Source organism: Lithobates pipiens, unplaced genomic scaffold (assembly GCF_037356315.1).
Source record: "Lithobates pipiens isolate NorthernLeopardFrog02 unplaced genomic scaffold, aLitPip1_a1.2 Scaffold_18, whole genome shotgun sequence".
NCBI classification, from domain to species: domain Eukaryota; kingdom Metazoa; phylum Chordata; class Amphibia; order Anura; family Ranidae; genus Lithobates; species Lithobates pipiens.
The window spans coordinates 606613862-606674809 of NW_027507758.1; the positions used below are offsets into that span (position 1 = coordinate 606613862).

The 60948-nt window shown below is 43.8% G+C and overlaps 1 protein-coding gene across 4 annotated transcripts; it reads right to left on the reverse strand.

Annotated features, from left to right (window-relative positions):
• Positions 1 to 20809: 20809 nt before the first annotated feature.
• LOC143989219 (L-threonine 3-dehydrogenase, mitochondrial) lies at positions 20810 to 58952 on the reverse strand. Of its 4 annotated transcripts, none has more exons than XM_077489280.1 (9): positions 58813 to 58952; positions 40059 to 40257; positions 37357 to 37399; positions 36246 to 36316; positions 31960 to 32109; positions 31239 to 31411; positions 28556 to 28646; positions 26528 to 26797; positions 20810 to 24502 (listed from the first exon to the last, which is right to left on the reverse strand). In XM_077489280.1, the coding sequence occupies exons 2-9, from the start codon at positions 40237 to 40239 to the stop codon at positions 24363 to 24365; spliced, it is 1119 nt and encodes a 372-aa protein (XP_077345406.1). In that variant the 5' UTR covers positions 40240 to 40257; positions 58813 to 58952; the 3' UTR covers positions 20810 to 24362. The 4 variants fall into 4 exon arrangements, with proteins under 4 accessions (XP_077345406.1, XP_077345403.1, XP_077345405.1 ...); XM_077489277.1 differs by lacking the exon at positions 58813 to 58952 and adding an exon at positions 49867 to 49957; XM_077489279.1 differs by lacking the exon at positions 58813 to 58952 and adding an exon at positions 49700 to 49815.
• Between the last annotated feature and the right edge of the window lie 1996 nt (positions 58953 to 60948).

Consider the following 60948-nt stretch of genomic DNA (forward strand, 5'->3'; position numbering starts at 1 on the left):
CCCAGATGTCCAAACAACTTGCCCTTGTAGATTAGCGTGTTTGTGCAAAAGTGCATGGAGGCACAACTGGCTGGTAATGACCCTGGATCTGTGTATTGGTGCACGTGCTGGTTGTCTTCTGATATTCATGAAGAATCATTCTTGCCAAACCAATCTATTAACCTTCTATGAGGAGGTGAGTTGCCAGCTAGATAAAGGAAGGCGCGTAGATGTGGTGTATCTGGACTTTGCAAAAGCATTTGACCCAGTTCCCCATAAACGTTTACTGTACAAAATAAGGTCCGTTGGCGTGGATCATAGGGTGAGTACATGGATTGAAAACTGGCTACAAGGACGAGTACTCGGAATGGTTAGGGGTGGGTAGTGGGGTCCCCCAGGGTTCTGTGCTGGGAACAATCCTATTTAATTTATTCACAAATTACCTGGAGGATGGGGTAAACAGTTCAATCTCTGTATTTGCGGATGATACTAAGCTAAGCAGGGCAATAACTTCTCCGCAGGATATGGAAACCTTGCAAAAAGATCTGAACAAATGAATGGGGTGGGCAACTACATGGAAAATGAGGTTCAATGTAGAAAAATGTAAAATAATGCATTTGGGTGGCAAACATATGAATGCAATCTATACCTCTGGGGGAATCTAGGATAGAAAAAGACCTGGGGGTACTAGTAGATGATAGGCTCAGCAATGGCATGCAATGCCAAGGTGCTGCTAACAAAGCAAACAGAATATTGGCATTAAAAAGGAGATTGACTTCAGAGATAAAATGATAATTCTCCCGCTCTACAAGATTCTGGTCCGGCCGCACCTGGAGTATACTATCCAGTTCTGGGCACCAGTCCTCAGGAAGGATGTACTGGAAATGGAGCGAGTACAAAGAAGGGCAACAAAGCTAATAAAGGGTCTGGAGGATATTAGTTATGAAGAAAGGTTGGGAGCACTGAACTTATTCTCTCTGGAGAAGAGACGCTTGAGAGGGGATATGATTTCAATATTCCAATACTGTACTGGTGACCCCACAATAGGGATAAAACTTTTTTGCAAAAGGGAGTTTAACAAGACTCGTGGCCACTCATTAAAATTTGAAGAAAAGAGGTTTAACCTTAACCTACATAGAGGGTTCTTTACTGTAATGCCGCGTATACATGACTGGACTTTTCAACGGACTTGGTCTGGCAGATTGGAATCCGTCTGACAATTCGATCATGTGTGGGATCCAGTGGACTTTTTCTTCCCAAAAGTCCGGCAGACCTAGAAATAAAACTTGCTTCAAATCTGTCTGCCAGACTCGAGTCCGGTCGAAAAATGTGTGCAAGTCCGACGGACTAAAACCGACGCTAGGGCAGCTATTGGCTACTGGTTATGAACTTCCTTATTCTACGGCATCACGTTCAAATCCGTCTGACTTTTGGAGTGATCGTGTGTGGCCAAGTCCGTTCGCTTTAAAGTCCGGCGGGCCTCAGAATCAAAGTCCGTCGGATTGTCCGCCGGACCAAGTCCGTCGAATAGTCTGGTCGTGTGTATGCGGCATTAGAGCGGCAAGAATGTGGAATCCCCTTCCACAGACGGTGGTCTCAGCAGGAGGCATTGAAAGTTTCAAGAAACTATTAGATAAGCACCTGAACGACCGTAACATACAGGGATATACAATGTAATACTGACACATAATAACACACGGGTTGGACTTGATGGACTTGTGTCCTTTTTCAACCTCACCTACTATGTAACTATGACACCATCTTGACAGGCAGTAAACAAAGGACCGTTGACCATGTGCTGCACCAAAGGGGGACATTAAATTGCAGTTCTACCTAGGACAGTGATGGCGAACCTTGGAACCCCAGATGTTTTGGAACTACATTTCCCATGATGCTAATACACTCTGCAGTGTAGATGAGTATCATGGGAATTGTAGTTCCAAAACATCTGGAGTGCCAAGGTTCACCATCACTGACCTAGGGCATAAAATCCAATGGCCGATCCAAAGCAACTCATTAAAAATAATAAAAGCAGTTCCATTTGCTAAAATCACCTCCTCTACCCCATGAACCCAGTGCCTTCCAGGTTGAATGACGTCTGGCATCATTCCACCTACTGCCCTTAAGCCTAGGGCAGCCTTTCTCCACCTTTTCAACATAGAGGAACCCTTGAAATACTTCTGCCGTCTCAGGGAACCCCTGTTAAAAAGTAGAAATCTACAACTCATGATACATTAGTGTGATGGTCTGTGGGAAGAATGGTCCTTACACTTGTGGCCATTGGGAAGAATTACCTCCTTACAGATAGATAAAAAGATCAATGGTGTCAGTGGGAACTTATCTGAGAGGCAGAAATTACCCAATGCTGAAGGAACCCCTAGCAACTTCTGGAGCAACCCTGGTTGAGAATCACTGGCCTAGGGTGTCAAGGCTTCAACCCCTGCCCAAGGTGCACAGGAGAAAGCTGCAAGGTGCTCTAAGAACATAGGGGTCCTGCAATAATAAAAACACAAGCTTGCCTTATGGATAGGAAATTATGGGGCAAAACACCTTTGTGAACCTGTGAAGCCTTTGATTATGGTAGATAGATGATGACCATGCCTACTGTATAGTGTTTTTACTGTTTATACTGAACTGTGCGTATTATTATTATATGCAACTGCATATGTTGATGAATCACTTTTTTTAATGTGTTATTTATTATTTTATCAGGTTCCAGGAGATGAGGGCGAGTTATTAATGATTCTGAAAATGCGAATAATAATATTACACTGTAAGTGTCTCTTACAGTGGGGGTAGAGTTTCCGGAGTTCAAAATTTTTTCACATTTTTTTTCCATTATGCATTCCATTACAACCACCAGACTGTGTGTCATGGTGACTGTGGGAATGCTGAATCATGCTTTCTTTGCATTTTCTGCATTTAGTTCTGTCAACAGACCAAGAATGACTGTCAATGTACGAATAAGGTCTAAATGCCATGCAACTTTTCAATGAACCCGACTCGGCTAGTACTTAAAGTGGTGTTGCCACCAAAAAATAAAAAAGTGACTAAAAATCTTAAAACAAAAAAAAAAAAAAAAAAAATTGGAAAAAAATAATCTTTTTACTTACCTCTAAATACCTATTGCTAGGGGGTCCCTCGTAGTCTGCCTTCTTCCTTCCCCGGGCTGGTGACATCACTTCACCTCGCGCCGCACAGTCACCTGGGACCTGTCACATGTCCCAGGTGACTGTGCGGCGTATCACGTGCCCTGCACCGCTCGCGCGTGCGCAGTGGGTGCCCAGATGTGAAGCCACAGCTGGGTGCCCACAGTACGAATGATGGCGCAGCGAGCGGAGCGGGGAACAAGGGGGGGCTTTGTTCCCCCGCATCGCTGGACCCTGGAACAGGTAAGTATCCGATTATTAAAAATCAGCAGCTGCAGTATTTAGTATAGTAGCTGCTGACTTTTAATTTTTTTTTTTTTTTATCACTTAAAGTGGTTGTAAACCCTTTACAACCACTTTTTGTTACAGGGGATATCTCCTAAACCTGCATGATTTAGGAGATATCCCCTGTATTTGTATGTTCTGACGTTATTGGCACATGCTCAGTGCACCGAAGCAATGGCAGTACGCGCCGTTGCTTCAGTTAGACTGTGCCGTTACAGGCGGCTCCCACGTGGGAGTAACGTCATCACGGCTCCGGCCAATCGCAGCACTGGAGCCGGCGATACCTGTAAGTAACTCCGGAGCGATGTCGGCTGTCGGAGCGGGGTACGAGGACGGCTGCAGGGGCTTCGATCTCAGGTAAGTAATTCATAATGAGCTAGTATAGTGTGTATACTAGTGTGCATACTAGCTCATTATGCCTTTGTCTTGTAGGTTTTTTTTTTTTCTAGGGTTTACAACCACTTTAATAGCCCTATAATCCATTTTCATTTTTTAATCGTTTCTTGCTGTTCTTCTGCCTCTTTGTAACATCCTCTGCAAGCTCCCAAACCACTCCTTTTGCTTCATTTTTATCATTCAGAAGGAGTATTGAAAATATGATTACATGTGCTTGCTTCTTTTTTCCGTTGAGAACAGGAGTAGTATGCACATTGAAGGTTACAAATTGCTGTTCTAGAGCAGTGATGGTGAACCTTGGCACCCCAGATGTTTTGGAACTACATTTCCCATGATGCTCATATGCTCTGCAGTGTAGATGAGCATCATGGGAAATGTAGTTCCAAAACATCTGGGGTGCCAAGGTTCACCATCACTAGCCTAGAGGATGTGGGCTTGTTGCTGCATTTAAGAGTTACTGCTTTAAAGGGTGTAGTCTGGTGGCCATTCTTGTTCAGATGTAGAGCGTTTTATATAACATGCATATTATGTTAGCTGCTGACCAGAAAATAAAGGAGCAGGAACATATTGATAGCAGGAGCAGGAGCATATTGATAGCAGGAGCAGGAGCATATTGATAGCAGGAGCCGGAGCATATTGATAGCAGGAGCAGGAGCATATTGATAGCAGGAGCCGGAGCATATTGATAGCAAGAGCAGGAGCATATTGATAGCAGGAGCAGGAGCATATTGATAGCAGGAGCCGGAGCATATTGATAGCAGGAGCATATTGATAGCAGGAGGCCAGGAGCATATTCATAGCAGGAGCCCAGGAGCATATTGATAACAGGAGCATATTGATAGCAGGAGCAGGAGCATATTGATCTGGGCTTCCTACTCTTGTTAGCATGTTGACAGCGTTCGACTAAGAACACTATGCAGAGCCCTAACTATTTAGTTCACTTTTTTTCAACCCCAGGAAAAGGAGCCAATCAGGATCCTATTGCCTTGCACAGTGCTGTCAGTCTAACACAGCGAATGTGCCTACATGAGGTAGAGCAGTGTAGCAACCTCTTCATGCTGCTGCTGCTCCTTCACTGTCCAGTCACAAGCTGGTGGATCCTGGTTCAGGCTATATTGTTAAAAGGATATTTACAGATGTTTTGTACATATTTTCTTTCTTATTGTCAGGATTAACTGCTTCCCGGCCAGCGCACGCCGATATACGTCAGCAGAATGGCACTGCTGGGCAAAAGAGCGTACAGGTACAGTACGTCCCCTTTAAGAAGTGGCGCTGGGGGTGCACGTGTGCCCGCTGCGTTCTCCGTGACCGCAGGTCCCGCAAACTCGGTGTCCGCCGGGTGCCTGCGGTCGTGTCACGGAGAGGTAGAACAGGGAGATGCTTTTGTAAACAAATCATTTCCCCGTTCTGCCTACTGACATGACAGAGATCACTGCTCCTTGTCATCGGGAGCAGTGATCGCTGTCATGTGTGTTATAGCCCCTCCCCCCCACAGTTAGAATCACTCCCTAGGACATACTTAAAGGGGTTGTAAAGGTTCGTTTTTTATTTTCTAAATATGTTCCGTTAAGCTAGCGCATTGTTGGTTCACTTACCTTTTCCTTCGATTTCCCTTATAAATGTTTTTTTTCTTTGTTTTCTTTGTCTGAATTTCTCACTTCCTGTTCCTCCTCAGTAAGCTGTTCAGTAAGTTGTTCTGGCTGACTAACCACCACTCGGATGATGGTGAGAAGTTTACTGAGGAGAAACAGGAAGTGAGATATTCAGACAAAGAAAAAAAACATTTAGAAGGGAAATCGAAGGAAAAGGTAAGTGAACCAACAATGCACTAGCTTAGAGGAACCTATGTAGAAAATAAAAAACAAACCTTTACAACCCCTTTAAGTATGTCCTAGGGAGTGATTCTAACTGTGGGGGGAGGGGCTACAACACACATGACAGCGATCACTGCTCCCGATGACGATTAAGCCCTTCACTGCCAGAGTCATTTATACAGTAATCAATGCATTTTTATAGCACTGATCGCTGTATAAATGACAATGGTCCCAAAATAGTGTCAAAAATGTGCCATGTGTCCACCATAATGGCGCAGTCCCAATAAAAATCGCAGATCGCTGCCATTACTAATAAAAACAAAATTAATAATAAAAATGCCAAAAAACGACCCCCTATTTTGTAGACGCTAAAACTTTTGCACAAACCAATCAATATATGCTTATTGCAATTTTTTTTCTTTTACCAAAAATATGTAGAAGAATACATATTGGCCTAAACTGAGGGAAAAAAAATGTTATATTTATCGGGATATTTATTATAGCAAAAAGTAAAAAAGAATGCGTTTTTTTCAAAATTGTCACTCTTTTTTTGTTCATAGCGCAAAAAATAAAAACCGCAGAGGTGATCAAATACCGTCAAAAGAAAGCTCTGCTTGTCGGAAAAAAAGGATGTCAATTTTGTTTGGGTACAACGTCTCACGACCGTGCAATTGTCAGTTAAAGCGACGCAGTGCCGAATCGCAAAAAAGTGCTCTGGTCAGGAAGGGGGTAAATCCTTCCGGGGCTGAAGTGGTTAAAATAAAATAAAATTTTACCATTTCTATGTGTGTTTTTAACTTAGATATGCATAAAGTATTTTATATAAATTGTAAGCTCTTCTGAGCAGGGCCCTCGTAATCCTCTTGTATTTTATTGTATTGTAACTGTATTGTCTCCTTTTATATTGTAAAGCCCTGCGTAAACTGTTGGCGCTATATAAATCCTGTATAATAATAATAATATAAATATTTTGCCTTTTTTTCAGCCAGTAGCCCTTTAGGTTACTTTGTTCCTGTTAAGAAGTTATCTCCATATGGCCTTTTGAGTAAAGAACGTTTACAGACCTCAATAGCTTAGCATGGAATGTATGTACATAAGTGGATGACTTATTGCCGTGACCTTTCCTTGATTGGAAGGCACAGTCCAATGTTTAATTCAGACAAACAGAGGCAGAAATACAGGCAGCACCTGCAATGCTTTCTCTGTAGCTAACCCATTGTGCTCAGGGCACTGCCTGTAAGATATTTCATTTCTATTTGTTAAACAAACATAGTATATAGCGTAAAAAACATACAGTTACATAGTTAATCAGGTTTAAAAATGATATATGTCTATTGAGTTCTCCCAATAGACAAAAATAAAAAGACCTTGCATTCTCAGAACACTAACATTGCAGCTGACCCAAAAGAGCAGTGCTTCTCAACCAGGGTTCCTCCAGAGGTTGCTAGGGGTTCCTTGAGCAATGAGCAATTCTACCTCACAAATAAGTTCCCACCGACACCATATCCTTTAAACTATCTTTAAGGGGGTAATTCTTCTCAATGACCACCAGTGTAAGTATCATTATTCCCATTGAGCATCACACTACTGTATCATGAGTTGCAGATATAGTCATTTTAGCAGGGGTTTGCTGAGACCAGAAATGTATTTTAAGGGTTCCTCTGTGTTGAGAAGGTAGAAAAAGGGCTGCATAAGAGGTACAAAAAAATCTCCATCAGGAAACTTCCTTCCTATTCCCTTAACCCCCCTGGCGGTAATCCCGAGTGTGGCTCGGGGTTAATTTTCAGTACCAAAAGCGGTAACCCTGAGCCATCCCTCTAATTTACTTACCTTGTCCCTACGATCCCCCGACGTCTTCCCACTGTCTCCTCCGGCACTGCATCTGTCTTCTTTGTTCTGTTCCCTGCGAGCGCCGCAACGCATGGGGCGGAGCCGGTGGGAAATTAAAAAAAGTTCAAAACATAACATACACACAATGCTTTGTAATCCGTATCAAACCATTTCACCTCAGTTTTGTCCCTAGTGCTTTGTCCGGTGCCCTGCTTGCACTTTTACCGTTCTTTCTGCCTGGGAGATGGAGAATGTCCATGGCCTCCAAAAAGCATCCCCTTTCGGACAAAAGCAGTTTTAGAGCAGCTAGAAAATAGCGACCGTGAATTAGAATCACTTGCAGAATTGAGCCATAGTGATTTGAGGGGAAAATTCGGCATCAGACACTGAAAGTGATGACAGCAACGATTCTGCGACTGAACTCGGTGCTCTATTGACTGTGGTACGGATCAGGCAGCGCCCCCCAAGATTCCCATTTACTGGAGAATCTGGTATGAAAGTGGAAATTGAACATGACAACCCCTTGGCATACTTACAATTATTTCTGACCGATGAGGTTATTGAACAAACCCAATACAAAGAGCAACAATTAGCTACTATGCATCGGAAGATCCAAGAAGCAGAATGTGGAAACCAGTGACCAAAGATGACGTTTTGGAAATTTTTGCGCCTAATATTACTCCAGGGAGTGGTGGGGAAACCACTGCCCAAGCTGTATTGGACAACTAATAAATTGCTTGCCACTCCATTCTTTGGCACTGTCATGTCAGAGTACATATTTTCCCTGATCATGAAATATTTACAAAATTTGATGAAACTACTCATCCTACACCAAAACTAAAGAAAATTTGGGAAGTATCTCAAATGATTCTAAAGAATTTCCAACAGAGCTATGTGCCAGAAAGAGATATCAGCATGGATGGAAGTCTAAAGCCACGTACACACCATCGGAATTCTTGTCGTAAAAAGCTCTGATGGTTTTCCCGATGGAATTCCGATGGAGTTTGGCTCAAGCTGTCTTGCCTACACACGGTCACATCAAATTCCGATCATTTATAATGCGGTGACGTGCAACACGTACGACGTGACTAGAAAAAGGAAGTTCAATAGCCATTAGCCAATAGCTTCTGTCTCGTAGTTGAATCTGAGCATGCATGATTTTTGGCGTGTGGGAATTGCATACACACGATCGGAATTACCGATAGAAAGTTTTTCCGTCGGGAAAATTGAGAACGTGCTATCAATTTTTGGCTGGCAGAAATTCGGACAGATAAATTCCGATGGAGCATACACACGGTCGCATTTTCCGATGAAAAGCTCTCATCGGTCTTTTTCTGACCGGAATACCAATGTGTGTATGTGTATGTGTGTACGCGGCATGATGCTGCGTAGACATGGCCGGAATTTCCAATGGAAACAGTCCGATGGGAGCTTTTCAGCGGATTTTCCGACTGTGTGTATGCCCATCGGTCTTTTTCTGTCGGTATTTCCGACGGTCTTTAGATTGTTCTTAAATTTTCCGACGGAAAACCTTTCTATCGGATTTTTCGATCGTGTGTATGCAATTCCGACACTCAAAATTTCCGACGCATGCTCGGAAGCATTAAACTTCCCTTTTATAGTGCCGTTGAACGTGTTGAATGTCACAGTGTTATTGATCGTTGGAATTTGGTGTGACCTTGTGTAGACAAGACAGTTTGAGCAAAATTCAGTCGGAATTCCCATGGGAAAACCATCAGAGCTTTTTCCGATGAGAATTCCGATCGTGTGTATGCGTCATTATGGCCTACAAGGGAAGGTTCAGCTGGGTACAATACATTGCATTAAAGAGAGCATAATTTAGACTAAATTCCTACATGCCATGCGAATGGTCAACTGGCTACATTTGGGATTCAGTCCTATATACTGGAAAAGAAACAAAATCAAATCTAAAATACAGCTATAATCTCAGGATTTTTAGACCAAAACGATGTTGGTAAGGGACATTTCAGAGACAGATGTAAAAAAACACAGATTTTTACATACTGTCCCTGGTTTTACTGAGGCGTGCAACCCTGATGGGGCCCCCAAGTGGCCTGGGGCCCTCGGGCAGTGCCCGAGTGGCTGAATAGTCAGTCCGCCCCTGGTGCCTTATGAGTACAATCCATAACACCTCCACTGTTATGGACCGTATGCACAAAAGGTCTGAAAGAAATCATGAAGCCACAAGTAGTGATAGACTACAATAACACCAGGGGAAGTGTCTACAGAGCCAACCAATCAATGGCATTCTACCCAGCAATGAGGAAACAGCAAAAGAAGTACTACAAGAAGATCTTCAGGCATCTGCTTGAGCAATGCTTGTGGAATGCCTACATTCTGCTCAAAAAAAGGAGGGAGAAGCCTGTGATTCATTCCGACTTCATTTGGAAAGTTGCCGAACGTATCTTTGTGAACCACCAAACACCATCAATGGCTGTGAATAGAGCTGGACGTCATGCTGTTAGCATTGTCAACCCGGAAAAAACGCCTGACTGGTCGTCACTTCATGGACTACATCCCACCAACCAAGAAAAGGTCAGCACTTACAAGGATGTGCGTGGTTTATTACTGGAAGCGAGATGACAGTGGGAAAAAAAAATCAGAAAGGAAGCCGGGTTCCATGGTCCCGATTGTGACATCGGACTTTGTGCAGTCCCATGTTTCGACATTTTTCATACCCGGGATGTTTACTAAACCAATTTGCAGTGTCTAGTGTTGCGGTGACTAGTAAAATTGCACCCTTGTTTGGACAAATTTCAGTGTTTTTTGGTTTGATTACATTATTGAATAACATTTATTATTATATTATAATTTTTTATAATTATTTATTATATTATACATTTATGATTTCGTGTTTCAAACTTTATCATACTTGGGGATGTCTACTAGACTCTCGTTTGGACAGATTTAAGTTATTCCTTATGCCCTGTACACACGATCGGACTTTCCGACAACAAAACCATGGAATTTTGTTTGAAGGTTGTTGGCTCCACCTTGTCTTGTATATGCACGGTCACACAAATGTTGGCCAAAAATGACAAACGCACTGATGTACAAGACGTACCGGATGTCTCCATTACGAACGCTAGTTTTACAAGACCGGCTTGTACTTGATTCCGAGCATGCGTGGACTTTTGTGCGACGGACTTGATTTGTTGGAGGAAAGTCCGAAAACAAAACTGTTGGCAGAAAATGTAAGAACCTGCTAGCCAACATTTGTTGGAGGAAAGTCCGACAACAAAACCGTTGGCGGAAAATGTGAGAACCTGCTAGCCAACATTTGTTGGAGGAAAGTCCGACAACAAAACCATTGGCGGAAAATGTAAGAACCTGCTAGCCAACATTTGTTGGAGGAAAGTCCGACAACAAAACCGTTGGCGGAAAATGTAAGAACCTGCTAGCCAACATTTGTTGGAGGAAAGTCCGACAACAAAACCGTTGGCGGAAAATGTAAGAACCTGCTAGCCAACATTTGTCGGAGGAAAGTCAGACAACAAAACCGTTGGTGGAAAATGTAAGAACCTGCTAGCCAACATTTGTCGGAGGAAAGTCCGACAACAAAACCGTTGGCGGAAAATGTGAGAACCTGCTAGCCAACATTTGTTGGAGGAAAGTCCGACAACAAATGTTCGATGGAGCATACACACAGTTGGACTTTCCTCCAACAAGCCCACATCCAACATTTGTTGTCGGAAAATCCGTTCGTGTGTACGCGGCATAAGAATTACAGGCCTGCGGTATAAAACAACAAATTTCCATGTAAAACAATGTACCGCTTTGACAAAAAAAAATACTGACATAATCAGACCAGGCAGGTTAAAGCAATCGGATATTCTAACAATCTAAGGTGGTGTATTACTTAGAAATATGAATAGTCAATCATATTCTGTACATTTAGAAACACATCTGGACCTTTTTTAGATCTATTTACCCAGAACTAGTTCCTGGGGGAGTGTATTCCACATCTTCACAGCTTTTACTGAAAAGAATCCCTTCACTTTGTTGAGGTTCAATCTTTTTTTCCTCCATGCAAAAAAAGTGCCCCCTTTTATTTGTATCAACTTACAAGAGTAGCGCTACCCCCAAAGGGGGGGTCATAGTTTTAAAGTAGTGTAGAGGCAGCCAGACACACAGCATTTCTTTCCCTCAGGCATAACAAACATTCTAGGGGAGGTCTTTATTGTTGTAGAAACTTGGGGGGGGGGCCGCAAGGGGTACGCCAAAGAAAAAGTACAGTGATTAGAGGACATCTCTTCTGCCAGCTCATCTGTCTCTGTGTCATAAAGCAAAGGAGGTCGATAACATTAAGTTCCCACCAAGATCTTTTCTGGCTGAGTAATAGCGAGGCCATTTTTGTAGAGCTGAGAACTATACGCAGTCACTAAGGCTCTGAATTTGGATCAGTACTCACAATGCCAGAGGATCATTGGTTTCCACCTTCCGATATCCACTGGGCACAATTCAGTGAGGGAGAAACAAAGTCATAATACCATAAGACAGCCGGACACCCGCCTACAACTCGCACTGTGTACTCTACCGCAAGCTCTATAGACCAAAAAGTCCAGTCCAGGCTTGGAGTCATAGATAGTCCCCCTATCAATTCTGCAGCAGGGACCTCGATGACCCTCCAGCAACATTCCAGCAGACTGTCCCCAAGCAGGGGCTCTTCTGCTAGATGGGATGCAGGACCAGCTCAACCCCTGCTCCAGGCTTCAAACTACTTATGGGCCCTCCAGCCACCTACTGGGTACACCTCCCAGTTATAGCGCCTACAAAATAGGGGATAGATGTATGGCATTTTCTTAATTTTTTTTCTTTTTTTACTAGTAATGGCAGTGATCTGCGATTTATTTATTTTTTTGGGACTGCAATATTGCAGTGGACACATCGGACACTTTTGACACATTTTTGGGACCAGTGACAATTACACAGTGATCAGTGCTATAAAAATGCACTCATTACTGTGTAAATGTCACTGGTAGGGAAGGGGTTAGCCACTAGGGGGCGAGCAAGGGGTTAACTGTGTTCCCTCAGTGTGTTCTAACTGCGGACCAGGGGGGGGGGGGGGGTGGGACTGACTAGGAGAGATGGCAGATCGTTGTTCATAATCAGTATGAACACCCAGTCTCTTCTCCCCTGAGAGAACCGGAGAGAACACCTGAGAGAACCCTCCCCTGAGAGAACCGGGATCTGTGTGTTTACACACACAGATCCTGGTTCTTGCTCTGTCACAGGCGATCGCGGGTGCCCGGCAGTCATGGCGCCCGCCGGGCACTCGCATTGGCTCAGGCTACGTAAGGTAAGGTAACGTCATTTTGCCCAGGGAAGCCAACCTGCCACAGTAAAACTGTGGCGGCTGGTCCGGAAGCGGTTAAGCTGATCCATGTACTTATTGATCTTCCCTGAATTTTTTTGTATCATGGTGATTAACTTCTTTTGTAGCAAGAAATGAATCTATTCTTCTAATATATATATATTTTTTATATTCCCTTCTTAGGATAGATGTGGTCATTGGGTTCATATTTTAAAATGACTTACGCAATTGCTGCCTCATCTGTGCTCAAGGATATCGCCTATTACAGAGATTTATTTGGTTGGGTAAACACAGTTATCGATTAGTTGGGGAGAAAGTAAATCTTGTCTAGAAAAAGCAGTCACATCAGCACAGACTAGTTTATACCGGCAGAGTCAATTATCCAACTGCCTCAAACGACGACTGCTCCTTCTGCTAATAGCCAGGCCTATGCCACATTTATGTAATCTTCTCTTTTGTTCTGGTAAATATCCCATTGAAAGTGTTTTAGTCAGGGGCGGACTGAGAACCCCCGGGCAATAGGAGATTATGGGGCAACACAGTATACACACACACACACATATATATATATATACTGTCCCTGGTTTTATTGAGGCTGGCAACCCTGATGGGGCCCCTAGTAGCATGGGGCCCTCAGCAGTGCCCGAGTGTCCCAATGGTCAGTCCGCCCCTGGTTTTAGTATATCTGTTCGGTAAGTGGAGATGAGGAGACGGGAAGGTGTTTTGTAGTCACATGGTGACAACACCGCTCCTCCATCGATGCAGCACCATGAGTAAGCTGCCATCCAAGGACAAGCACAGAGGCTTAGTGGTTAGTATTTCTGCCTTGCAGCACTGGGGACCTTGGTTTCAATCCTGGTCAGCACACTATATGCATTGGTGTTTGCTTGTCCTCCCAATGCTTCCATGAGCTTCCTCCCACACCCCAAAGACGTGCTGGTAGGTTAATTGGACCCCAGAAAAAGTCTTGTTTGTCGGTTTGCCTATGTTTGCTACAGAATCTGGGAAGTTGCCTTTGCTACTTACCATACACCCCCCCCCCCCCCACCCCACACACACACACACACACACACTTGTTGCAGCTTCTTAGCCCTTGTACACACGGTCGGACATTCTGCCAACCAAATCCGTTGAATTTTGTCTGACTGATTTTGTCCGACAGATTGTGTCCGAAACTTTTGCATACACACGGTCGGACCAAGTTGTCGGAAAATCCGATCGTTCAGAACGTGATGACGTTATTTCGTTACGACGGGACTACGTTCAGGCTAGTAGCCAATAGCTTTGGTATAGGAATTTGATCTGAGTATGCGTGGCACTTTGTCCGATCGAAATTCTCTACACATGATCGGTGTATGTCCGATCGGAGCAGTTTGTCGGAAAATATTTCCAACAAGTTGGAAAATTGGGTTCAACGGATATTCCGACGGAATCAGTCCGATGCATACCACACACAGTCGGATTATCCAACAACACGGTCCGATGGGACACATTCCGACGGATTCTCCGACCATGTGTACAAGGGCTAAGGCACATAGTGAGAAGCTCACAGTGTGTGGTGAAATCAGAGTAATGCTGTGTACACACGATCGGAATTTCACCCAGCAAAAGACCAATGAGAGTTTTTTGTCTGGAAATGCGACCGTGTGTACGCTCCATCGGACTTTTGCTAGCCGAATTCCAGGCAGCAAAAGACTCAGAGCATGCTCTCAATTTTTCGGGTAAGGAAAAGTTCCTATCTGAAAATGCGTTAGTGTGTATGCAATTCCGACGCGCAAAAACTCACGCATGCTCAGATTCATCTATGAGACAGAAGCTATTGGCTACTGGCTATTGAACTTCAATTTTCTAGTCCTGCCGTACGTGTTGTACGTCACCGCGTTCTTGACGGCTGGAATTTGGTGTGACCGTGTGTATGCAAGGCAGCTTGGGCGAAATCCCATCGAGAAAAACATCAGAGCTTTTTCTGAGAAAAATTCCGATCGTGTGTACGCGGCACAAGCCATTTCAGTCCTGGAGAGGAGCCTGTACAACTGTGCAATACTGAAGGGAGGGCTAGAGGACACCTTTAATAAATACGTCCCCATCTACCTCATTTGACCTTTGCTGGGAATGTAAGGATACATTTTATTGCCTTGGCTGACGTTGGATGTACTGGCAAGCTCTGTAATCCTTACGTACTGTACTATGTGTAACCCAACTCGGTGTGGACGGAAAAAGCCGTCTTCTTATATGGAGGTCAGCCGAGGACATGGACTATAGCACGTACACCATGCACTGTACACATACCTGGCTCCTGCAGTCAACACCGTGGCAGCATGGAAAGCCGATACTCAGAGACTTGTGTAGCATGGCTCAAGAATATAGTCTCTCTAGTAAATATTTGCTTACAGGACATAAATACAAATCATGTGGTCCCCATAGAAAAGTTTTGATGGGGGCCCCTCCCTGTTAACTCTCCATGTAGCAGCTAGCAGTATCAGCTGTGTCTGGAGAACACAGCCTGATGCCCAAGGCAGGAACTAAAGCTGGCTGGTGTTTCTTCTGCCTATAGCAGCCTATGATTCCCGTAAAGCAAGCACGCTTACCGGTACTTGGTTGCCACCAGGTCCTAGAGCAGTGATGGTGAACCTTGGCACCCCAGATGTTTTGGAACTACATTTCCCATGATGCTCATGCACAATGCAGTGTAGTTGTGCATCATGGGAAATGTAGTTCCAAAACATCTGGGGTGCCAAGGTTCGCCATCACTGTCCTAGAGAATGATGCTATAGTTCCTGGCCAAACGGCACTGGGACTAATGACAAGGAAGGGGACCTGTAATCCTGACGCTGGACAAACAGTAGATGGCAGCTACAATCCTGAGACAGTCCAAGGTCAGGGCAGGGAGTGAACAAGCATAGTCCGAAAACAGGAGCTGAACATTATATAGTAGCAGTATTTCTATATAGGACAGCTTCCTGCTGTCAATGGTTTGTAAAGAAGTGTCTGGCACCTGCTGAGTCCTTAGCAACTGCTTATGTCACCAGCATCTTTCCCCGACTTGGAATTCCTGCCAATGTAAGCAAAAGGACTGGGATAGCGCTGACAACACTGCCCATATTTGGGTGATGATATTGACCAAATGTGGCCATGGCCATATTTGATCGCCGCTATCCCTGCTCATTCCCGGAGCTGTAAACAGTCAATGGAGTTATCAAGTCAAACTATGTTGGGGTAAAGGCAGCCGTAGGACCATTAGAAGTGGAACAGGCAGGGATGTGGTGCTGGATTTCAAATAATCGGTCTACCATTCAAATTCTGACAAGGCACGGTGCCTTGTAATCAGAGTGCCATACAAAAGGTCTCAGAATCCAAGTACTTGGTTCACAAAAACAACATAGAGCAGCCAACACATTTTTGGGCTCAAATACTTACATATATTAGTTAAGTTGATATACCCCAGTATTAACCTAATTATTATAGGAACTTGTATGTTTTTGTAATGGTTATGTTAACCTTAAATCTGCGAGCTTCTGAAACACGGATATTTTATGTTGTTTTTTGGACTCTCAGCTCTTTCGTTTGGCAATCTCTCATTTAACTCTATACATGTGAATCTTCAAATCTGAGTGCCATCCATAAATAATCTGAAATCCTGCACCTTACCTGTGCAACCTCTAATGATCCTATGATTTGCGTACTCCAGCTTGATAGCTTTGTTGTGTTTCCAGCTCCACTGGTAGACCCTGTGCCATGTCCAAATAAACCTGTCAAAAACCGTAGCAATTCAAACTGAACATAGGGGGGTTGTGGATTAGGGTACTCAGATTTGTAGGGGATGAGGCTTCTAGGGGTTGCTGGAGTACACTGTGGGACACTGTTGGAGTTTGGGAGAACTATGAAGAGCTGGAGGCTCTGCAGCAGGCTGGGCAGCACTGTGAGAGGTTGATAGTCACTGTGGAATTTGAGGGCTCTCAGTGGGCCTGGAGTCACTGTGGGTCCCTATATTAGGTTGGGGGGCACAATGAAAGTTGAGCATCACTGCAGGAGCTTTATGGGCACTGTAGGGCTCCCGGGAGGCACTGAGTCACTATAGGAGGAGGTTGAGAGGCACTATGGGAACTGTGGGGTACTGTAGGACAGTGGTCATCAACCCTGTCCTCAGGGCCCACTAACAGGCCAGGTTTTATGTATTACCTTGGAGAGATGCAGACTAAAATACTGCAATCACTGAGCAGCAAATTATATCACCTATGATGTATTTCAGGTACCTTGCAAACCTGGCCTGTAAAGCTGGCCATACACCTATAGATTATCTGCAGATTTTCTATGGTTAGATGGAAAAAGGAAAACAGATTTCTCCATGTATGCTAAACTGTGTGGATGGAGGAATTTCCCACTTTTTCCATCTAACCATAGAAAATCTGTAGATAATCTATAGGTGTATGGCCAGCTTTAGTGGGCCCTGAGGACAGGGTTGATGACCACTGCTGTAGGAGGTTAAGAGATCTGCAGCTGCTTGGAGGCCCTAGAGAGGAAAGGCTATGGCTTGGCAGTGGGCCACAGCCTGGTGTTTGAGAACCTCTATGGTAGGTACATAGTGAGGGATGGGAAAAAAAAAAAATGTATCTTTGGCACAACTGGTGCTCATAAAATTATCTAAAGTGTAAAAGTAAACCCCCCCCCCCCCCTATCATTTTGAGCCAAGGAAGCTGCCATCTTTGTTCCGTTTAATCTACAAGTGCCATGATGCTGCACATGTGATTAGTTATGAACCAGCCATTGGATGGTTTGACAGTTTGATCAAGAGCACAACCAATGGGAGTGTTACATTTTTGCCAGAACTGAAACTGGTTTATGAATGGGTTTACTTACGCTTTAATAGGGTATTTGAGTTCCCCTCGTGTGTAGCCAAATAACAAAGTCTACCCTGGATGAGATATTGGCCACGCCAACCTTGATTCACCATAAAACAAGCCTCGTTCATTTTTGCTTTCACTTCATATTTTATTAAATACATTCTTACAGTATGACAAATGAAGAATGCAAAAATATACCCATGCTTTTCATTTACAAAAATAGTGATTTATCAGCACATCACACTTGTTGGTCATTGTACAGCGAAACAATTCATATTTCAGTGTGATCAGAGTCCGCCATATAATTTGTAACTGTTCCATCGTTCTGTTGATGGCTCATTGTGCATTAGGTTGGTCTCAGGGCTCTGCGACACCAGAGACTATTTGATCATGCAAATGATCGATTGAGAATTGTTCTGACCTACTGTCCAGGAGTAGCAGAAAATTAACTAAATTGGTGTGAATGTAAACTGCTACACAAAGTAACACAACATAGGCTACATTACATGAGCAATTCTAATCTCGCACTTCTAGAATTGCCTCTCTTTTTCTTACTGAAACACTCATTATGCATTCAATGACTTTTGGCTCAGAAGTCAGAGTTCTGGCATGCCTCCTTACAATGCAAGCCTCTTGATAGGCTCAAACATGCCAGAAATCAAGCTGGGGGTGGATATCAAATCTTAGTAAAGTATTAAGGCTCTGGGACACCTCTCTACAACGAACCTCTATAAGCTCACACATTTTTTTTCAGGAACTGGGTGTAGGGCACCAGAGCAGAGGGAATGGGGGATGATAGCTCTGACACACAATGCACACCCCTCTATATGCTCAAATATTGCAGGAATTGGAATGGAGGGTGGATTATTAGAGATAGAGCATGCCTTTCTATAGGCTCACCCATTGCAGTAATCAGAAAGGGAAGGAGTAGAGTAATATAGTTTTGGCATGCCTATCTACAATGGCTCTCAAAAGGCCCATACATTGTTGGAAACGAACGAATAGAGCCGAAAGTCCATAACGTTCTGCACAATAAGCAAAAAAAAAAGCTAAGTTCAAGTACTTTTAAATGTCCCACTTTCAGCAGGGTTAGTTGTGTCCAGAGATGGGCTTTAAGTCTATTTCAATAAAGTATTCTTCTTGAGTGCTTATTCTGAAGAACTGTAACCCATATGAACCATCCACAATCCATGCTGTACTGGTCTGACTTCAGATGATTCTATTCGTTATGGACCACTGCCTAAAGGACCACTGCTTAATTGAAACTCCTGCCAAATACACAAGTGATACTATTAAAGTAGATGTAAGCCCTAATATTTGGTGTGCTGAAGCCTCATGTACCATAAACAACTCATTTGTGTCCCCAAAAATATGTTTTTCAAACTTTCTTGCCCCTTAGTGCTGCTGATCTCCTGCACTTGTTTTGCATATATATGAACTGACTCCAGCCCTGGCTGCATATCATTGTTCTGGATTGGCTTCCCAATAGTGACAACCATCCCAGCGCAAGGAGTACCAGCGCGACTATTTGAAGTCTCCACCAAGGAAACACATGACAGGCCTGGATAAGATATGAAAAGTGGTGGAAATACTGCGCCAACCTCAAATAGCCAACACAACAGACTAATTGTATATAAGATATGTTGTCAACACACCAACAAGCTTGGCATCTTAGCCTTGATGTCTTTGAGATTGATGAATGATCAGGCCTCGTAAAGGGTCCATGCGCAGACCCAAAATGTTGTCTATGATCATGAAGTTAAGGTTGAAACGAACTTGCCATTTTTGGTGCATTGACGAAATATGTTATCCATGTTACACACCCTGACCAGTTGATAGTCATTGCAGCACCCTCTTAAGAAATGGTTGGTTTCAGAATGGAGTATATACTCCAAAGGGTGACAATGCGGGAGCACAGGGACAAATCATTGGAAAGACATGTTAGATAAGTTCTGGGACTTAAAAACGTATTCATGCAGTCAAGTGGAAGGCAATTTCTAAATAAACCCATCGGTTCTGGTGAGACTGCTCAAATACAAGGCTTCCCTTTATGCGTATCTGGAAGGGAATCAAACCATAGAAGTAATTAAAGGAGCACCAAGCCATAAAGACAAGACCATAGTTACATAGTAGGTAAGGTTTGAAAAAAAAGACACAGGTCTATCAAGTCCAACCTATGTGTGTGATTATATGTCAGTATTACATTGTATATCTCTATGTTGCAGACGATCAGGTGCTTATCTAATAGTTTTTTGAAACCATCAATGCCCCCTGCTGAGACCACCGCCTGTGGAAGGGAATTTCACATCCTTGCCGCTCTTACAGTAAAGAATCCTCTATGTAGTTTAAGGTTAAACCTCTCTTCCTCTAATTTTAATGAATGGCCACATGTCTTGTTAAACTCCCTCCGGCGAAAAAGTTTTATCCCTATTGTGGAGTCACCAGTACGGCATTTGTATATTGAAATCATATCCCCTCTCAAGCGTCTCTTCTCCAGAGAGAATAAGTTCAGTGCTCGCAACCTTTCCTCATAACTAATATCCTCCAGACCCTTTATTAGCTTTGTTGCCCTTCTTTGTACTCACTCCATTTCCAGTACATCCTTCCTGAGGACTGGTGCCCAGAACTGGACAGCATACTCTTAGGTGCAGCTAGACCAGAGTCTTGTAGAGCGGGAGAATTATAATTTTATCTCTGGAGTTGATCCCCTTTATAATGCATGCCAATATTCTGTTTGCTTTGTTAGCAGCAGCTTGACATTGCATGCCATTGCTGAGCCTATCTACTAGGACCCCCAGAGGTTACTGTTATTGTACCTAATCAGAGGCAACTGTTAGAGCTTATATGAGACTTCAGCGATTGGGGTTAAATCTACTTTAATAAATAATGTGTAGAAATTGCAGGATTTTGTCATAATGGATGAAAATTGAGGTAAAGCCAATGTCTTAGCGACATGTTCTGATTGCCATGTACTATTAACTACCATGTACCATCTCAAAATGGTTGCTTATGGCAGCTGACCACCATAATAATATATGGTTAGCAGATATTGCACATCTATATATCATTCGCTGGTCCTTTAAATCCAACCAGCAAATGTTATTCTCTGGTCACAGTCTAGTCAAAGCATCTACGAAATGTGATATTGAAGAAACTCAAGTCATTCTCTTTAGACTCGTATCCTGTATTAAAAACGTATTTTAATCAAGTATACTTTAAGCCTGTATGATACAACCTGCCCACCCAGCTTCATGCATAAAGGCAATAAATTAAAAGCAAACAACTCATCTGCACAGGAATTTAACATTTTATAAAACAAAAGCCAACTGCAAACATCAGATGCACATATATACATCATGCTAATACAATTCTGAAAGGCATTAAGACGTTGTTTAGAAGGTAACTTGCCAAAGACCCGAAAAAAGGAAAGGATGGACAGCCAATATATATTAAAACGGGCCAAACATCACTGAAGAACTTAAGGTTAGGTTGATGGCATTATTATTTATTAAGACTTTTTTCACTTTTATTTAGCTTATGTTTATACCACAGTTTAAGGTTCATACTGCTTCAGCAATTCACGGAGATAAAACTGAACTCCAGGCAGATATATTAAAACTGTCTTCATTTAATCCAGCCATTTCTTTTGTTAAAACATATTTAATACATCATCTTACATACAGCTAGTATAAGCCATATTTTTAATAAAACACTGCATTCTCTATAAAAAAAATAAAAAAATACTCCAGCAACATTTAACACTCAATGGTTGACTCCAGTTTTTTTGCCCATAGAGCAGCTTTTCTCCACTACGGCTCTGTGGAAGCTTAGCGTTTCTCCAGAGGTTGTTAGGGGTTCCTTGAACAAAAGTCCTTCCAGCTTTTTTTCAAGGGGGGCATTGATCACCAATTTAAGCAGCATTCTTCACAATGACCACTAGTGTACTAAGGACCTTTACTGACGACCCATATAAAAAAGGGCACTTATATGACCAACGTCATCAATGTAAGGAGCATTCTTCCCGCTGACCACCAATATAAAGGGACATTCTTCCAACTGATCACCAATGTAAGGGACATTCTTCCCACTGATCACCAATGTAAGGAACATTCTTCCCACTGATCACCAATGTAAGGGACATTCTTCCCACTGATCACCAATGTAAGGGACATTCTTCCCACTGATCACCAATGTAAGGGACATTCTTCCCACTGATCACCAATGTAAGGAACATTCTTCCCACTGATCACCAATGTAAGGGACATTCTTCCCACTGATCACCAATGTAAGGGACATTCTTCCCACTGATCACCAATGTAAGGAACATTCTTCCCACTGATCACCAATGTAAGGGACATTCTTCCCACTGATCACCAATGTAAGGGACATTCTTCCCACTGATCACCAATGTAAGGGACATTCTTCCCACTGATCACCAATGTAAGGGACATTCTTCCCACTGATCACCAATGTAAGGAGCATTCTTCCCACTGATCACCAATGTAAGGGACATTCTTCCCACTGATCACCAATGTAAGGAACATTCTTCCCACTGACCTCCAATGTAAGGAGCATTCTTCCCACTGATCTCCAATGTAAGGAGCATTCTTCCCACTGACCACCAATGTAAGGGACATTCTTCCCACTGATCACCAATGTAAGGGACATTCTTCCCACTGATCACCAATGTAAGGGACATTCTTCCCACTGATCACCAATGTAAGGAGCATTCTTCCCACTGATCACCAATGTAAGGGACATTCTTCCCACTGATCACCAATGTAAGGAACATTCTTCCCACTGACCTCCAATGTAAGGAGCATTCTTCCCACTGATCTCCAATGTAAGGAGCATTCTTCCCACTGACCACCAATGTAAGGAGCATTCTTCTCACTGATCACCAATGTAAGGGACATTCTTCCCACTGATCACCAATGTAAGGGACATTCTTCCCACTGATCACCAATGTGAAGAGCATTCTTCCCACTGATCACCAATGTGAAGAGCATTCTTCCCACTGATCACCAATGTAAGGGACATTCTTCCCACTGATCACCAATGTAAGGGACATTCTTCCCACTGATCACCAATGTGAAGAGCATTCTTCCCACTGATCGCCAATGTGAAGAGCATTCTTCCCATTGATCACCAATGTGAAGAGCATTCTTCCCACTGATCACCAATGTAAAGAGCATTCTTCCCACTGATCACCAGTGTAAAGTGCATTCTTCCCACTGATCACCAAGGCAATATACATTTTTTTTCCACTGGTCACCAATGTAAGGAACATTCTTCCCACTGATCACCAAATGTAAGGGGCATTCTTCCCACTGATCATCAATGTAAGGAACATTCTTCCAATTGATCACCAGGGCAATATACATTTTTTCCACTGGTCATCAATGTAAGGGGCATTCTTCCCACTGATCACCAATGTAAGAAACATTTTTCCTAATAAAGAAGCCAACAGTTACTCCAGCTCTGATTACTATGGGAGGATGGAAAGGGGGGGGGGGGAATCTCCAACACTTCAATTGGGTAGTACAGAAGATAACGCAACACTGGAAACCCAAAGATAGAAGAAGAAGTCGAAAACCAAAATATAACATTTGTGTGGAGGTGACCTTTAACCATGCTGGATTTCTAAGCTCTGTTGTAGTGGTCTGGTGTTAAGCCTCCTGCCTTGGTGGGCGCAGGGCAACGCCTTTTTTTTTGTGAATGCCCGACATAAAAAGTACAAGATCCAGCATAAAATATGTAACGAGAATAAAATAAAAGACAGGACAAGGAAAATGTAAAATTTTTCGCACCTGTGTTCTTTAACTCCAAATAATACAGCCTACAACCTTGCAACAACCATCATCACTGAACGGTAGCTTTCCCATTGACGAAGGGGGGGGGGGGGGGGGGACGTAACAACCATCATCACTGAATGGTAGCTTTCCCATTGACGAAGGGGGGGAGGGGCATAATTAAAGGAGGACTCTGGGCAAAGCATACATTTGTCAGATCAACTCAAAAATATTTTGGGGAAAAAGTGCTTGTAGCTGGCCGTTTAAGAAAGGCTTAAAGCCACCTAAAGTAGACTTGTATTATCATCATAGTAGGCAAAGTAACGGGTTCTCTTTATAGGAAGCACAATAAGCATTCTGCATTGGAAAAAGGAAATTATGGATTTGAGTTACCCTAGAGGAATGGGTGCTCCTAGGCAGGGTGGACTTGCATGCAAACTATCTTTGCCGAGCCTTCATGATTGAAAAAAAAACAAAAAACTGACATCAATAAACGGAGGGGGTGGGCCAGGAAATGAGACGGCTCTATCTGGACTTGCTGCAACTTCTAACGCACATTGTGAGACGCTCACAGTGTGCAGTGAAATCAGAGTAAGCCATTTCAGTACCGGACAGGAGCCTGTACAACTGTGCAAGACTGATGGGCAGGAGTTCAGCTTTAATCATTGTAAAAGAAGCAGGATGACTACTGCTGTACTGACCCTGAAAATAGAAGATTTCAAGTAATGTTCCATGGATTCACATCTTGCCACTTCTAACAAATTAATTAAAAAAATTAAAATAAAAGTTATGTCCACATACATATATCTATGCAGTTGTAGCAAATGGGGGGGGGGGGGGGGGGGGCTGCAGTGTACGCTAATCAAGTTTCCCATCCAGGACATGCGGCCATTGTACACTGCGACATGACATGGGGTTGGGGGGGGTCACTGAAATTGGTCTCAGTTGGCTTGCGCGGCCAGGCGTTCGCTGTTCAAGTATCCAAGCATTGTCGTTACCAGTTCAGGCAGATCGTATTCATGTTTCCAGCCCCAGTCCTTGCGAGCGTTATTGTCATCGAAGTTCATTGGCCAACTGTCCGCTAAAAAAGAACAAGACATATTGGTTACAATGCTGTTAAATCAGGCTCCCCCCCCCCCCCCCCCCATCTATGCTCCCTCCATCTCAGTGCTACTGATCTCCTCCAGTCTCTGTCAGCCATATCATTGCTCTATACCAGCTTCTAGACTTACTAGTGGTTATTGCTTGTCCTGCCACTTAACCACTTGCCGCCCGCCTCTAGGCAAATGACGGCGGCAAAGTGGTTTCAAAATCCTGACCGGGCGTCATAGGACGTCCTCAGGATTTTGAGCCGCCGTGCGCCCACGGTGGCACGCATCGCAGCGATCGTTTGTTGTGGGGTGTCAGTCTGACACCCCGCAGCTACGATCTCGGTAAAGAGTCTCCTACGGAGACTCGTGATCAGCCGTGTCCAATCACGACTGATCACAGTGTAAATAGTAAGATCCGGGATGCCAGACAGTGCCCACAATGGATGCCAATCAGTGCCCACAATGGGCATCATTGATTGGCATACCTTATTGTTTGGCACTGATTGGCATCCATCAGTACAAAACAATGCAATACAATGTCGCCTATCAGTGCCCACCCATGCCAGCTATCAGTGCCAATTTGTGCCACCTATCAGTGTCCATCAGTGTCCATCCGTGTCCCCATCAGTGTCCATCCGTGTCCCCATCAGTGTCCATCCGTGCCACCTCATCAGTGCCACCTCATCAGTGCCACCTCATCAGCGAAGGAGAAAAAAAAAAAACTTACTTATTTACAAAGTTTTGAAACTGCAACAAAAAAATAAAAATTCAAAATTTTCGGTCTTTTTTTGTTTGTTTAGCAAAAAATAAAAACCGTAGAGGTGATCAAATACCACAAAAAGAAAGCTCTATTTGTGGGGGAAAAAAAAATGATAAAAATTCCATTTGGGTACAGTGTAGCATGACCGTGCAATTGTCATTCAAAGTGCGACAGCGCTGAAAGCTCAAAATTGGTCTGGGCAGGAAGGTGTTTAAGTATCTGGTATTGAGGTGGTTTATATGGGTTGTTTCTAGCCCTGATACTTGCTGGCCATGCCACTTACTAGGGTTTATCGCTTGCCCCGATACTTGCTGGGGGTTATTGCTTGAACTTATTGCTGGGGGGTTGCCATTGTTAGCTCTGTACTTTTTCTGGGTCATTTCTTGCTTTGCCGCTTTCTATGGGTTGTCATTGCTGGCCCAGACACTTGCTGGCCATGGCGCTTACCAGGGTTTATTGCTTTCCTGACACTTTTAGGGTTCGTACTTGGCATAAAATATTCTTGGGTTTATTGCTGGGGGTTGTCGAAGTTAGCTCTGCACTTGCTGCATGTTATTGCTTGCTTTGCCACTTACTATGGGTTGTCATTCATGGCCCTGACACTTGTTTGCCATGCCACTTTTTTTTTAGGATTTATTGCTTGCCCTGAGACTTGCTGGAGGTTATTTCTTGGCATGAAATTAGCTTAGGCTCATTGCTGGGGGTTGTCGATGTTGGCTTTGCATTTGCTGGGGGTTATTGGTTGCCCTGCCAATTACTAGAGTTGTTTATTTATGGCCCTGACACTTGCTGGAGGTTACTGCTGGCCATGCCACTTAATAGAGGTTATTGCTGGGTTTTTTCTTGCCCTGACATTTTCTTGAACCTATTACGGGGGGTTGTCATTGTTGGCTCTTGATGGGGGTTATTGCTTACCCCAAAATGCTGGGGATTCCCACTGCTGGCACGGACATCAAATATTGCTGCTAATAACAGCAGTAATGGGGCTTATTTTACTCCCCCAACCCCTTCAGTGAACCCTCAGGTCCTATTTTGTCTAAACATTAGCAAAGCAAAAGGGGGAAACACTAAAATTCATAAACAATGAAGCACCCCCCACTTTATGGATCATTCCTACTTTCTGGAAAAGCCTGTGGGGTCACTATGGGTTATTTTAGTGAAAGCTTCAGGAGGTAAAGAGCCAAAAACTGACTTTTGGAATTTTAGTAAAATTAGATTCCATCTATGTTATAGTTCATTTCGACAAAACACTTACCGATGGCTTGTCGTACCGGGTCCACATTGTACACAACTTCCAATTCAGGTATATGTTTCTGCACCTCTTGTGTCAGCTCCTCGGGGCTGAAGCTCATGGCATTGATGTTGTACGTCCTCATGGAGAGGGATTCTGAGGGGGCCTGGAGCACTTCCACCGTTGCCCTCAGACAGTCGTCGATGTACATCATGGGCAAGCGAGTGTTTGGTTTCAGGTTGCAGCCAAACCTTCCTGTTTTGATGGCATCATGGAAGATCTGGACGGCGTAGTCTGGAGGTAGAAACATGCAGAGATACGTTTATTTCAAGAGAGGCGTGTTACATAGTTGGTAAAGTTGAAAAAAAGACACAAGTCCAACCAGTGTGTGTGCTTTTATGTCAATGTTACATTGTAGATCCCTGTATGTTGTTGTTTAGGTGCCTATCTAATGATTTTTTTACATTATCCATGCTCCCTGCTGAAACCATTCCTTGTGGAAGGGAATTCCACATCCTTACTGCTCTTACAGTAAAGAACCCTCTACGCAGTTTAAGGTTAAACTGTTTTTCTTCTAATTTTAGTGAATGGCCGTGAGTCTTTTTAAATGCCTTATCGCAGAAAAGTTTTATCCCTATTGTGGGGTCACCAGTAGGATATTTGTACACTGAAATCATATCCCCTCTCAAGGGTCTCTTCTCCAGAGAGAATAAGTTCAGTGTGTGTAATTTTTCCTCATAACTAAGGTCCTCCGGTCCCTTTATTAGCTTTGTTGCCCTTCTCTAGACTCTCTCCAGTTCCAGAACATCCTTCCTGAGGACTGGTGCCCAGAACTGGACAGCATACTCCAGGAGCGGCCAGACCAGAGTCTTGTAGAGCTGGAGAATTATCGTTTAATCTCTGGAGTTGATCCCCTTTTTAATGCATGACGATATTCTGTTTGCTTTGTTAGCAGCAGCTTGGCATTGCATGCCATTGCTGACCCTATCATCTACTAGGACCCCCAGGTCCTTTTCCATCCTACATCCCCCCAGAGGTTCTCCCCCTAAAGAGTAGCTTGGGTGGCAAAAACACGATTGCAAATTATTTTACATTTTATTTATTTTTTTTACATTAAACCTCATTTGCCATGTAGTTGCCCACCCCATTAATTTGTTCAGATCTTCTTGCAAGGTTTCCACATCCTGCGGAGAAGTTATTGCCCTGCTTAACTTAGTATAGTCCGCAAATACAGAGATTGAACGATTTATCCCATCCTCCATATAATTTATGGATAAGATAAATAGAATTGGTCGCAGGACGGAACCCTGGGGGACCCTACTTACCACACCAGACCATTCTGAGTACTCCCCATTTATCACCACCCTCTGAACTTGTAGCCAGTTTTCAATCCATGTACACACCCTATGGTCCATGCCGACAGACCTTAGTTTCTACAGTAAATGTTTATGGGGACCGGTGTCAAATGCCTTTGCAAAATCCAGATACACCACGTCTACGGGCCTTCCTTTATCTAGATGGCAACTCACCTCCTCATAGAAGCTTAACAGATTGGTTTGGCAAGAACGATTCTTCATGAATCCATGCCGATTACTGCCAAGGATAATGTTGTACTAAAATCTTGTATATAGTCCCTTATCATCCCCTCCAAGAGTTTACATAATATTGATGTTAGGCTAACTGGTCTGTAATTTCTAGGGATGTATCTTGGCCTTTTTTTAAATATTGGTGCTACATTGGCTTTTCTCCAATCAGCTGATACCATTCCAGTCAGTAGACTGTCAGTAAAAATTAGGAACAATGGTCTGGCAATTACTTGACTAAGTTCCCCAAGTACCCTCGGGTGTAAGCCATCTGGTCCCAATGACTTATTTACGTTACTTTTTTAAAGCCTATTCCTAATTCTATCCTGTTAGCCATGAGGGTGCTTCCTGTGACGTGTCACGACGATAAACCTTGCAGTGTACTATTCCTTGCAATACTGAAATAAGGATGACATTCTTTACAATGTACAGGTGTCTATCATACCAAGCAGTAAAGAAAAATTCATACCTGTTGTTCCTCCTCCTGGCTGGGAATCTGCAGAAATGATCCCTGGGTATCGGAGGCATCGGAAGTCCAGCCCATACCGGTAGTGATAATACTGAGGAAATAAAAGCAAGAAGATTTCAAATAAAACTCCAGGAAAATAGGTGGAAATCATATCCTGGAGACATTTTAATCCCCATAGGATTTGCATTAATGTGCATGCAGTCCTGAGATTTACACAGCTCCGTCACACATCACTACCAGGTGGATGTCATCACTTACAGTTAGGAAATACAGTGATGTCTTCTCTCCACCCCCAGCCTGTGACTGGGCCGTGAAAGAGCAGCAGCAGACTGCAGAGGTCATCTCTTTGCATACTTTGATCTCTCCTCCCATCAGCATACTCCATGTTAACACATTTGCATACAGCATATTTTAAGGACTCCCAGTACTGCCCCTTCCTCTCCCAGTCTGAGCTCTGCTCTACAAGAGATTACAAGATGCTTATACCAACTCGCCTTTAAGTACCTACACTAGTTGCACGTATATTACATTTAAAGGGGTAGTAAAGTTTTGGATTTTTTCAAAAATAAAAATAACAAACGTTATACTTACCTGCTCTGTGCAAGGGCTTTGCACAGAGCAGCCCCGATCCCCCTTTTCTGGGGTGCCCTGGCGGTGCTCGTGGCTCCTCCCCTTCATTGATCAGCCCCTGCAGGACTCAGTCCCGCCCTCCCTCCACTCCCGTACCGCTGGATTTGATTGACAGCAGCGTAAGCCAATGGCTCCTGCTACTATACCCCAGTCCAGATCCCCCACCCCAGTACATCTCTCCACCAGTCCAGATCCCCCACCCCAGTACATCTCTCCACCAGTCCAGATCCCCCACCCCAGTACATCACTCCACCAGTCCAGATCCCCCACCCCAGTACATCTCTCCACCAGTACAGGCCTCCCACCCCAGTACATCTCTCCACCAGTACAGGCCTCACACCCCAGTACATCTCTCCACCAGCATAGATCCCCCCCACCCCAGATCATCTCTCCACCAGTACAGGCTTCACACCCCAGTACATCTCTCCACCAGCATAGATCCCCCACCCCAGTACATCTTTCCACCAGTCCAGATCTCACACCCCAGTACATCTCTCCACCAGTCCAGATCCCCCACCCCAGTACATCTCTCCACCAGTACAGACCTCACACCCCAGTACATCTCTCCACCAGTACAGACCTCACACCCCAGTATATCTCTCCACCAGTACAGACCTCACACCCCAGTACATCTCTCCACCAGTACAGACCTCACACCCCAGTACATCTCTCCACCAGTACAGACCTCACACCCCAGTACATCTCTCCACCAGTACAGACCTCACACCCCAGTACATCTCTCCACCAGTACAGACCTCACACCCCAGTACATCTCTCCACCAGTACAGGCCTCACACCCCAGTACATCTCTCCACCAGTATAGGCCTCACACCCCAGTACATCTCTCCACCAGTATAGGCCTCACACCCCAGTACATCTCTCCACCAGTACAGGCCTCACACCCCAGTACATCTCTCCACCAGTACAGGCCTCACACCCCAGATCTCCCACCCCAGTACATCTCGCCATCAGTACAGGCCTCACACCCCAGTCCATCTCTCCACCAGCATAGATCCCCCACCCCAGTACATCTTTCCACCAGCATAGATCCCCCACCCCAGTACAATCTCCAAGGTACTAGCCTTCTAGCTGCATACCTGACCACTGCATAATGGCGATCACCACGGTATAGAGGAGACAGGTCCACTTCAGCAATGGGGCTGGGCATATGATCACACTGGTCAACATTTGCACAGGTTCAGTTTCAGGGCCATTCCAAAAAAAGGGGAAGAAGAAAAAGGACAACCAGTGGGAATTAAGTATCCAGCTGGAGCCAGGTGCACAGGATAAATGACAACTTTGATATTGAACCTGCGCAATTGAAGTGAAAATTTGTGTTCCCCAGGTTTATTTCAGGATCCTTTTAATGACTGTGCTTTTAGCGGTGTCGCTGTCCATGAACAGGTGAATGCTAACATTAGCAGACTGCCAGATCAGCAGAATGACGCATCTTGGGAAATATAAATAGTTCATTCTCTTAGTAGAATGTTGGCAGCTCCTGCCAAATATTACCAAACACACGAGAGACGTCTACGCTGCAAACCGCACATTGCTGAGTCAGCTCTGAGGACGTCATTTTGTCACTACTGGGAATTTATTACACCCCTTCATGGTCAAGTACTGACCAATCGAGAGTCAGTAGGGCCGGCTCCTGACAGCAGTGCTGTTCAATCGGGAGGCCTTCCTACCGTCCCAAACATTTAAAGTGATTTAACTGACAACACATGAAAATAGAAGTCCATCACATTGATCTACAGATGAAGGAAATAGAATAAATGAGCAGCCGTTTTACTTTGTATCTCTCCATCTCTGATCAATGTTTATAAACAATGTTACTTTGTATTGCTCCATCTCCCGTCTGAACAAGGTTTATAAACAATATTACTTTGCATCTCTCCATTTCCTGTCTGATCAATGTTTATAAACAATGTTATTTTGTATCTCTCCATCGCCCACCTAATTAATGTATTTTTGACATCCCCCACTCCCCTTAGCATTTCTATGAATTCGGAAAGTAATACAATGTTTTCTTTGGCTCTCGGTGAATTCGTACCTCTCCCATTAGCTCCGCATGGACTTTGGACACCCCATAGATCGTCCTCGGCCTCTGTATGCACAGATCCGGAGTCGGGTTTCTGGGCGAGGTTGGACCAAACGCTCCGATTGTGCTGGGGACAAACAGCCGCAAGCCGTGTTCAGCTGCAATATCCAGAATATTATGTAAACCTGGAAACAAATAATGGAATATGGAGTTAGATCTGAAATCCAGGGAGCCAAGTGTGAGGCTGAAATACACATATGTGAGCTGCCCTCATCTGCCAGGGGATTTGCGATTCTGGGTGGTGATTTTTGTGATACATACACCCCTGCCACACAGCACAGCCACGGAGGGTGACACCACTGTAAAATGTTAAGCGTTAAGAAATGCAGTGGTGTCACCCAATGAGCGAAGGAGCGGCAACTCCGTGATTGGCCATCAACTCTGCTGACACGTGTGCATGTGGCAGCCCCTGATTGGCTCCCAATGCTGCCCCTCCCTCTCCCAGTTTGTGTGTTGCTGTGCAGAGCTTTAATAAATGGTGCTTTTTTTTTGGAATTTTTCCTTCGAGTGCTCAATTTAACATGCGATTCTTGTTAGCAACTGCATCAAATTTATTACATGGATAGTTGGAAATTGGCAAAAAAGGTGGATCGGCTCATATATAGGATCAGACTTGGGTTAGAAGGATATGCAAATGTAGATTTAAAAAAAATAAAAATAAAAAATGTCTTACCAGTTATATTGACCGATCTGGCCAAAGCGACATTCGCCTCGCCGACCGCACTGAGCAGCGCGCTGTAGTGTATTAACCAGGTGATGCGATTATTCACCACGATTTCACGGAGGTTTTTGTAGTCCAAAATATCAGAGTAAATGAAAGGTCCTATTTAAAGTGATAAATTAAAAAAGGATTATAAAATTGGCACCGGATGACCCATCATCACACCTTATAATTTATGAAATCTTGAAGCCGCCCAGACACGCCCAACACCTTCCCGTAAACCTGCATGAGGCATCCTGACCAAACCCAGGATTATACAGGTTCAGAAACCGGGCTTTCCAAGGTATATAATGGGTGGTTGTAGATGTTCTCTCTCAGAACTTATGATATACCTCCACCAGTCCCAGATTGGTTAAGACAGCTTCTTCAGTCATGGTCACATGGAATCCTAATGTTCCATCAGAGATTGCTAGGGGTTCCTTGAGCTGTGGCAGGTTGCTCTCCTGCTCACTTGTATCTGCAAAATTCTGAAGCCGAATTCACTTGGCAGAACCAAAAAAAGATTGGGCCCAGCAAAGTTTTTCTTCTCGCCTCTCAGGTAAGTAACCACTGACACCAATTATTAATTTGTTTTAGCTGTAAGAGGGCATTCTTCCCTCCAATCACCAAAGTATGGGTCGTTCCTCTCACTGACCATCAATGTAAAGAGGGCATGTCTACTATTGACCATCAGTGTAGGACAGAGTTTCTCAACCAAGGTTCTATGGAACCATAGGGTTCCTCCAGAGGTTGCTAGGGGTTCCTTGAGCAATTTTGGCCTCTCAGATAAGTTCCCACTGACACCATTGATCTTTTTAGCTATCTGTAAAGGGAGAATTCTTCCCAATGACCACAAATATAAAAGGAGCATTCTTCCCACTGACCATCACACTAATGTATCATGAGTTGTAGATATAGTAATTTTTAGCAGGGGTTCCCTGAGACTGGAAAGTTAATTCAAGGGTACCTCTATGTTGAAAAGGTTGAGAAATGCTGATGAAAGAGGACCCTTTTTAATGGCTCACCTCTGTTGTGAAGAAATGGCTGTATGTTTCCCCATGTCCTGTTCAGACTGATTCTGAATGCTGATGAGGAATGCTGCAGGGTCTACATCCATTTGGAAGTATTTAACCCTTGGGGAGTATCTCACCAATACTGAAATTCCTATTGCAGAGGGTGCCTAAAACTTCCTATTGAAGATGGTGCCTATGACCTAGATGGAGTAAGTGCGGGGCTGATGACCGACTGGGGGGCGGCTTTGACAGTTCCCATGGACAAAGTCCCCCTCTCCTCCTCTATGGGGCAATCTGATAATAACGGATGGCCTGTCAGTTTCCACCCAATGCAATCTATTTTGATCCGTTGGACAGATAGGGAATAGGACCGCCAACCGATACTTAGAGCCGGGTGTCATCGGACATCATCTGCTCCATAGAAGAGATGGGAGGGTCAGATCAGGTCTGCCTGAAAAACTGACCTGATTGGACAGCCGTGTGAAAGGGCTCAAGTATGCACCTATGTAAGGAGTAGGGGAGGGGTGAGCATAGCATCTGCAGTCTCTCTACTATTAAGTACTCTTGTAAATACTGCGATAGTTATCTCCTGGGAGTACACCTCCTGTCACATATAGAGCGGGTAAAATACAGTAACTATTGACCACCATTTTTCAAGGTAAATGCATCTCTTAAGGTGCTATTGGCATTAAAATATTTCACCACATGTCGGTAACAACCCATGCATTCCATATATACAAAGAAACCAAAAACCAAATAAGTTCAGAAATTAAAGTTATGTGTAATGAATAGTTGGTACAAAATCCTTTGTTGGTAATGAGAGCTCCAAGATACCTCCTGTATGGAGAAACTAGTCGCATGTATTGCTCTGGTGTGATTTTGGCCCATTCTTCCACACAGTCTTCAAATCTTGAAGGTTCCGTGGGCCTCTTCTATGAACTCTGATCTTTAGTTCTTTCCATAAATTTTCTATTGGATTCAAGTCAGGTGATTGGCTGGGCCATTCTTTTAAAACTATTGAGAGTTTCCTTGGCTTTGTGTTTGGGATCATTGTCTTGCTGAAATGTCCACCTTCGTTTCATCTTCATCATCCTGGCAGATGGCAGAAGATATTCATCAAGAATGTCTTGGTACATTTTTCCATTCATCCTTCAACGATATGAAGTTTGCCAGTACTGTATGCTGAAAAACAACAGCCACACACCATGATGTTCCCACCTCCAAACCTCACTATTGGAATCGGGGTATTTTTGGGGTGATGTGCCGTGTCATTTGACCTCCAAACACGGCATGTACTATTGCATCCAAAGAGTTCAACTTTGGTCTCCTTATATTCTCCTCATATTTCACAGACTTGTCTAAATGTTGTGCAGCAAACTTTAAATGAGCTTCAACATGCTTTTTCTTCAGCAATGGAGTCTTGCGTGGTCAGCGCGCACATAAAGGCCATGGTGGTTTGAATGCAGTACTTACTGTTTTCTGTGAGACCATTATACCTGCCAATTCCAGGTCTTTCTGAAGCTCTCCACAAATGTTCCTTGGCTCTTGGGCAACTCTTCTGATAATTCTTTTCATTCTTGTGTCAGAAATCTTGTGAGGAGCACCTGGTCGTGGTCGGTTTATGGTGAAATGATATTCTTTCCACTTCCGGATTATGGACCCAACAGTGCTCACTGGAACATTCAGAAATTTAGAAAATCCTTCTGTAACCAATGCCACCAGTATGTTTTGCAACAAAAAGGTTTGTGAAGGCCTTGGGAGAGCTCTTTGCTTTTACCCATCATGAGATGTTTGTTATGTGACACCTTGGCATAAGACACCTTTTCATTGGTCATCAGTTGAGACTGAACTAGCTGATAATAATTTGCACTGACAAGCGGCAGGATAGCTTTGTAATTACTGATAGATTTCAGCTGGTGTCTTGGCTTTCCATGCCTTTTTGCACCTCATTTTTTTTTTCATGTGTTCAATATCTTTTCCTTGTGTCATTCCAATTTTATTACACATAACTTAATTTCTGAAATTATTTGTTTTGGTTTCTTTGTTGTATAGTTAGTAAGGTTGAATTTTACATAAAATATCACTTTAGACGTTGAGTGGCGCTTCTATTGCTTTTAGTCAAATATAGTTACATAGTTAGTAAGATTGAATAAAGACACCAGTCCATCCAGTTCAACCTGCGTGAGTGTCTACAATTGTCCCCATCCCTGTACATTGCACACTCACATTGGTCCCTACCCTCAAGGAGCCCACAATCCAAGGTCCCCATTCATATACTAGGGCCAATTTTTGGACAGAAGCTAATTAACCTACCTGCATGTCTTTGGAGTGTGGGAGGAAACTGGAGTACCCGGAGGAAACCCACACAGGCACAGGGAGAACATGCAAACTCCAGGCAGGTAGTGTCATGGTTGGGATACGAACCAGCGACCCTTTTTACTGCTAGGCGAGAGTGCTAACCACTACACCACTGTGCTGCCCTGTGTGTATGGATCGCATGGGTTGTTACCGACATGTGGTGACAATTTCATGTCAATGGCACCTTTAGAAATATATTTAGCTAGAAAAATGGTGACATGTTCAATACTTTACCTGCTGTAATTAATAGAGATACTGTATGTTCAGGAGATGTCATGCACCTCCTTGGACTTAACTCAAAGTGTTCCTTCACTTTTTACAAAGGAGCCGAATAACTGTATAACTACAATATAGCTTGTGTAGCAACTGTATATGCCAAATTATTTTTCCCATGAAAGTGTACTAACGCTTATATAATATTTGGGGGGGGGGGGTAGAAAACGACAAATGAAAGTCCACTTCCACAAATTGATGAACACCATTTGTATTTAAAGGGCCACATAAAATAATATGGATATCTTTGTCAATTATAACCTTTCCATGGTTAAAATAATAAAAAAAAAAATTGGTTATAATTCCCCCAATGCCATGATGTGGCAACCGCAATGTGAATGAGATGGCCTGAAATGCACCTTGGGAGGATGCCGATCCTGCACTCTTAGGTAGTAGGCGAACCTGTTACATAATTTCCAAGTGAGTAATTCCCAAATTGCAAAACTATATCCTGCTTTTAATTAAATTTGCATTCCAGACACATCACAGTAGAGGTAGACAGAGAGGGGGTGTTTGTGGAAGGGGCAGAGTACAGAGGGATGTTGATGGATCTTTCCTTATAATGTGACAGAGCATTCAGTAATATTTCGGGAACACGGCATAGAAGGATCTTACCGCTATAAAAGACGTTATCTGGAGGTTTACGGATATCTGAGAGGATCACATTGTTTTTCCCGAACCTTTTCCTGAAAAACAAGAACACACACTTGTCATTTCATATCATACGGCTACTACGTCAATCTACCCCAACCTAATCCAGACCTCCTCACGGAGGGATAATTACTATATTTACAGCTCAAGGTACATTACCATGAACAGCAAGTTAAATAGAAGAATCAAAAGAAAATAAGGAATGGGACATGCTTGGTGCTCCTGACACCTATTACAACTATTATTTTCAGTAATAACGAAATAGGCAATAAAGGCAAAAAAAATAAAAAATAAAAAAAATAAACTAAAAATGGTGGGGTTCCCAACAGTGATGGTCAAGGGGAAGATTGCTTTACTTGCATTGGTGGCCACTGGGAGAACGATGCTCTTAGGGGATCAGAGGCAAGTTTCCACCCTGTACATTGGTCATTGGGGAGGATTGCTCCTTACATTGGTGGCCAGTGGGAAGAATGCTCCTTACATTGGAGGCCAGTGGGAAGAATGCTCCTTACATTGGAGGCCAGTGGGAAGAATGCTCCTTACATTGGAGGCCAGTGGGAAGAATGCTCCTTACATTGGAGGCCAGTGGGAAGAATGCTCCTTACATTGGAGGCCAGTGGGAAGAATGCTCCTTACATTGGAGGCCAGTGGGAAGAATGCTCCTTACATTGGAGGCCAGTGGGAAGAATGCTCCTTACATTGGAGGCCAGTGGGAAGAATGCTCCTTACATTGATCATGCTTTGCTGGGGTTTTTCACCTTCACCTGGATCAACTGTGGGTATAGGATTGTGTATATGGGATTGTATGGTTGAACTAGATGGACTTGTCTCTTTTTTTCAACCCGACTAACTGTAACCATCTGCTAAAAGAATAGGCATTGGGGTTCATTTACTAAACCCGAGGAGTGCAAAATCTGGTGCAGCTGTGCATGGTAGCCAATCAGCTTCTAACGTCAGCTTTTTCAAGGATACATTCAGTTTAATAAATCACCGTTTCCCTATGGCGTTGTACATAGCAGCTATAGCCAGCTTTGAGAATGTCAGACTATACATAGGGCAACAATATTTAGCTTACCTAAGCAGTTTTGCCAGCCCGACACCCAGCTGACCCAATCCTCCTGCAAGTAAAAACACATGGAGGTTTTAGAAGTAGGAACATCAAATCAGAGCTACGATCAGGAAACCTGGACTTGAGGGAACAGGCAGATTGCCATCGTAGACTTATCCTTCTGAAAATGCTGATTGTCTGACTGTCGTACTAATCCAATAGCCTTAAAACTATAAACAAAAAAAAATCAATCCGCACAGTTATGCCACGTACACACGACCGGACTTTGACGGACTTGGTCCAGCGGACTGGAATCTGTCGGACAATTCGATCGTGTGTGGGCTCCAGGGGACTTTTCCTTCCCAAAAGTCCTGCGGACGTAGAAATAAAACTTCAAATCTTTCCGACGGACTCGAGTCTGGTCGAAAAATCCGGTCGTCTGTGTGCTAGTCCCACGGACTAAAACCGACGCTAGGGCAGCTATAGGCTACTGGCTATGAACTTCCTTATTCTACGTCATCACGTTCAAATCCGTCTGACTTTTGGAGTGATCGTGTGTGGCCAAGTCCGTTCATTTGAAAGTTCAGCGGACCTCAGCTGCAAAGTCCGTTCAAAAGTCCGGTCGCGTGTACGCGGTGTATTAATTGCAATACACAAAACTAAGTAAATTTCATAACACCTTTTAGCAGCATCAATATCTGGAAGGAAGGAACTCTTATCTGGAACGGTATATATGAGTGGCTCGTGCTATCATGTTACATATCTGGGAGCCGACAGTGCGCTGGAGCACTGTTATGAGATATATAAGCTTTTTCTATCTGAGAGTTATTTTTATTTTTTTTTAATACAGTGAGCACTACAAGCTGCACTATTTTGTTTATTGATCAAATAACCTAAAAGCCCCCAAAAAAAAAAAAAAAAAAAAAAGGGGGGGGGGGGGGGGGGCGTTGGAGGAGGTCAGAACTACTTTGCATACTAATTCTAGCTCAGTGACTCAAAAAAGTACTGGCAGTGGTGACATGGCATTATGGCCAGACTCCAGCTTCAAATACTACATGCTGTCTTTGGGTTAGTAATGCAGAACAGCATTGGTGGCCTTGGCGTTAGCATTTTCAGGAGAAGGTCAGTAATGGAAGCCATTGTGTTTCAGGACAGGTTTCCTCTAAGTGCTTTTAAAAGGGGATTTGTAAATGACCCCAATCCCTCCACCCCAACAATTTCATTATCACAAACCATTTTTGTCACCACATGGTCACTCAATGTCGTAAAATATAAATTACGGAATCACCTTACAAAAATGTTCATTATGATAAAAACAGTACAAGAAATTGAATTTCTGGAAATACAGTGGAGGGCCCTACTAGACAATCTGACAGGATGGTGACAATCAGAACGACGGAAGGCATGTATAGCAGAGACACAAGTGACGGGGGAAGCATTAGGGAAAGAATCTGCAGGGGAGGGGCATGAAGAGAAGGATGTGCAGGGGAGGGGCATAAGGGAAAAACTAAAGTTAGGTAAAAGAAAAGGGAAAGGCCGGAGAAGGTTGGTGTGCTAGACAAAACCAGGAAAGCAGAAAATGTGTATAAGGTGTGCATTCAAGAGAAGGGATTTTAGCGGAGGGGCAAAAAGGAAGAGCACATGGAGGAGGAAGGAGCAGGAGGAATTCCGGAGGACAGACAGAGGGAGAGCACACAGGGATAGGAGGAGAAGAAAAGAGAATTTTAGGGAAGGGACAAATGTTGAGTACACAGGGGTAGGAGGAGAAGAAGGAAATTCCTAGGGGGAGGGAGAGCAAACATGGGTGGGAAGAGAAGGATCCTCAATGGAAGGGCAGGAGGAGGAGGAGGGGCATGAGGATAGAATCTTGCAGTTGAGCGGCAGAGGGAGAAAATCAAGTAAAATAAATTTAAAAAGAAAGAAAATTAAGATGTGCTGGCCAGAGTCAGGAAGGTGGAATGACTGTACAGGAGATGCACAAGCTTAGCAAACTAAAGTTGGGAGAAAAAAAGGAATTTCAGAGAAGGAGAAGATGGACCGGCAAAGTAAGGGGGATGCTCAGGGGGCAGGCAGTAGATGGAAGAAGAGAAGGATATGCAGGGAGGGGCAGAGGGAGAACACCTAAGTGAGAGCCAGAATGTAAAGGGCATGCAGGGTAGGGGCAAAGGGAGAACACAAAAGGGTGGAGCCAGAAAGAGAAGGATATGCAGGGGAGGGGCAGAGGTAGAGCACGTGAAGAAGGGCCTGGAGGAGAAGGATATGCAAGGGAGGGGGTGGAGGTAGAGCACGAGGGAGGGCCTGGAGGATAAGGATATGCAGGGGAGGGGCAGAGGTAGAGCATGTGAAGAAGGGCCTGGAGGAGAAGGATATGCAAGGGAGGGGTGGAGGTAGAGCACGAGGGAGGGCCTGGAGGATAAGGATATGCAGGGGAGGGGCTAAGAGAAAGCACACTAGGGAGGGCATGAAGAAGAAGGATATACAGTACAAGGGAGTGCCAGGAGAAGGATATGCAGGGGAGGGGCAAAGAGAGAACACACAAGGGAGGGGCTGGAGGGAAGCACACAGGGGAGGGTTAGGAGATGAAGAATATGCAAGGGAAGGGCAGAGGGAGAACACACAAGAAAAAGGCCAGGAGGAGAAACATTCAGGGCAGGGGCAGAGGAAGAGCACATAGGAGAGCTCCAGTAACCTCATACAGAAACTAATGGCTGAGATCACTGCATACGTACCAGTGATCAGCACCCGAGGATGGTCGGCTTCAGAGAAGGACACCGAATGGAAGCTGGCATCAGATGGCACCTGACGAGGTGAGAAGCCGATGAAACGTACAGACGTGACGGCCTGACAACCACATGCAGGGCTCTGCAGTACATGCTTCACTGCACGTGTCAACGTCCTCATGACCGGCATGTTGTCTGTGACAGGAATCTGAAAAAGAGACAAAATTAATGAAACACTTACAGCCTTTTAATGGCCAAATGCAGGTCAATAGCATTCTTCAGAGAATTTCATGTTCCAGCAAAGAGATCATTTAAGGGTGTACTCCAATCAAAACTGTATATACAGTGTTACATAGAACATCTCTAGTCCTACTTGAATGTTCTCCCGTTTGTTCATTCATAACAGTGGTGTCCAGAAATTATGGAGAGAAGTCCTTCATTTTCTGTGTCCGTATCGGTAAGGCCCTATCAGACACCAATTGCCTTACAAGTCCATCCTCCCTTGTGTAGTGTCAAGGTGGTACACAGCTTTCATTATTTTCCCTGTCCTCCTGGTTTGCGACAAGAGCATGATAGTTGTAGCTGGGCCCCCTGGACATCACCCAAACCCTAGACTCCTGCCCAATCTGCCTTGTAGATGGTCTGGGCTGGCTTTTAAAGCAGAAATAATGTTTAATTGTTGACTCTAGAGGAACGTAGAGAGATGTAAAAAAAAAAAAAAAAAAAAAAAAAAAAAAAAAAAAAAAAAAACACCACACACGTTCGGCTTAGTCAGCCTAAATACTTCTTCAGTGTTTTATGGATACTGGGCACAAATGAGAACAGTGTGAAGGCCATGCCGCCTGAGCTCCTAAACCCCGGAGGACCATGTTACAGATGACTAAAGCAGCACGTATGCATTGTTAAGGTGTTTTTAGGCAGTGTGCTTTACCCAATTTTTGGAAATGTGTATCAAGGCAAATCATTTATGTCAAGCCTTGGAGGTACAGCTGTGCAGGGGAAAGCCATCATCTCTGTATGCCAATATAGATTTTTAGTAAGCAAAGTATAGTATGCAGCCAGTGAAGCTCTATGGCAGAGTTTCATAATCTATGGGTTAGGAATCGAAGAGTTAATCCTTGGGTTAGAAGATGTAGGAATTAATCCCTGTGTTTGTAGATCTAGAAGTTAATCTTTGGGTAAGAGATTCAATAGTTTATATTTGGGTTAGGAGATCTAGAAGTTAGTCCTTGGGTTAGGAGATCTAGAAGTTAGTCCTTGGGTTAGGATATTTAGGAGGTAATCCTCAGATTTGGAGATGTAGGAGTTAATCTTTAGGTTATAAAATCTAGAGATTTATCCCCGGGTTAGGAGAGCTATAAGTAATAATTTGGTTAGGAGATATAAAAAAAAAGTTAATGCTTGGGTTAGGAGATCTAAGAGTTAATCTTTGGTTTAGGAAATGTGGGAGTGAATCCTCAGGTTAGTAGACATGAGCGTTAATCCTCAAATTAGGAGATCTAGCAGTTAATCTTTGGTTTAGAAGATATAGGCATTAAAAGTGTTACTAAACCCACAACAGTAAAATAAAAAATAAAAATACAAAAAATAAAAAATCAGTCTGTATATGCAGCATAAGCATGCTTGTTATACTCACTGTGGAACTTAAGGGGTTAATCTTCTGCATTGTGTAAAAAGGCTGCTTTATCCTGTATGCATAGCTCCTCCCCGTCCTGCACTGTATAACTGGGGAAGGCCAGCTAAAACAGGCAGGGTAGCCAACCTGCACATGTTCAGGTGTATCTTTTATGCTTTAGAGAACATTTACTTGTTCTCAGAGCTAGCCAGATCACATGATATTGACATCACATGTAGGCATGTATACAGGCTGCAGCGGAAATCTCCTCCTACCTGAACTCGCAGCACTGGAGAAACTGTGCAGTTTATTATATAACCGTGGTATACAGATCATCCAAAAAAGGTATATAGTGGCAGTATTTTAATGTAAAAAGAAGATTTATAAACTGTGGGCACTTTGGGGTGGCGGATTAACTATTTTCATATTACTGGGTTTAGTAACACTTTAATCCCTGGTTTCGGACATTATGAATTCATTCTTTGATTAGGGGGATGAAGAAGTTAATACTTGGGTTAGCAGATCTAGGAATTCATTTTTGGTTTAGCTTTCAGAATTAATATTTGGGTTAGGAGATGTAGGGTTTAATCCTCGGGTTAGAAGATCTTGGAATCATTCCCTGTGTTTGCAGATCTAGAAGTTCTTCTTTTGGTTAAAGGATTCAAAGGTTAATATTTAGGTTAAGAGATCTAGAAGTTAATCTTCAGGTTAGGAAATCTAAAAATTAAGAGTTGGGTGAGGAGGTCCAGAGTTAAACCTTGGGTTAGGAGATATAGGAGTTAATTAGGTTGGGGGCTGTAGGAGTTAATCCTGGTGTTAGGAGATCTAGAGCTTAATCCTGGGGTTAGAAGATCTAGGAGTTAATCTTCGCGTTAGGAGATCTGGGGTTGGGAGATGATGGAGTTAATCCTTTGGTTAGGAGACCTAGAAGTTAATGCTTGGTTTAGGAGATCTAGAAGTTAATCTTTGGGTTAGGAGACGTGGTAGTTAATCCTCAGGTTTAAGAGATATGGGCGTTAGCCCTTAGGTTAGGAGATGTAGGAGTTAATCTTTGGGTTAGATTGAAGATCAAGGGATGTATCCCGGGTTGGGAGATCTAGGAGTTAATCTTTGGGTTGGGAGATCTAGGATTTAATCCTTGGGTAAGAGGTCTAGAAAATAATCCTCAAATTAGAAAATCTAGGAGTTAATCTTCATGGTTGGGAAGTCTAAAAATTAATTTTTCGGTTAGGAGATCTTGGAATGAATTCTTAGGTAAGGAGATGTAGGGGTTAATCCCGCAGTTTGGAGATCCAGAAGTTAATCCTGGAGTTAGGAGATGTAGGGGGTTAATTCTGGAGTCAGGAAACCCCCTCTGCGTTCCGGAATGCCTGCGTGTCACTAAAGGAGAGGAGGCATGGACAGGATGGGGGGGAATCACGTACAGGAGATCAGGGACACACTGGAATTGGCCTCAGATAAACTTTACTCTGCTGACATCACAAGAGAACCCACTAGTACATTCCTATAGAGAGCGCTGTTCAGAGGGGGGATTTCAGGAGATTACTGGGAACAATACGAGACAAGCATAGCACTTACATTGTCCCTATGGGAGCCTATTGCTGTGTTCTTACAGTTCTGGAACTTTGGGTTCAACTGCCAGGAGCAACATTTGCCAACAACTGGTTTCCTCTCATTAGGGGAAAAAAAATAAAAAATAAAAAAATAAAAGTACTGGAAGGTTTAACCAGTTTTCACCTTAAATTACCCTACAGCCCTGGTGCTCAACCTGTGGCCCTTTGGTGTTTGCAGTGTGGCCCTTAGGCCCCAGCACTCAGTAGCGGGAGCAGTCTGACAGTTTCCTACAGCAAGACTCCAGTTTCCAGTTCTGCTTTAAATAATTCCTGTTTGCATGCAATCGATTTTTACTGGGACTTCTAGCTCCTCAAGAATAAATGAACCTTCTGTGTTCTCATTGTGGGAGATAATTTGTCTGCATTGCTGTTATTGTACACGTATGTCACGTACAAACCAGTCAATCCAGAAGCAGCCGGCTGTGCGGTTTATTACCTCCAGTCCATACATGACTGGTCCAGTACACATAGAAAACATTGCTTTCATTCCAGGAGTTGTCATCCTATAGCCCCCGCACTCCGAAAAAGCACTCCTTCCCAGAAGATAACTCTATACTATTAACCCTCTGTGGAACTCTCTCTTAAAGGATTACTCCATTGCTATAGGAGATCACTCTATTGATACTGGGGAAGTTGAATTAATCATCTCCTATGTAGCCTTGTGTTCCAGCCTGCCCACAAACATGAAACTGATCGCTACAGTTATTTTACAAAAAAAAAATAATAATAATTTACATACATCTCTCATTATAGTGCCATGAAATAAACATGGGACCGGGTAATCTCCCATGATTGACATTACTATTAGGTGGACTGGCCCTTTAAGATTTATTTTTTAACCTTTTTAATGCAAAGTTCTAGAATATATTAAACCTATTATTATTTTAATAGACTATCATCTGTGTCTTATGACATATCCTTTGCTTTTACCGCCTTGTGTATTCAGCAACTGCGGGACAGACTACTCATCACAATTTTATTTTTATTACATCTTTACTCTACAATATACTAAAAGTAACAAAAAATGCAAAGCATGCACTTTTTTTTTTTTAAATATAATATACATTTTAGTAAATATTATTATACATATAGTAGATGTTTTACATTGTTCCTTTAAGCAAATTGTGAATTAAAGATGTTACTTTTGTTTTTTTAAATATTGTTGTTATTATTTAACAACAAAATTTAAAAATAAAAAAAAATAAAAACAAAAGTAACATCTTTAATTCACAATTTGCTAAAAAGGAACAAAGTAAAACATCTACTATATATTATTAAAGCGGAGGTCCACCCTAAAGTGGACCTTCCGCTCATCGGAACCCTCCCCCCCTCCGGCGCCACAATTGGCACCTTTCAGGGGGGAGGGGGGTGCAGATACCTGTACAGTACAGGTATTCTGCACCCACTTCCGGGATGGCTCTCTGAGGAAAGGGGCGTATATTACGCCCCTTTCCGCAAGTGCCCGCCCCTTTCCGCAAGTGCCCCGCTGCCTGCTGGGAAAACACACAGATCCCAGAGGCAGCGGGGACCGTCCTTATTGCGCAGCGCGGCTCGCACATTCGCAGTAGGGAACCGGGAAATGAAGCCGAAAGGCTCCATTTCCTGATTCCCATACCCAAGATGGCGGCGGCAGCACCTGACAGATGATCTAGAGATCGGCTTCGGGTGCCGACATCGCGGGCGCGCTGGACAGGTAAGGGTCACTATTTTAAAAGTCAGCAGCTGCAGTATTTGTAGCTGCTGGCTTTTAAAAAAAAAAAAAAAAAAAAAAAAAAAAAAAAAAACGCGAAGTCCCGGCAGACTCCTGCTTTAGGAACAGTATGTAAAGCATGTACTATATATGTAGAAAAAAAAATTAATAGTAATATTAATATTTAAAAATATATATTAAAAGGAATAGTATGTACAGCTGTGGTCAAAAGTTTTGAGAATGACACAAATAATAATTTTCACAAAGTCTGCTGCCTTAGTTTTTAAGGTGGCAATTTGCATATACTCCAGAATGTTATGAAGAGTGATCAGATGAACTGCAATTAATTGCAAAGTCCCTCTTTGCCATGAGACCAGTGTCTCCTCTTTCCTCACCCTCATCCAATGTCTCCTCATTCCTCACCCATTTGTGAAGACTTCAAGACACCCAAGAAAGTCCAGCTGGCGCCAGGACGTCTCCTACAGCTGATTCATCTGCGGGATCGGGGCACCACCAGTGCAGAGCTTGCTCAGGAATGGCAGCAGGTAGGTGCAAGTACATCTGTACGCACAGTGAGGAGAAGACTTTTGGTGGGTGGCCTGGTGTCAAGAAGGGCAACAAAGAAGCCACTTCTCTCCAGGAAAAACATCAGGGACAGACTGATATTCTGCAAAAGGTACAGGTATTGGACTGCTGAGGACTGGGGTAAAGTTATCTTCTCTGATAAATCCCCTTTCCTGTTTGGGGCATCCAGAAAAAACCTTGTCCGGAGAAGAAAGTGTGGGAGCTACCATCAGTCCTGTATCATGCCAACAGTAAAGCATCCCAAGACCATTCATGTATGGGGTTGCTTCTTAGCCAAGGGAGCGGGCTCACTCACAATTCTGCCTAAGAACACAGCCATGGACTAAAGAATGGTCCAAAGACATCCTCCGAGAGCAAAACTTCTCCCAACCATCCAAGAACAGTTTGGTGAGGAACAATATCTTTTCCAGCATGATGGAGCACCTTGCCATAAGGCAAAATTGACAACAAAGTGGCTTGGGGAACAAGATATGGACATTTTGAGTCCATGGCCAGGAAACTCCCCAGACCTTAATCCCATTGAGAGCTTGTGATCAAACCTTAAGATGAACAAAAAAAAATAAAACAAACACACACACACCCCCCAAATTCTGACAAGCCGCAAGCATTGACTATGCAAGAATGGGCTGCCTGCCGCCAGTCAGGGTGGGGCCCAGAAGTTGACTGACAGCATGCCAAGGTGAATAGCAGAGGTCTTGAAAAAGAAAAGTCAATACTGTAAATATTGACTCTTTGCATAAACTTCATGTCGTTGTCAATAAAAGCCTGAAATGCTTGTAATTATACTCCCGTATACTATAGTGACATCTGACAAAAAGATCTAAAAACCACTGAAGCGTTAGACTGTGAAAATTAAGATTTGTGTAATTTTTAAAACTTTTGGCCAGGGCTGTAAAGCATGTATGTAGGAAAAAAGGAATATTTTTAATTTTCAAATACAAATAGTACATTTTTTTTACATAAATATATTTTAGATAGATAAAAGATACATTTTACACATACAAAACACTGACCTGTTCCATAGAGAAACCATTTCAAGTATTTTTTGTTTCTAACAAACGGAGCAGAACTTTGTAAGTCAATGGCAATGTCACAGATCATGTCATCATATGACAAGGAAGACCTCTGGGTGTCTCAGATCATATATGACAAGGAAGCCTTCCTGGGTGTCACAGATCATATAGGACAATGAAGCCTTCTTGGTGTCACAGATCATATATATGAGTATGAAGCTTTCCTGGGTGTCACAGATCATATATGACAAGGAAGCCTTCCTGGGTGTCACAGATCATATATGTCAATGAAGCCTTCTTGGTGTCACAGATCATATATGTCAATGAAGCCTTCTTGGTGTCACAGATCATATATGACAAGGAAGCCTCCTGGGTGTCACAGATCATATATGACAAGGAAGCCTTCCTGGGTGTCACAGATCATATATGACAAGGAAGCCTTCTTGGTGTCACAGATCATATAGGACAATGAAGCCTTCTTGGTGTCACAGATCATATATATGAGTATGAAGCTTTCCTGGGTGTCACAGATCATATATGACAAGGAAGCCTTCCTGGGTGTCACAGATCATATATGTCAATGAAGCCTTCTTGGTGTCACAGATCATATATGTCAATGAAGCCTTCTTGGTGTCACAGATCATATATGACAAGGAAGCCTCCTGGGTGTCACAGATCATATATGACAAGGAAGCTTTCCTGGGTGTCACAGATCATATATGATAATGAAGCCTTCTTGGTGTCACAGATCATATATGATAATGAAGTATTTTGGGTGTCACAGATAATACATGACAATTAGGTCTTCTGGGTGTCACCTATCATATATTACACCTCTGATACCATTTTCCTGTTGGCTGCTGCTGCTACTTCCAAGCCTGCTCACACACACGCACACACACACACACACACACACACCTTCCTATGAAAGCACCATATACTTTACCTCCTACAACCCATCCATTACATTGGAATACAAATTGTTTTGCATTTTAAATAATCTCTGATCCAATATCGCCAAGCTCACAAAACAAAGAATATGAAAATCAATCCCAACATCCTGAAATAGTATGACCTTTCACTATACAACCAAGGAGAAATCTGACAAAAACTATCCATACACCGTACAACCACTGTACATTTAGGCTACTGGATACATTGTTCAGTGCGGTCACTGATACGTTTTTTATTGGCACTATGGGGGTGTTCACCTTTGCTTTCATGTCTGAAAAGAAATCCACAATTGGATAGCTCTTCCGAGAGCATTTCACAGGCGGGGAGGAATGATATCAATTTAACGCTTGGCAAATCCCGTGTGCCGGGATGATTGAATGAGAAGCAGCCCAGCACCCAGAAAACGCTGGGTAGACGATTCTGGTGAGGAACCTCGGAGAGTTGAAGAAGAGGTAAGTATTGTGGACTCTCGTTACGCTTTATTGCAAATAAAAAAAGTAGTATCAGCGGAACGCAAGTGTGATGTTGCAAGTCCTCCAACACAGCTACAATGTATTACTTGTACAATCTACTTTGTTACAATCAGCAGCCATCAACCAATCAGGAGTTCAGCATCAGACCATAGTGGAGTATACAATCCAGTCCATTACATACAATTCGGGGTACAAACCCCTGAGCTTCAGCTGAAGGACATGTCCTCTCCTGGTCTACACTGTATGAGTGTAATGAGCATACAGAGCATCCTGTTCCCTCATCCAGTGTCTCCCCTTTCCTCACCCTCATCCAGTGTCTCCCCTTTCCTCACCCTCATCCAGTGTCTCCCCTTTCCTCACCCTCATCCAGTGTCTCCCCTTTCCTCACCCTCATCCAGTGTCTCCCCTTTCCTCACCCTCATCCAGTGTCTCCCCATTCCTCACCCTCATCCAGTGTCTCCCCATTCCTCACCCTCATCCAGTGTCTCCCCTTTTCTCATCCAGTGTCTCCCCTTTCCTCACCCTCATCCAGTGTCTCCCCTTTCCTCACCCTCATCCAGTGTCTCCCCATTCCTCACCCTCATCCAGTGTCTCCCCATTCCTCACCCTCATCCAGTGTCTCCCCATTCCTCACCCTCATCCAGTGTCTTCCCCTTTTCTCATCCAGTGTCTCCCCTTTCCTCACCCTCATCCAGTGTCTCCCCTTTCCTCACCCTCATCCAGTGTCTCCCCATTCCTCACCCTCATCCAGTGTCTCCCCATTCCTCACCCTCATCCAGTGTCTCCCCATTCCTCACCCTCATCCAGTGTCTCCCCATTCCTCACCCTCATCCAGTGTCTCCCCATTCCTCACCCTCATCCAGTGTCTTCCCCTTTTCTCATCCAGTGTCTCCCCTTTCCTCACCCTCATCCAGTGTCTCCCCTTTCCTCACCCTCATCCAGTGTCTCCCCATTCCTCACCCTCATCCAGTGTCTCCCCATTCCTCACCCTCATCCAGTGTCTCCCCATTCCTCACCCTCATCCAGTGTCTCCCCTTTGCTCATCCAGTGTCTCCCCTTTCCTCACCCTCATCCAGTGTCTCCCCATTCCTCACCCTCATCCAGTGTCTCCTCATTCCTCACCCTCATCCAGTGTCTCCTCATTCCTCACCCTCATCCAGTGTCTCCTCATTCCTCACCCTCATCCAGTGTCTCCTCATTCCTCACCCTCATCCAGTGTCTCCTCATTCCTCACCCTCATCCAGTGTCTCCTCATTCCTCACCCTCATCCAGTGTCTCCTCATTCCTCACCCTCATCCAGTGTCTCCTCATTCCTCACCCTCATCCAGTGTCTCCCCTTTTCTCATCCAGTGTCTCCCCCTTTTCTCATCCAGTGTCTCCCCCTTTTCTCACCCAGTGTCTCCCCCTTTTCTCACCCAGTGTCTCCCCCTTTTCTCACCCAGTGTCTCCCCCTTTTCTCACCCAGTGTCTCCTCATTCCTCACCCTCATGCAGAGTCTCCTCATTCCTCACCCTCATGCAGAGTCTCCTCATTCCTCACCCTCATGCAGAGTCTCCTCATTCCTCACCCTCATGCAGAGTCTCCTCATTCCTCACCCTCATGCAGAGTCTCCTCATTCCTCACCCTCATGCAGAGTCTCCTCATTCCTCACCCTCATGCAGAGTCTCCTCATTCCTCACCCTCATGCAGAGTCTCCTCATTCCTCACCCAATGTCTCCTCTTCTCTCACCCTCATCCAATGTCTCATCTTTCCTCATCCAGTGTCTCCTCATTCCTCACGATCCTCCAGTTACTCCTCTTTCCTCACCCTCCTCCAGTGTCTCCTCTTTCCTCACCCTCCTCTCTCCTCACCCTCCTCCAGTGCCTCCTCTTACCTCACTTTCTGTGTAGCTCCTGTACACGATCCAGCATGTTCTCGGTCCTTTTATAGGACACATCCTCCAGAGGCAGCCAATGGCAGAGGGGAATGGGGTAGGAGTTGTCCCATGTGTCACAGAAGAGAGGAGGGGATGAGGGCTAAGATCAATACCGCTCTACAGCGTGACTCCATCTGGTCATGACGTATTGGGTTGGGACATGCTGTGTGTGATCTACACGGAATTACAGATACATGGGAGCAGCAGGCAACTGGATGCTTGCCACATGGGAACCGAAATGTCAGAGCCTGAAGCTAGCCACAGATTGCCAAATCCTATCCCTGCCCGAGCGGACACCTTCATTGTGCAATGTCCACTTCTATCAATGAATCTCAGCATCTGGTCTTATTCCAGATGTATGTATATATGGGAGCAGAGATAATCGTGTATAATAAAATATAGGGAAACACACAATTCTGTATAATAATATATAGGGGAGCAGAGATAATCCTGTATAATATATGGGGAGCAGAGATAACCCTGTATAATAATATATGGGGGAGCAGAGATAACCCTGTATAATAATATATATCCTGTATAGGTCTTCTGGGTGTCACCCATCATATATTACACCTCTGATACTATTTTCCTGCTGCTGCTACATCCAAGCCTGCACACACACACACACACACACACACACACACACACCTTCCTATGAAAGCACCGTATACTATATTGCCTACAACCCATCCATTACATTGGAATACAAAACATTTTGCATTTTAAATGGTCTCTGATCCAATATCGCCAAGCTCACAAAACAAAGAATATGAAAATCAAACCCAACATCCTAAAATAGTATAACCTTTCACTATACAACCAAGGAGACATCTGACAAAAACCTATCTATACACTGTGCAATCTCTATAGAATCTCCTTTATATATAAGAGGAGGACATACCTAAACATTGCATACAGAGCCTTGCACTACATGGACGGTAGATTAAAAGGTGATGGTCACCTTAAGAGCTTTGAAAAAGTTACATATAGGGGAGCAGAGACAATCGTGTGCAATAACATTATAGGGGAGCAGAGATAATCCTGTATAATATATGGGGGAGCAGAGATAATCCTGTATAATATATAGGGGAGCAGGGATAATCCCGTATAATAATATATGGGGGAGCAGAGATAATCCTGTATAATAATATATGGGGGAGCAGAGATAATCCTGTATAATAATATATGGGGGAGCAGAGATAATCCCGTATAATAATATATGGGGGAGCAGAGATAATCCTGTATAATAATATATGGGGGAGCAGAGATAATCCCGTATAATAATATATGGGGGAGCAGAGATAATCCCGTATAATAATATAATATATGGGGGAGCAGAGATAATCCCGTATAATAATATATGGGGGAGCAGAGATAATCCTGTATAATATATAGGGGAGCAGGGATAATCCCGTATAATAATATATGGGGGAGCAGGGATAATCCTGTATAATAATATATGGGAGAGCAGAGATAATCCTGTATAATAATATATGGGGGAGCAGAGATAATCCTGTATAAGAATATATGGGAGAGCAGAGATAATCCTGTATAATAATATATGGGGGAGCAGAGATAATCCTGTATAATATATAGGGGAGCAGGGATAATCCTGTATATTAACATATAGGGGAGCAGAGATAATCCTGTATAATAATATATGGGGGAGCTGAGATAATCCTGTATAATAAATATATGGGAGAGCAGAGATAATCCTGTATAATAATATATGGGAGAGCAGAGATAATCCTGTATAATAATATATGGGGGAGCAGAGATAATCCTGTATAATAATATATGGGGGAGCAGAGATAATCCTGTATAATATATAGGGGAGCAGGGATAATCCTGTATAATAATATATGGGAGAGCAGAGATAATCCTGTATAATAATATATGGGGGAGCAGAGATAATCCTGTATAATATATAGGGGAGCAGGGATAATCCTGTATATTAACATATAGGGGAGCAGAGATAATCCTGTATAATAATATATGGGGGAGCAGAGATAATCCTGTATAATAATATATAGGGGAGCAGAGATAATCCTGTATAATAATATATAGGGGAGCAGAGATAATCCTGTATATTAACATATAGGGGAGCAGAGATAATCCTGTATATTAACATATAGGGGAGCAGAGATAATCCTGTATAATATATAGGGGAGCAGGGATAATCCTGTATAATAAATATATGGGAGAGCAGAGATAATCCTGTATAATAATATATGGGGGAGCAGAGATAATCCTGTATAATATATAGGGGAGCAGGGATAATCCTGTATATTAACATATAGGGGAGCAGAGATAATCCTGTATAATAATATATGGGGGAGCAGAGATAATCCTGTATAATAATATATAGGGGAGCAGAGATAATCCTGTATAATAATATATAGGGGAGCAGAGATAATCCTGTATATTAACATATAGGGGAGCAGAGATAATCCTGTATATTAACATATAGGGGAGCAGAGATAATCCTGTATATTAACAAATGTGAGATCAGAGTGTTCCTTTCTGAGAAGAGATGTCGGGAGTGGATGGGGTGTGAGCTCTCAGTATACAAGTGACATGTTCCCATTGGGAATGACATCAGGGATTATATGTTTATTAGACAGAAGTCTCAACAATTATCTAACAGGCCCTTCCTGGAGAACAAGTTGGAGGTAATCATCCTGAAGGTGGGACTTTGTGAATTTACAAACAGCCGAATTGACAGTAAGGCAACCTAGGCAGGAGCCTATGGGCCTGGCAAGTTCAGGGGGCCCAATACACATAGATCTTCTTTTGGCATGAAAGGCTGTCTGTATAAACAAAATGACAGTGGAGGTGATGAGTCACAGTCCCATGGTTCTTGAATGCCAATTCACTGAATGAGCCAGGAGCCAGGAGCAAGTAATGCACTGAGTGCAGAGGTCAGAAGTAAGTAAAGTATAGAGTGCAGCAGTCAGGACTAAGTCACACACAGAGTGCATAGGTCAGCAGCAAGCAACACACAGAGTGCAGAGGTAAGACATGCAAAATGCACAGAGTGCAGGGGTCAGGCTTAAGTAACGCAGAGAGTTCAGGGGACAGGAGTAAGCAACATACAGAGTGCATAGGTTGGGAGTAAGCAATGCACAGAGATCAGACATTGGAAGTGCATAAGGCACAGTATACAGAGGTCAGGAAGAAGCAATGCATAGAGTGCAGAGGTCAGGAGTGCGTAACACAAAGAGTGCAGGGGTCAGGAGTAAGAAAGTACAGAGGAAAGGAATAAGTAATGCACAGAGCCCAGAAGTAAGTGACACACAGAGTGCAAAGGTCAGGAGAGTGTAATGTGCAGAGGTCAGGAGTAAATAAAACACAAGATACAGGGGTCATGAGTAAGTAACACACAGAGTGCAGGGGCCAGGAGTGCATAACACAAACAGAGCAGGGGTAAGAAGTAACATACAGAGTTCATAGGTCAGGAGTAAGTAATGCAGAGTGCAGAGGTCGGGAGTGCATAAAACAGTGCAGGGGTCATAAGTAAGTAATGTAATGTATAAGTGATGCACAGAGTGCAGAGGTCAGGAGTCTGTCATGAAGAGATTGCAGATGTCAGGAATAAGTAACGTACAGAGTTCAGAGGCCAGAAGTAAATTACACTCAGAGTACAAAGGTCAGGAGTAGATAATTACACAGAGTGCAGAGGCGAGGAACAAGTAATGCACCGAGTGCAGAGATCAGGTGTATGCAACATATAGAGTGCAAAGGACACAGGAGACAGAGGGCAGGAGTAAGTAACATACAGAGTTCAGAGGCCAGAAGTAAATTACACTCAGAGTACAAAGGTCAGGAGTAGATAATTACACAGAGTGCAGAGGCGAGGAACAAGTAATGCACCGAGTGCAGAGATCAGGTGTATGCAACATATAGAGTGCAAAGGACACAGGAGACAGAGGGCAGGAGTAAGTAACATACAGAGTTCATAGGTCAGGAGTAAGTGACACACAGAGTGCAAAGGTCAGGAGTAGGTAATGCACAAACTGCAGAGGTTGGGAGTGCACTGGGCACAGCATAACTGGTCATGAATAAGTAATGCATAAAGTGCAGAGGTGAGGAGTGTGTAACAAAAGAGCGCAGGGGTCAGGAGTAAGTATCACACAGAGTGCAGATGTCAGGAGTAAGCAACACACAGAGTGGTATTCATATGTTCAGCACATAGCATGCATTTGCAATTTATGGATATACATACCTACAGTATCTCACAAAAGTGAGTACACCCCTCACTTTTTTGCAAATATTTTCTTCTATCTTTTCATGTGACAACACTGAAGAAATGACACTTTGTCTACAATGTAAAGTAGTGAGTGTACAGCTTGTATAACAGTGTAAATTTGCTGTCCCCTCAAAATAACTCAACACACAGTCATTAATGTCTAAACCGCTGGCAACAAAAGTGAGTACACCCCTAAGTGAAAATGTCCAAATTGGGCCCAATTAGCCATTTTCCCTCCCCGGTGTCATGTGACTCGTTAGTGTTACAAGGTCTCAGGTATGAATGTGCAGAAGGTGTGTTAAATATGGTGTTATCATTCTCACTCTCTCATACTGGTCACTGGGAGTTCAAAATGGCACCTCATGGCAAAGAACTTTCTGAGGATCGGAAAAAAAGAATTGTTCCTCAACATGAAGATGGCCTAGGCCAGTGATGGCAAACCTTGGCACCTCAGAGGTTTTGAAACTACATTTCCCATGATGCTCCACTACACTGCAGAGTGCATAGGCATCATGGGAAATGTAGTTCCAAAACATCTGGGGTGCCAAGGTTCACCATCACTGCCCTAGGCTATAAGAAGATTGCCAAGACCCTGAAACTAAGCTGCAGCACGGTGGCCAAGACCATACAACAGTTTAATAGGACAGGTTCCACTCAGAACAGAAGTTGAGTGCGCGTGCTCAGCGTCATATCCAGAGGTTGTGTCAGGCCTGGGTTCAGCCCTTCCTTCTCAAAGCTGAGGGGACAACAAATTTACACTGGTATACAAATTGCACACTCACTACTTTACATTGTAGACAAGTGTCATTTCTTCAGTGTTGTCACATGAAAAGATAGAATAAAATATTTACAGAAATGTGAGGGGGGTGTCCTTACTTTTGTGGGATACTGTACATACGCTCCCATACTCTGGAGACCATGACCAGCATGCAACCACCTGGGGCGATCGGTGGGGATGATTGTGTCCCAGAGGCAGACCCCTAGAAATAGGGACTGTCCCAGGGTGCTGGGGGAAGAAAGGTAACCATATTCTAATCTCAGGGCCATGTCTCAACACTTTTGCCCAGCTGTCATTGCACTCAGAAGACAAGCAGGGAGTGTGACCCGGGCTTCCAGGAAAGACAAGCTTTGTGATTGCTGTCCCCACCATGGAATGTCAGTCAGCAGATCTCAGCTACCTGCCCAGGGGGGCCATCTGTACAGTAGATGCAGATGGTGTGTGTTGGGTGGGAGGAGCTTTAGTGAGCTCCTTTGATTTATATCTTCCTCACAACAACATGAAGACAAAATGATTTTGTGTGATGCTGGCAGGAATTACTTGTCTACCAGGGCAATTTGTACATTTTTCAAAGTTATTTTTACTTGTTTTATGTAATTTTTTTTTTACCATCTCCTCTATCGTGTCTGCAGTCCCTGACCAGCTCCTGCATCAGGTCTGCAGTCCCTGACCAGCTCCTGCATCAGGTCTGCAGTCCCTGACCAGCTCCTGCATCAGGTCTGCAGTCCCTGACCAGCTCCTGCATCAGGTCTGCAGTCCCTGACCAGCTCCTGCATCAGGTCTGCAGTCCCTGACCAGCTCCTGCATCAGGTCTGCAGTCCCTGACCAGCTCCTGCATCAGGTCTGCAGTCCCTGACCAGCTCCTGCATCAGGTCTGCAGTCCCTGACCAGCTCCTGCATCAGGTCTGCAGTCCCTGACCAGCTCCTGCATCAGGTCTGCAGTCCCTGACCAGCTCCTGCATCAGGTCTGCAGTCCCTGACCAGCTCCTGCATCAGGTCTGCAGTCCCTGACCAGCTCCTGCATCAGGTCTGCAGTCCCTGACCAGCTCCTGCATCAGGTCTGCAGTCCCTGACCAGCTCCTGCATCAGGTCTGCAGTCCCTGACCAGCTCCTGTCATACAGCTGCTTATTACACACTCTATGCATTTAGATGTCCCTGATTATAAAATCAGTTTTGAATTGAAAAGCGCAGTCGGGATAAACCCCTCAACTGACACAAACCAGTAAGATGAACATAACCGGATAGAAGTGACTCACACCTGCCATAACCTGCTCACAACTTAAGCTGCAGCTATATAAGTAGCTGGAATAAATAAATAAATAATCTGTACTGTCCTTGTAACAATGTTACCAATAGCTGCTACCTGCCAGTGTACTGCACGGCATGGCCGAGTCCACCAATGAAAAAAGATCTTCTCAGGAGGTAGAAAAAAAATAAAGGTTTTTTTGTAACAGTTTATTATTATTGATTTTTTAAAAACACTCTGAATGCCAATCAAAGCACCCATCGCTAATCAAAATGGTGACCTTATAGTCCTGTTCTCACCTTGTGTTTGCTTCGGCTTCAATAATTATCCCCCATGTCACTTTCTTGGTGCTTCAAAGGGTCACCAAAGCCTCCATAGAAGTCTATGACAACGCTCGCTAACAGCACCTGAAGCTTTTTAGAAGCTTTTGTTTAGAGTTAGCTTTGCCTTGTTTTGAAGGTATAGCAGGAGGAACTAGCAATGTCACTCATGGGAACAGCATAGGAGCAACATAGTGGGAGGTGAGCAAAGACCGGAGAGAGAGGAGGATCAGCAGAGCTGACGATGCTACCGAGTGGGGCATCCGCAGAGCTGGGGATACTGCTGGGGGAATCAGCAGAGCTAGGGATAATACAGAATGTGGCATTAGCACAGCTGGGGTTACTACTGAGCAGGGCATTAGCAGAGCTGGGAGTTACTACAGAGCGGAGGGGTACTACAGAGCGGGGCATCAGCAGAGCGGAGGGGTACTACAGAGCGGGGCATCAGCAGAGCGGAGGGGTACTACAGAGCGGGGCATCAGCAGAGCGGAGGGTACTACTGAGCGGGGCATCAGCAGAGCTGGGGGTTACTACTAAACAAGGGATCAGCAGAGCTGGGGATCAACGGAGCAGGCTAAACACAAACACCACAAATACAATTGCTGCCCATGTGCCCGTAAAATGTACAAAACAAATTTTTTACAAAACGTATCAATGCTTCATAACACACTAAAACGTAGCAAAGAAAGGACAATTATAGTGCTGACATGGAGATGAAGCGGAATAAAAGTCCCAGGCAACAGACATACCTAAAAAGTGTATGTAACCCCCAACAAGCCACCCTATCGCTTATCTTAGACTACAGAATCATTAGCCTTTTATGCTGTAGAGATATGATAGTGGACGGACACCCTTCAGTGCAGAATTTTTTTTTTTAACAAAATGCTGCATGTTGTGTAGACATTTTTCTACACTTGCAGGAGTCTTTAATTAAAAGTATAAACAGGGAATGTGCATATAGTGGTCAGAAATCCCCTGAATATGGATAGATGGATGGAAGATACATAGAGGTAGATGAAAAAAAAAAAAAAATAATAAAATTATATATATAATACATACACACACACACACACACACACACACACGAGTGCCAGGTGTGCCTGGGCACGGCCTAATCACCCCACGTGGTGCAGTTTCACTTGCTGCGTGGCTTCAGAGTAATGGACTGGGGAATCTCTGTCCTCAGGTTCCTTTCTCAGTCTGAAAAGTGAGACATCAGGGGTCTGTTTAAGCCCCTGATATCTCACCCAAAAACCCTCAATGGGGATGCTAAGAAATTGTAAAAAAAAAAAAAAAAAAAAAAAAAAGGAAGAAGAGGTCATAAATAAAAAAAAAAAAAAAAAAAAACTATTATTTTTTTTTTTTTTTTTTTTATCACACACACACACACACACACACAGTAATACCTCAGATAGATATAGATAGATTATATATATATATATCCGAGGTATTACTGTGTGTGTGCGCGCGCACTATATATATATATATATATATATATATATATTACACATACATAAAAAAGCGAACCAAATCCAGTGTTCAAAATGTATAAATGGACCATCAGATAAAATAAACAATATACAAAAAAATAAATAAAAATAAAAATCTAAATAAAAAGTGTGCCAAAATTATAAATAAACAAAAAGTACACAAAAAAAAAAAAACCCCACACACAATGCACAAAAAACATGCAATAAAAAAAAAAAAACAACACAAAAAAATATAAAAAATACACATAATATCAAAAGAATCCACAAAAAAAAAAAAAAAAAAAAAAAAAAAAAAAAAAAAAAAAAAAAAACAGAAAATACACAAACATTTCTTAAAAACCCACAAAAATACTAAAATACAAAAAAAAAAAAAAAAAAATTTTAAAGTAAAAAAATAGAAAAAATGTTAATCCCCCCCCCCCCCAAAATAAATAAAAAATTTATAATATATATATATATATATATATATATATACACACACACACAAAAAAAATAAACCACGTCAATTTAGTGGTGCTCAGAAATGACCACTGTAAGGACAGATATATACAGAAGACACATAAATTAGATAAAAAAAAAAAAAATGTATTGCTCATAAATCCCCCTGTGTGAGAACAGATCCGATTTATAGAGGATACATAAACTAAGTAAAATGTAAAAAAAAAAAAAAAACACAAAAAAAAAAAAAAAAATGTCATAAATGAAATGCTGGAATACAGAGGTGCGGTGTATATGACTGGCCCTGGGGAAGTATTCTCTCCCCCCCCCCCCCATACATTGTATTATACACAGTGATGATCTCTATGTACAGAACACTCACCCCGCTCCGCTCTCCCGATCTCCCCGCACTGTCTATGACGTCACCCGAACTCTGCAGATATTCTCCGGCGCCGACCACGTGCGCCTCAGCCCAGCCGGTCTCTACGTTCCCGATTGGCCGAGGCCCGAGGGGAGTGGCCCCGGTGTCCACCCTTTCTTTACATTCGCGCGTATCTAGGAGATAATAGAACGCCGGGGGTCAGCCCCGCCCACTATGGCGACGACAAAGGTGGAATGCGAAGGAGCGTCGGAGGTGTGTCCGCCTGGACCAATCAGAGAGAGGTTCGCCTGGTGTGACCGAGAGTCAGCTGTCATCTATAGCCGAGTCTGTACAGGAGGGGGAGGAGTCATCATAAACTTCTGCAATCCCTCTTCTCAGTGCTGGGACAAGGACTTCCAGAGCCCAGGGCGAGCATGCGAACTACACCCCTCCCCCCAAAATGTATGAGCGTTATGTGTCAGCAACACCACTACCTCTTGATGCCCCCCAAATCCCCCCTCCCAATACAAATCCCCTCTCATCTCCTCGTGGTGCCCCCCCCCCCCCACCTCGCTTGATACCACAGTGCCCAGGGCAGCCACCTCTCCGGCCCACCCCTTGTCCTGGCTCTGACTATTCCTATCCCTCCTAGGGGGCGAGTTCTGGATCATCAATCCCTGTAATTATGCTTCCTGCAGGAGGGGATTATCAATCCCTATCCTTATGCTTCCTGCAGGAGGGGATCGTCATCCCTATCCTTATGGGGGGGGATCATCAATCCCTACCCTTACCCTTCCAGCTGGAGGGGGGGGGGGTCATCAATCCCTATCCTTCCTCCTGGAGGGGGAATCATCAATCCCTATCCATATCAGGAGAGGACCATCAATCCCTATCCATAACTTTCCTGCTGGAGGGGGTCATCAATCCCTATTCTTATCCTTCCTGCTGGTGGGGGTCATCATCCCTATCCTTCCCGCTGGAGGGGGTCATCATCCCTATCCATATCAGAGGAGGATCATCAATCCCTACCCTAATCCTTCCTGCTGGAGGGGGTCATCAATCCATATCCTTCCTACTGAAGGGGGTCATTATCCCTATCCATATCAGGAGAGGACCATCAATCCCTATCCTCATCCTTCCTGCTGGAGGGGGGTCATCATCCCTATCCTTATCCTTCCTGCTGGAGGGGGTCATCATCCCTATCCATATCCTTCCTGCTGGAGGGGGGTCATCAATCCCTATCCTTGCTGCAGGAGGAGGGGATCATCATCCCTATCCATATCAGAGGAGGATCATCAATCCCTACCCTTATCCTTTCTGCTGGAGGGGGGTCATCAATCCCTATCCATATCCTTCCTCCTGAAGGGGGTCATCATCCCTATCCATATCAGGAGAGGACCATCAATCCCTATCCTCATCCTTCCTGCTGGAGGGGGGTCATCATCCCTATCCTTATCCTTCCTGCTGGAGGGGGTCATCATCCCTATCCATATCCTTCCTGCTGGAGGGGGGGTCATCAATCCCTATCCATATCCTTCCTCCTGAAGGGGGTCATCATCCCTATCCATATCAGGAGAGGACCATCAATCCCTATCCTCATCCTTCCTGCTGGAGGGGGGTCATCATCCCTATCCTTATCCTTCCTGCTGGAGGGGGTCATCAATCCCTATCCTTGCTGCAGGAGGAGGGGATCATCATCCCTATCCATATCAGAGGAGGATCATCAATCCCTACCCTTATCCTTTCTGCTGGAGGGGGTCATCAATCCCTATCCATATCCTTCCTCCTGAAGGGGGTCATCATCCCTATCCATATCCTTCCTGCTGGAGGGGGGTCATCATCCCTATCCTTATCCTTCCTGCTGGAGGGGGGTCATCAATCCCTATCCTTGCTGCAGGAGGAGGGGATCATCATCCCTATCCATATCAGAGGAGGATCATCAATCCCTACCCTTATCCTTTCTGCTGGAGGGGGTCATCAATCCCTATCCATATCCTTCCTCCTGAAGGGGGTCATCATCCCTATCCATATCCTTCCTGCTGGAGGGGGGTCATCAATCCCTATCCTTGCTGCAGGAGGAGGGGGATCATCATCCCTATCCATATCAGAGGAGGATCATCAATCCTTATTCTTATCCTTCCTGCTAGAGGGGGGTTA

Bases quoted from the DNA above. Each gene is read 5' to 3' on its own strand.
- LOC143989219 (XM_077489277.1), bottom strand. From the start codon at position 49,929: ATGTGTCCTATAAAAGGACCGAGAACATGCTGGATCGTGTACAGGAGC. The intron at 40,258-49,866 runs GTAAGAGGAGGC...TCTCTTTTTCAG, and splicing joins GGAGCTACACAGAAAGTGAG to ATTCCTGTCACAGACAACAT. The intron at 26,798-28,555 runs GTATGAATTTTT...TTCTACCTCCAG, and splicing joins GCCAGGAGGAGGAACAACAG to ACTACGCCGTCCAGATCTTC.